A 72,089-nucleotide genomic window follows, 5' to 3' on the forward strand; every position below is an offset into this window, starting at 1 on the left:
TAGAAGAGAAAGGACTTTTTAATGACTAAGTACTGATTTTACTGTCTTTGATAAGACATTTTCTGACTAATTCCTTTGTGCAATGGTAGAATTTGGCTGCTGATGCCAATTCAAGACTCTGTTATTGTTAGGCGTCATTAAAGCTTGATGAGATATCACTAGACCTTCAGTGTTTCAAAAGCATCCATGAGGTTCCTCCAAAGGTTAAACAGAATTCCCATATAAATCAACAATTCCACTCCTATGGAGATACCTAAGAGAATTGGAACAGGAAGAAATGAATGGATAATCAAAAAGCCAGATAGAAAGATGAATGTATATAAATGTATATATGTATTATTCAGCCGTGAAAAGGAATGAAGTTATGGTCATATTACAACATGAACGAACCTTGAAACATGCTAAGTGAAATACACCAGACACAGAAAGACTAATACTGTGTGACTCCAATTGTATAAACTATCTACAATAGGCAAATTTGTAGAAACAAGATGTATTGTGGTGACCAGGGCTGAGGGATGGGAAGCCATTGTACAACGTACATAGAGTTCTGTTTGAGGTGATGAAAGGGTTTTTGAAATAGAGGGTGGTGATGGTTGCACAACATTATGAATATGTTAAATTCTGACTGAATTGTACACTTGAAAATGGTTCAGATGCGAAATTCTCTCTCTCTATATTTCTATATATATATTTCACCACCATTGTTTTAAAAAGTATTCATGAAAAACGTTGGGAGGATGGGAAGTTCTAAGAGAAGAAGATAATATCAAGGATTCAAAACCCAAAATGTCTTCATTGCCTCTCTTTTGTCAAATGTGGGCTTCAAAATGAAGCCTGTGAACGTGACTTTGGTAGTAGTGAAATATATCCTCTGTGGCACTGGGCTACCAAACATCCTGGTGGCTTCAGAGTGTGGGAGAAAATGGGTGTCCCTATGTCCTTAGCACCTGTGAGAGACAGATGTCCTCAACTAGAAGGGGCTCCTGTTACCAGTGGGTGTTCAAGCCCCATGGCTGGTGGGAGTGTGTCTTCTGTACCTGACCTTGGAGTTATCACTGCCCATGGTGCTGAAAATACCCTTAGGGACTTAGTAGCCCAGGGACAGCTTGGGGCTCACATTGTCAGGCCCAGGCTAAAGCTTTGGGTGTTAGCTTTCAACTGTTCAGACCTTTCTCAGCTGGACAGACCAAATACTCTTTGCCAATCTTGAGAGCATGATTTTGACATAGAAGTTGAAATTTTTTGTTCCAGGTCATGCCAAACTCTTCTTAGACCATTTCACTTGGACAACAGTAAGGCTTCCCTGGTAAAGACCCAAGACTGTATTACTAGAATTGATTTTTGGAAAACTACCATATTTTGTGGATGCAAAACTCAACACACGCTGAGTTTTAAACCTTTCATTTCTGCTTGGCTAAAAAGCTATAGAATGAAAGAAACTGGTTTAACACACTGAAATGATGCATCAATCACCTTTATTAGATGTAACCCTAATTTAGTTTTCCCTAACACAGTAATATATCACTTTTACTGTTTTGACATCCATAAAGCAAACCACCGCACTGCAGAATCACCCACATGCAATTGAGTACCTGATACAGGAATTCTGATTTTGTGAACAATGACAGAAAAGATAACATCATCTCATTAAGAAAACATTTCCTCAGACAGCTGGTTTCATTTTGACTTTCTCTAAAGGAGTTGTAGCAAAGGGCTATTTCAAAGGTTGATTCTTTCTCCTTTCACAAGTCGAGTTTGACGTTTCCAAACATCCTGGAAATAATGACAAACAGAATGAGTTTATGGAACACTTCAACTCTATTCACCGTAAGACAAAGTAGATTTCTAGCATCTACAAATGGTTAAATAGAAAAAAGTATCTCCACAACAGTCATATCAGTCAGTAAATAAACCATACTCGGAGACTTTAATTTATTTGCCAACAGCTAAATAGTGTTCAATAAACTAAAACAGTGAGTCCCCAAACTGTCAGGCATATTTTATGGGGCAGTCTTGATGATCACAGGTATCCAACCGGCTGAGTATGATGTCTGCTCACAATACAAACAGTGTACTACCCAATTTTCTGTTTTCCTTTGTGTTGTTTGCTGGCCCCATCCTGACTGGTCCACTCCTGTCTAGATCACATCATGAAAATGATGTCCTGGGTGACTGGTTTGTTTGTTTTCTTTCTTCTTAATGAAACAATTTAGACTTCCATATTTATTTTTGTTTCTTGTTTATTTTTGAGCAAACAGCAAGGTATGGTGGGAAGAACAATTTTAGAATTCGACGTGACTCTGAAATCCAGCTCTGTCACTCATGTAGCTTAAGCCAACCTCTTGGACTCTTTATTTTCTCATTAGGACAATGGAGCTATAAGGACTGCTCCATTGGATTGGGTGAATAAAATAAGAAAAGGGATATGAAAGTGCTTTAGTACCTTACAAAGAGCTATACATGAGAGACTAGTACAGTTATACTAACTAAAGCTGATTAACTATCACTTAGAGGGTAACTAAAATAAATATAGGAGGTAATTCATTGAGGTACAACCTTCATATACCTCAAACAGAATGTATATATATTTTTCCTGCCTAAATACTCAGGGTGTTGTTCAGAAACCACGGTTGGCATAATATGTTCCCTTTGGAATGCATTTTAAGGACTGGACAAAGGGAGAAGGACAAGACTTTCTATTATCTTCAAATGTGAAATCAGAGCATTTTCTGATATGGGATGTATTTATAGATCCTAAGGGGAGAAGGGGTAAGGGTGAAGTAAGATTCTTGAGCTGGGAAGTTGTTTCAGAGGATGACTCCCACCTGCATGGTAGCTACCATTGGTGTGCAATGCTCTTCAAAGTACTAGAAGGCCCAGAGTCATTACACTCAGTTCTCCTGGGGGTCATGTCATCCCCATGGAAAATGCATGCATGTGTAGTTATCTAATGCAAATTAAAAAAAATAGGATCAGCCTCTTGGTGCAGAGGCTACAAAGCAACTGTGTTTACTTATTTGCCTTGACTGATATTTGTCTATTGATCAGCAGCAGCATTGAATATCTCCAGGTTAAAAACAAATAATTCACAAGTGACATTTGTTTATTAGGAAAGCATACGAAATATTGTCTCATGCCCCCTATTGATAAGAAGCAGTGATCTTTAATCTCTGCTACATGCAAGCTACGCCTCTTACTAAACTCCAGATGTAATCTGACCCAAAAAAAAACTTGCTTGAGGTTTGCTTTCTGGGAGTCTTATTGGATTTCCAAATGCACAAATACTGTACTCTATACAACTAAAGGAGGCCTATGTTTGATAGCTCAAACCTTTACCTTTCCTTGTGCATTCAGAAGGTAGCCTTTTGTCCTTCATTTCCTCTGCTCTAAATCTGTTTTCTATTTCCTTTCCTACCTGTCCATCCTGGAACACAGTAGCCCATGCGCCACAGAACAGCCCAAAGACATAAAGAAGCAGCACACAGTTCTCAGCGTCCCCACAATGGGGAAGCAAGTACAACCTGAGATTCCACTGTCATTCCTAGTGGGTCTCAGCAGCTTTTCTGCAATGAGCTCTAAACCAAGCACTTTATACTTTCAAATTAAGTCAGGTATGAGAATTATTAAACATCTGAAGAAAAGAAAAAAATGAGACTTTTACCTTGTCATTTCATAAACGTACCTTGAACTTGGTGTCTTGTTTAACCTCTAAGAAATTACTTTTCAACTGTAAAACTTCATTCTCAATGTTTTCTTGACTGGTGCCCTTCACATCGATGTAGTGGCAATTGGCATCAGCAAAATGGCAGGAAATTGACTGTGTGTAGTGAACCCATTAACATGAGGAAAATCATCCCATTAACACCAGCATCCAAGCAAGGAGTCTTCTTTTAGAAAGTCAATTATTTCACTCACATTTGATTTTTAGATTTAAAGCTGTCCCATTGTGTCCTAAATCAGTCTCTTTGTGGCTGTCTCTTTTTTTTCCAGATAAAGGCTAATTGAGAAATTACAAGAGGTTTTCAACTAGCTGTGATATTTATTTTCAAAAGGGATATATGGGGCACGAAACACAGTCATGTAATTAAGAGATCTTTAACTTTTTAGTATTTGAGTTTTCTAATGAGTGGATGTTGCCCAGTCCTAAAAAGGAATGTATTCCGGGGTTTTTCACCATCTTCTTAGTCACAGAAGTTAGATACTCAACTGAATTTGTAACAGGTTGTTGTTTTAGTGGTCACAGATTATGAAAAAAAAATTTTAAACCTGAAAATACCTTGTGAAGGAAAATAATACAAACACACCGCCTCTTGAATGAAAAGGTCACTTAAAGTCCTATGCGATTCATACATAGTACTCATCTTTTTTCCTTCTGAGGGTAAAACTGTGGTTACTTTGTCCCCCCCATTCTTAAAAACGTTATAAACAGATCTAAGCTGCAAGGTAGTAGTTAAAGCTCACCTTCCTCATCACAAGTTAGTTATCTTAAGGTGACCACACTTGTCAGGACTTCCTACTTTGCCCAAAACATCAACTTTCTAGGCAGTGGAGTCATAAACTCCATTTCCCGTGTAAGACCCAGTGCCATGCCAACCCCATATTGGAGCCTGAGGCAAAATGGTAAATGAGCACTCCTATGTACATGTTTTTAAATATTTTCCAGCTTTACTGAGATATAACTCTCATGCAACGTTATATTAGTTTTAAGGCATAAAAGATAAAGATTTGATATACGTATATATTGCAGAATGATTACCACAATAAATTTAGTTTAAATCCATCACCACACATAGCTACAAGCCTTTTTTTTCCGATGAAATCCATTCTCTGAGCAACTTTCAAATATACAATAAGGTATTGTTAAGTGTAGTCACCATATTGCCCATTTCATTCCTAATACTTATGTACCTTACAACTGGAAGTTGGTACCCTTTGACCACCCTCACCCATTTCGCCCACCCCCTGCCTCTGGCAACCATCAATCTGTTCTCTGTTTCTATGCATTTGGTTTTTTAAGATTCTACATATAACTGAGATCATATAATGTTTGTCTTTCTCTGTCTGACTTCTTTCACTTAGCATAAAGCCCTCAAGGTCTATCCATGTTGTTGCAAATGGCAGAATTTATTTCTTTTTTTTATGGCTGAATAGTATTCCACTGTGTGTGTGTATATATATATACACACACACCACATTTTCTTTATCTATTCATCCATCGATGGACATTTAGGTTGTTTCTATGTCTTGGCTATTGTGAATAATGCTGCATGAACACGAGGGTACAGATATCTTTTCCAGATAGTGATTTTGTTTCCTGTGAATAAATACCCAGCAATGGAATAGCTGGATCATGTGGTAGTTCTACTTTTAATTTTTTGAGGAACCTCCATATTGTTTTCTATAATGGCTACACCAATTTACATTCCCAATTACGTAATTTTTTAATGGTTAATATGTTTTCAAAACTTAAAGTAGTTGAAAAATATTGAAAAATTGCAGAGTTGGTATACTAAAACTCACATTACTTGTATCGTTGTGCCGCTACCCCCTACTCGCACAGTCCTGAGGGTCCTGCTAGTGAAGAGTCTCATCTTGTCTTTATTTAACATTGTGGCATTGTGCTTGTCACAGATTTTGTTGCATTAATTTTTATTTATTAAAATACTACACTAAAATATTATATAACTTGATTGCTGAGTTTTTTGACACCTCCTCCCAAATTTTGCCCTGAGGACAGTCCCTTCTCATCTCCCTCTTATCCCAGTCCTGTTGAGCCTGGTGGAAACAGGAATGAATGGAAGACGAAACCTGGGAACTAAGCCTTGGTCTCAGGGAGACAACAGGGGTTGTGTGACAAACTGGAAAGCCTCACTCAGCACCAAAGAAACTCCCAATATTTAGTACTGACAGCCATGTTGCCATGGGGAAATGTGAGCCCACAGTACTGTCAGATTGCATTTTAGAGAAGCAAGAAATCTGGGAATTGATGAGAAGTTGCCCCACGTTTAATGTAAGCAATGAAATCAAAGGTTTCAAAGACTCTGAGGCTAGGGGGTGAAAAACATGGCTGCCTGCTGAATCTGATTTCTGGGTGGTCAGTTCAGAATCTTTGTTTTGGATCAATAATATTTTCCTATAGCAATGATGTTATAAACCTTCTTCTTCTATGGTTACTATGAGCTATACGCATGCCAAATGTTATTATTTCAGTATGGCAGTCCTTGTTTTTGCTTCCAAAAGCATAAGCTGTCAGCTTTACAGTGAGCTCTTTCTCTGAAGCAATTCCATGAATGTTCATGATTCAGCATCAATAGGGTTGAAAGCCTGAGGTCACCTGGTTTCTTACTGATATGAGCAAAAAAGCACAAGGTAGACAAATATATTTTCTGGTAAAGAAATCAGACTAAAGGCCAATTTAGTTAAAAGACACAAATCTTTTTTTGTGTGTGTGAGGAGGATTAGCCCTGAGCTAACATCTCTTATCAATCCTCCTCTTTTTGCTGAGGAGGACTGGCCCTGTGCTAACATCCATTCCCCACTTCCTCCATTTTATATGGGACGCTGCCACAGCATGGCTTGACAAGCGGTGCATCGGTTCGTGCCTGGGATCTGAACCCCTGGCTGCTGCAGCGGAGCACCACTTAACCGCTACGCCACTGGGCTAGCCCCAAAGACACGAATCTTTTAAATGTTAATATACCTTGAAATTTTTATTCTAACTCATTTGTCTCTGAAAAGTGCAGCAATGTTGAAACAGCAGCTTAAAACAGTTTTGCTTCCTTAAAAACAGGTCGATTAATTAAACCTTGCTCAATAACAGAGACAACACTGTGCATGTGCCCGGTGGGAACCATTGCCCCAGATGACCCCAGGACCAAGAATCTTTCTTCAGTAAGGAAAATCTGGCTTCCAGCAGCCCAAGTGGCTTGATTAGCATAAAAGGACTGATTCTAGACTAGCCAATCAGCTTACACTGCCTCAGCCGTAGCTTAGTCGCCCCTAACTCCTTCAATTCACCCCCAAACCTTGGATCAGAGAGACAGATTTGAGAGCCTTGCCTCCTGTCTCCTTGTCTGTCAAACTCACAATAAAGCCTTTTCTTTTCTCAAAAGCCAGAGCCATAGTACTGGCTCCTATGTGTGTTGGGCAGTGACTGCTTGCTTGGGTACAATTTCTGGAGACCACAAAGGGACCGTGGTCCTGTGCCCACCTTCCTGAGGCTCTGCAGCCCTCAGCAGTTTGTGAGCTCTCATTGCTGATCCTAAGGGGCTGCCTAGAACACTTTCTCTGGAGGCTCAGCTGACTAGACTCCTCTATCCTGCCACAGCATTCAGGCTCCTGGGTGCTTTTTTAACTTTGCAAAAAGAAACCGCTTCTGGATCAAGATGTCTCTGGCCTCTGAGTAACTTGATGAAAGCGACCATCCCTTACCTCAAGTCTCTCATTTTATCCCCTGGAAATATAAGTTTGACTTGTATTCTAGGGAATCCTGGAGGGTGAGTCCCAAATCTTGTGCCTGAACCACCCAAGATAATTAGAAACAGGATACAAAGTTCACTCCTGAGTTACTCCTGGTAGTCCGGTTCTGAGTACTCCTGGCAATTTGGTTATGAGGATTCCTGGTAGTCTGCCTCTGAGTAATCCTAGTAGTCTGGCTAGCATTCTGATCTATGTTATATGTGGAATTGTATTGTATATAATTGTCTATTAAAGTCACTTATCTAAATTGAATTGGCTGTCTGGGGACTAAGTATACTGGTGATTATAACAAATTCCCTTTAGAAAATAACTTTATGAGGGTCTTCTGACTCTGAAGAAAAGAGGCACTGTTCCGTCTGGTCCTTTGGGACATTCTCAGGTGACTGGGGATTTTATGGAGGGTCCAGGGCATCGGCTCATGATGGGCAATGGCCTCATAGCGACCTCTTTCTGAAGAACACACCTTTGCAAACCTTCACTGTTCACAGTGAAGCAGTCACCAGCAGCAGCTCATCCAGGGGTTACTTGTCTGAATTTTGCTGGTGTCAAAACATCTACGGGAAACAACCCACCCTTGGTCATTTTAGGGGGAGCTGTTCCTGCAAGCACCACACCCATCAGACCCTAAACACCACCCCTACAGTGACGTCAGCATCATGGCGGAGTGAGCTTTCCCGTGAATTCTTCCCCCACAAGATACAATAAAAGCAACAGCCACAGACCAACAACGGAATCCCAGACAGTGAAAAGCTAGAGCAGAGGGATCCACACTGCCGCACATCTGAGAGCGGAACGTGCTGGGCCCCCGGAGGAAGTGGGGAGAGGTAAGGAGAACTCCGCTCCCTCCCCATCAGATCAGCGATCCGGTCCGCGCGGCTCCCAGAGAGGGGGGAGGGGCGGCCCTCGGCGGGAAACTGTAGCTCTTCGGGCTCTCTCAGCCAGTGGGAAACTCCCGCACAGAGGGCTCAGAGGAGCCACAGGGCTACCATCAACATCTGAGCACCCCAGAGAGCGGATAAAGAGGGGCAAACGAGAAGCCTCCCACGTCAGGGACCCAGAGGGCAAAAGAGAGAGCTCCCCCCTCCCCGCAACCCGGAGTCTGCAGCTCGACCAGATCTAGCGATCCATGATCCATCCGAGGCAGACCTGAACAAACTGGACTGGACCCGTGGATCGCAGTGGGGAAACAAAACAAAACAAAACAAAACAAAACAAAACTGCGGATCGCAGCAGAAAAACTGGGGCAGAGCGCAGGGGGCTTAGACTACATAGCCCTTTACCACCAGACAGTGGCGGCAGGTGGAAATTGCAACCAGAGACTTCCAGGATGAGGAAAATCAAAACCAACACAGGAACCACAATGCAAAAATATATGAAATCACCAGACCAGAAACAAAATGACAAGCACCCAGAAATCAACCCTGAAGACACAGAAATCCATAAACTAAATGACAGAGATTTCAAAATAGCTATCATAAAAACACTCAACGAAATACGAGACAACACAGACAAACAATTAAATGAGATTAGGAGTTTCTTCACAAAAGAGATTGAAATCATAAAGAAAAACCTATCAGTGCTGATGGAGATGAAGAACACAATGGAGGAGATAAAGGAGAATCTGGAATCTTTAAAGAACAGAGCTGACAATATGGAGGAAAGAATTAGTACTTTAGAGGATAGGAATACAGATATACTCCAGATGGAAGAAGAGAGAGAACTAAGACTAAAAAGAAATGAAGAAAGACTCCGAGAAATATCTGACTCTATTAGAAAATGTAACATAAGAATTATAGGTATTCCTGAGGGAGAGGAGAGGGAAAGAGGAACAGAGAGCCTATTCAAGGAAATAATAGCTGAAAATTTCCCAAATCTGGGGAAGGAGCAGGAAATACCAGTAAGCGAAGCCAACAGGACGCCTATATATATTAACAGACAAAGGCCTTCACCACGACACCTAGTGGTAAGGCTAGCCAGAGTCAACGACAAAGAAACAATATTAAGGGCAGCTAGACAAAAACACCACCCCTACAAAGACTTTGTTTGTTTTGTCCACCCCTAAAAAGCCCTCTAAAATGAGAAATGTGAATGGTATACCAAATGGTAGCCCACTGGGATGCATTCTTCAGAATTGGGTGATGCTCAGTCATGAGCCCATGAAGAAGGAGAAAATGATGTTCCTTTGTAATATGGCCTGGCCCCAATACTTGTTGGGATCAGGTGAGGTGTGGCCTGAGAACAGGCCTTTGACCCCCATGATACCACCTTGTAATTAGACTTATTTTGTAAAAGGAAAGAAAAATGGCTAAAGAAGCACGCTTGCCCAAAATCTAACACCTTGAGTCTTTCCACAAATGTTAGTGGAAGAGATTAAAGCATAATGAAAGCATAAAACATAATAGTTCTTTTGTAAACTAGTGAGTTTTGTATTGTACTTGATTCACAGCAAAAATTTAACAGCAGCTATAAGGTCTGTGTCTGTATCTGCCTGTGTGTCCATGTATGTCTTTATGTATGTGCTGTATATGTGAGATTTTTCCACCTCTGGATGGTATAGCCAAAACTAAGAGCTCTATTTCATTGGCTTAAAGTAAGTGCTTAGAATAAATTATTCCCAAATGTAATAGAAACTAAACTAAATCTTTTTCAAGTTAACATGATATGAAATAATGTTTGGCTTATTTAAGTTTGTTGGTTTGATTGAAATAGGCAAGTGATTATCACCATTGGATATGAGGCAGACAAGTTTCGAGGGTAATCTAAACAGAATCATTAGGAGCAAATAATTTAGGTGTGAGATAAGAGTTTATAGATAAACTTTTAGCAATAATTATATTTCTTGGATGGAAAATTCATTGAATATCTAGATCATTTCCAAAAAGATAAAATATTAGAACTCTTGTCTTCTTATTAGAGAGAAATAAAAAAAGTGTTTGGGTCTTGTGCTTTACTAAATGATTGTACAATGAAGTAACATGTTTCTAGAAATTATAAAAGGTATTCATAAATTTGCCAAGCCACAGAATGCTAATGTAAAAGACAGTTTATAATTGCTTAGTTCTTCATGTTCACTAAAAATTAAAGTTTATAAGGATTAAAGATTCTAATAATACATATGATTAAAGCAACTAAAAATTAATAAGGAAAACATCTTTGTATTCAAAGGAAATAAGATGGATGTTTTCAGTAAAGAAAATGTAAGGAATGGAGAAGTTTTTGTTTGTTTTGTTAAGAGAGATCAATTTGTTTTAAAGTACTAGAAAGGAGGGAAGACACAGGACCTATTCTCAATGTAAAAAGAAAGTTACATAAAGTTTGTGGAAGACAAACCCTGAGGAAAAGTTTTGTGCATGGATTAAAATAAATTTACTTAAGTAAATAAGTTTTAATATCAAAAGTAAGCTGGTGCAATATTAGAATTTAGTTTTCTCTCAAGAGGATAATTTTCTTGAACTTTTAGTTCTGTTCTTCATAAAAAGATTATAAAAAATTTTTCTTTACCTTTGTGTAAGTCTACCTAAAAGGCAGAAATTATGTTTTCTCAAAATAATTTCCTCTGTTCAAAAAGCTCAAGTCTCTCTATTAAGAGAACTAAAGGTTTTTTTTTTAACTCTTTAAATAGTGTTTTAAAATCTTGACATTTCTGAAAAACTTCCCCAAAATCAAAATTCTAATTAAAGTCCTGAAAGTAACCTTGAGAATTTCCACCAGGCCCCTAGTACTTGTCAATGAATTTATTCTCTCTTTCTATGAAGAGTGAGATATTAAACTAATTAAGCTTAGGTGGTATGCTAAATTACATGGGAAGCATAGTCAAATGATGAGAAAACAACTTAGGTTATATTGCGTGGGTGAATATTATTAATATAAATGTTTTTAAAATTATATACCACTCCTCAAATTCTGAATTGTCCTGATTATCAGTTATAATAATAGTTACTATATTAAAATTTTATGTGTCACAGAAATAACAAAATTTCTTTGTCAATTGAAACTTTTAAGTCTTTTTGTCATTTGCAGACAGTTTTACTCTGATGCTTTTACAAATATGTTTCATCTTCAGAGAGATTCATGGAAAGGACTCTGACACTTCCTCTAGAATACAGGTTTCTGATAAACTTTCAGATCATAAAACTGAACTGGGTAAGAAGTTACAGAACTCCAATGGGAGAAACTGATGGCTTCATAAAACTGCTAACAAAAGACCAAGATCAAGAGTTGATTACATGGGACTGAATGAACTGATGAGGATGATTATAATTTTTATGACTTTTTGTATAAATTATACTTTCTAAGCAAAATTGAAACAATTATCTTTTTCTCCTTACCTGATCCCTCCAGAATTTAGAATGAGTGAATATTTTATTTTCCTGACAATATAGTTATGTGCATAAGTTCAATAAGAATCTGTTCTCCTTATAACAGGACACAGTTGGAAACATAGGTTATATTACCAAGGCTTTGATAGGCATGGCAGTTTTCTTTTTGCATGGAAAGATTCACCCTGAGCTAACATCTGTTCCCAATCTTCCTCTTTTTTTATTCTCCCCAAAGCCCTAGTACATGGTTGTACATCCTAGTTGTAAGTCCTTCTAGTTCTTCTATGTAAGCCACTACCACAGCATGGCTACTGGCATATGGGTGGTGTGGTTCAATAACTGGGAAACAAACCTGGTTCCCTGAAGCAGTGAGAGCTTATGTAAATAATCTGGCCAAATTTATTGTTGCAAACCAATTAGTCTTAATTTGGCTATCTTTGGTAAAAATGAAGATGATTTTAGAAAGAAAAATTATGTTTCAGTAGAAACTATAATACACATTCTAGTTTCATTAATTGTCTTTGAGGTTTTGATTTCTCCCTGTAAATCAGACTGAATCCTGGATTCTTCTAGTTTCCTGAAATACCCAACAACAAATCTCCAAACTAACATTTTCAATTTTTTCCATCCTTTTCATTTGGAATCACTGAGAACTGAAACCACCCTTTTCCCTGAAGCCCTACAAACTAAAGCTTGACAACTTGATATAAATTTAAGAGAGATCACCACGATAACCCATGTTTAGACAATTTTCATGCCTGTTGCTGTAAAAGCCACTCAAAAAGTTTGAGTGTCTCAAACTTTTGAGTGTCATCAAAAAGTTGATGTCTGATGACATCATCAGAGACACTTCACACTGCAAAAGATGCTTCAACCCTGACATCCAGAAATCCTCTTGACTGGCTGTCCCCTGGGCTCACAAACCGGTTTATAATTTGCTCCAACCATTAACTTTGTTTTGCTTTTTGTTTCCATAGATAAACTTCTTATTAAATATCTGATTGCTTGCTTACATAATATAGGCAACAAAAGACTCAGAAAGAAACTTTGAGCTTCCCCCAATCAGCAGGAAGTAGCTAGAGCAGTCATCACCCTAAATCCCTCGAGACTGAGGAAAGTACAAAGAAAATGGGGGAATTGAAATAGCACATAAAACACTGACTAGCTTAAATGAGTTTTACCTCCTTAAAACGAGTTATTGATTAATTAAACTTTGCTCAATACCAGAGACAATATTGTGCATGTGCCAGTTGGGAACCCATAACCCCAGGATGACCCCAGAACCAAGAATCTTCCTTCAGTAAGGAAAATCCAGCTTCCAAAAGCCCAGGTAGCTTGATTACCATATATACACTGATGCAAGACTAGCCAATCAGCTTCATGGACCCAGATGTAGCTTAGTAGCCCATAACTCCTTAAATTTCATCCCAAACCTTGAATTGGAGAGTAAAAGTCGAGAGACTTGCCTCCTTTCTGGTCAACCTTGCAATAAAGCCTTTTCTTTTCTCTAAAGCTGGTGCCATAGTATTGGCTTCTATGCTTGTCTGGCAGTGGGCCCGTGCTTGGTAACAATGTTAATGCATACCTTCCGGAATCCTTGAGTTTTATTCCGACCAGATCCATGGATGAGCAAAGGATGAAAGAACACAGTGTCTCCCTTCTCCATCACGAGGTGAACCCGGGCATTGTTTTCATCATAGTCCTGGATTCCATGGAACATTATGTTAACTCCCCCCTAGAACACATAAGAGAGGCCACATCTGTGTTTGAGGAAGTCAATTATTAAAAGCTTTATCAATGACTCATCAGAAAAAGCACAGTTTCTCTAAGTTTTTCCAAGAGAAAAGGATAAACTAGATTCTTAAAAAAAATTCAAATACGGGCATACCTTGTTTTCATGTGCTTTGCTTTACTGTGCTTTGCACATATTGAATATTTTTACAAGACTCTCCACCAGCAAGGAGAGTACAACTCGCTGAAGGCTCAGATGATGGTTAGAATATTTTATCAACAAAGTATTTTTAATTCAGGTATGTACATTTTTTTAGACATAATGCTATTGCATACTTAATGGACTACAGTATAGTGTAACCATAACTTTTATATGTACTGGGAAACCAAAGAATTCATGTGACTCGCTTAATGTGATATTTGCTGTACAGAGGTGGTCTGAAACCAAATGCGCAATATCTCCGAGGTGTGCCTGTATACAAAAGCTTCTCTAATGTCTTTTTTTACAAAGTCACATGTTGATATTAAAATCATGGATTTCTGGGACCAAATGAACAGTTTGGAATTTCTACCTACCCTTCATTACTGAATAATAAATGAAGATTTAGATCAGCTTTGCATTTTGCAGTCAACACAGGAGACCACCTTCCCAGCCTGAATCCATAATCATTCTTTCCCAACATGAGATTCCCCTCACCTGGAACTTTGGATAAATCATTCTTCTATTACTCAGGAGTATCTCTGGAAAGCGAACTATTTTCCCAAACTAAGGGAGAGAAAATGCTCAATATTTCTGAGCTCATAAACCACTGATGTCATGTCCAGAGTAAAAAAAGAAGAGCAGTAAATTCAAACATTGTGCTTCTTTCTAACTATTTCCAAAGTCAGTTAATGATTTAGGTAATGGGTTATGTCTTTTTTTCAGTTATGTCTCATTTTTTAAAAGTTAAAAGGAAAAGATACCAGTATATTCTAAAGAAAATTCTTGGATATTTACATAAGAATAGATCTTCAGGGTATTCATTGCACATTTTGGAATAAAAAAAGACTGAAACAACTTAAATGTCCATTATTTCAAGAATGAATAAATAAACTAATATTATGGGATACTCTATGTAAATACATTGGATCTTTGTACATCAACATGGAAAGACTCCGAAAGCAAGTCATAGACTAGTACGTCTATATCATTTACTTAAACTTTTTAAACACCCAAGATAATACTATATTGCTTATGATACATTCATATAAACTTTCAAAAAATAAACTAGAACAGAGATTCTTGATATTTTATTGCCATAGTTGAAGCCTAAGAACCCATTCACAGAATGTTTTTAAATTGTTAAAGTAAAGCATACAGGATTTCCAAAGAAAACAATTAGAATGAATTATAAACACTGTTATCAAATTTTTGATATATTAACACATACGTTTGTTTATTAACAAATTAAATAACATGACCTGATTGTGGGTCTAGTAACCACAATAATATCAAAATAGTACTGAGTGTAAATAACATTCCAAGATATCTGCAAGAACTGTATATCACTCCTTGACAATGTCATGAGAATGAAGTGCATGAAAGCAAGAAATGATTTAAAGTTTACAAGCCTTTATGAGGGGGTTGTCATTTCAGGGCGGCAGCATCCCATTCCCCTTCCTGAGACTATCTCAAATTCCTTTGGGGAATGACTCCTTCCCTACTGGACTGTGTTGGCACTTTGATCCAGTGTGATTCTCTCATGGCCAGGGTGGATGGGTGACTCAAAATAACCCAGTCTGACCTCCCACTGGGGCCTCTTTGAATCTGAGCAGAGGAGCAAAGAGACCAGACATGGTCAGGGTTCAACTGCCCAGGCCAGGTGCCCTACCCTGACTGTTGCTGCCAAGCAAAACCCCCCCTTTCCTGCCCACCAGAGCTAGCCAGCCTTTTCACGGATTCAGCATGTCCCTACCGCCCTCAAAACACTACATTGAATTAAATCAGCTGGAGCCCACTTCTGCCACTTGTATCAAACCTTCCCTCAACTTAATTGATGAATCTCACAATTTCAGATTTTACAACAAAATTCAGACTCAATGTTTTCACTAAACACTAATTATCAGTGCAAGAATTCTAACCAACTGACCAAGTCGTCCTTAAAGCCATAGCCTTTTCTCCCTGTAGAACAACAACTCAAACTTCCTTCCTTAACAACACGTGCTTTTCCCATTCTGACCATCATTATGGGGTTTCAGGACCTTATTGTCTTATACCTAAAATGCTAATAATCTCCTCTCTGGTTTCTCTGCCTCTGGACTCCTACATCTCTAGTATATCCTGCCCAGACCCCAAGATTATCATTCCTGAAGTACCGCTTTGATCTCACCCCTCACGGGCTCAAAAGCATTTAATAGTCCTCTAGCATCAAGAGCTAAATCAGTAAACCACGGATCAGCAAGCAATGAAACTCAGCAATTGAAAGGAACGAGCATTGGTGTTTTCAAGTTCTTTGGATAAATACCCAGCAGTGGAATAGCTGGATCATATGGTAGTTCTATCCTTGATTTTTTGAGGAATCTCCATACTGTTTTCCATAGTGGCTGCACCAGTTTGCACTCCCACCAGCAGTGTATGAGAGTTCCCTTCTCTCCACATCCTCTCCAACACTTTTTTCCTGTCTTGTTAATTATAGCCATTCGGGCACCCCTGTGTTCATTGCAGCGTTATTCACAATAGCCAAGACTTGGAAGCAACCTAAGTGCCCATCAAGGGACGAATGGATAAAGAAGATGTGGTATATATACACAATGGAATACTACTCAGCCATAAGAAACGATGAAATCCAGCCATTTGTGACAACATGGATGGACACTGAGGGTATTATGCAAAGTGAAATAAGTCAGAGGGAGAAGGTCGAATACCGTATGATTTCCTTCATTAAGTAGTAGATAACGACGACAATAAACAAACACATAGACACCGAGATTGGATTGGTGGTTACCGGGGGGAAGGGGGGAGGGAGGAGGGCGAAAGGGATAATTCGGTATATGTGTGTGGCGATGGGTTGTAATTAGTATTTGAGTGGTGAACATGACTTAATCTATGCAGAAATAGAAGTATAATGATGTACACCTGAAATTTATACAATGTTATAAACCAATGTTACTGCAATAAACAAAAAATTAAAAAAACAAAAATAAACAAAATAAAATAATAATAAAATAACAAAAAGAAAGGAATGAGCGATTGATACATTGAACAGCATGGGTGAATCTCAAAATAAAAATGGTGAGTGAAAGAAGCCATATTTAAGAGAAGAATATATATGATATGATTATATTTATATAACATTATAGAAATGCAAACTAAGCCACAGTAACAGAAAGCAGATCAGTGGTTGCTTGGGGAAAGGGAGGGAGAGAAGGAAGGGACTGTCTTGATTGTGGTGTGGTTTCACAGGTTTAGATGTATATGTGTGTGTGTGTGTGTGTGTGTGTGTGTGTGTGAAAAATTACCAAATTGTAGAATCAAAATATGGACAGTTTATGTCAATTATACCTAAATAAAAACTTTTAAAAAAAAGCTCTTCCAGCTTCCTAAACAAAAGAAGTTTTCTAGTCCCCCCAAATGAAGTGAAGACTCATTGACAAAACAAGCAAGGTTCTTTCTGATCTGGGTCTAATGCACCTTTCAGGCTCATCTCCACTGCTGCTCCCCAAATGCACACCCAGCCCATCTAGGCTATGAGCTCCCTGGGTCCCTCCCACCCCATAGCCAGGTTCATACACGAACTTGACCCCAGTGCTCCCCATAGCCACTTTGGTATAGAACATGCTACTCTGTCCCTCGAGGCTTGGCTTAAATACGAGCACTCCACAGAGCCTCCACTGGTCTCTCAGGCTGGAAGGAGACAAATCCTCCCCCTTGCCTACTCTGAGAGCCATCTTTCAGATGTAAGACTTACTTGGCACTTGTCACACACCTCTGGTGTGGCAGTGTTTCTGTCTTAACTCTGCAATTAGGCTTTATAATCTCGGATCCTACACAACACCTACCAAAGTTCCCCACATTGGTTGGCTTTCAAACACTTGTTGAGAGAACAAAGATGATAATTTTATCTGACATCCTTGAATTTTCCCTGATCCTAATTGGAAATCCTAGAGCAATATTTTGCTAAGAAAGGAAATGCCATTATATTGGTAAAGCTCTTTATGTATACTGATGTGAAATCAAAACATTAAAGGAGATTCTGGTCAAGACCCAGCCCTGGGCCAACCTACCTCCCATTGGGGATAATCGTGTGGCTTCAGGGAGCCTTTGTGTGTGCCTGGGAGCACAGCCAGACAGCCATTGTTCCGGTCGACGTGCTCCATGGCCGTCCAAGCGCAAACAATGTTATTGCTGGGCCTGAAGGGGAAATAGTGCAGATCCTGGTGCAAGGGATGACGGGATGTCTTCTTGCCTGAAACAGAACCTGCTGTTAAAACATGCTCAAGTCTCAGAATTCTTCTCCTCTGTCTGAAAAACCAGAACAGTGACCTATCCCAGCCAAAGCCAACAATTTCAAACAACATTTAGAAAATCAGCCTTGAGTGATAAGAACCACATTGGAATACCAAATCAACATGGCAACTCCAGATCCTATACTTTTTACTGGGTTTCTGGCAGCTGAGTACTAAGACACACTATTTTCTAACAAGATGTGCATATATCATCAGCTCTATTGTTATATATTCCTCTGTAACTCTGGTTTGGACATAGAGCCTAGTTTTCAAAAGAAAATTTTGATTAATTAAATTGAAGAAAGTAGTCAAATTTGAGGTCCCCTGATAGCCTTCTAAGTGGCTGATGCAAAAAATATCAATGAATTAACTAACTAAATAAGTAAAAGTACTCTCAGAGGTTTTGCCACTACATGTAGTAGAGGCATCTGGTGTACAAAAACTGTGTAGAATCAGACACCATGACCATATTTACATTTTCCCTGGTTTTGCTCTCTGAACTTGGTCCCTTGGCCACCTCATCTCTCCAGACAAGACATCCAGGAAAGGAAGAACTTGGTGATGTTAAGCTACAGGCCTGTGACAGAAACCTCTCCTAGAATCAGGAGGAAGAAAAGGTAGAAAAGGAGGAAGGATCTCTAATTCCTTCCAAATTCCTTCCATATATTTTTTATATATATATATATTTAATTTTTTGTTTATTGCAGCAACATTGGTTTATAACATTGTATAAATTTCAGGTGTACATCATTATACTTCTATTTCTGCATAGATTACATCATGTTCACCACCCAAATACTAATTACAACCCATCACCACACACATATACCGAATTATCCCTTTCGCCCTCTTCCCTCCCTGCTTCCCCTCTGGTAACCACCAATCCAATCTCTGTCTCTATGTGTTTGTTTATTGTTGTTATTATCTGCTACTTAATGAAGGTATTCCTTCATATTCCTTCCAAATCAGTCTCCCTGTGAGTCAGGTCTTGAAAGCACCATTTTAGTGTCATGTCAGAATCATGGCAGAGTAACTTGTTCCTTTTTTCTCTCCTGTCTAAGTTATAACCAGAAGGACACCCATTGACCAACAAAGGACTCCCTGCACAGCACACCAGAATTCCTGAGAGATCCGTACAGTTATACACCTGAAGGTGGGTGGATTGGACCTCTGAGAGGAACTGGAACTACAGAAGCAACCTCCTCCCCCCAGTGGCAGTGATCCAAAATGCCAACATCCCCAGCAGTGTCATGGTGCCCTGACCTAAGCTTTGAAAAATTGCACCAGCATGCACCAGGAACCAGAGGCTGCAGGAGCAGACATGGCACTCATGGCTTAGCCCTTGTCCACTTCCAGCAGCGGAAGGTGGCACCCACGACCTGCAGCTTCAGGAAACACAGTGGCGCCAGTGGCTCAGCCCTCTCCACACTCCTCAGGCAATGGCAAGTTAAGCCTGGTCTTTACAACAGCAAGGGCTGCACCCAAACTGCAGCTAGTTCAGCAATGGCAGTGATGCCCTGATCGGAGGTTTCAAAATGCACACTGGAACCGGACACCAGAGGTTGTAGGAGCAGAAGTGGTGCTCAAACCTCAGTCCTTACCCCGCTGTCAGCAGTGACAAGTGGCACCTATGACCTGAGGCTTCAAGAGTCACAGCAGAACCCAAGACCCAGCCCCCAGTAGCAGCACCCCCAAAACCTTCTCTACCAACAGTGGGGGCTGGCAAAACCTGGGCCCCTGGCAATGGCAGAGGCACTCATGAATCAAATGCCTTTGAGAATAGTGCTGCCAGCACCCCCAGATAACCTAGGAACAGTAGCACAGGTGGTGCATCTGGGAGTGGCACCTGAACTGGAAGAGAGCCCACAGAAAGCCAGTGGGTAAACACATGACCCAGGCAAGCCCAGAAGGAGTAGAGGTGCTTGCAACCTGGTAACCCGGGTGGTGACACCTGAACTCACAGGGACATCATAAGCAGCAAGGCACCAGGAACCTGAGAGGCACAACCAGCACAAGGGCATTGACAACATGTCTAGCAGAGGCAGTGGAGGGTGAAAAGTGCAGGCTCTCAAATACAAACAGAAGCAGCTCAGAATCAAAGTATCCAGAGCTGTACCCCCAAAAGAAAGGTGGTTACTACCACAAATGCACCAGCAGAGGATCAACTCATCAAATACCGTAAAGAAATAAAGTAACATGGCAGAACAGAAAGAGAATGACAACTCTCCAGAAACGCAACCTGAAGTCACAGAAGATTGCAATCTGAGAATTAAAAATAGCTGTCCTGAAGAAACTCAATGAGCTACAAGAGAACTTAGAAAGAAACAAATAAAATAGTGAACAGACGGAGTACTTCACCAAAGAGATTCAAACTCTAAAAAAGAAAACCAAACAGAATTTCTGGAGATGAACACAATGGGATGAACAATAAAGTAGAAAGCATTAGAAATAAAGCAGACCATATGAAAGAGAATTAGTGAGCTCGAATATAGAAATACAGAAATGATTCAGGTGGAAGAGGAGAGAGAACCAAGATTTCAAAAAAATTGAAGAAATTCTAGGAGAAATATCTGACTTAATTAGGAAAAGCAACACAAAGATAATGGGTATCCCAGAAGGAGAAGAGAGGGAGAAAGGAACTGAGAGCTTTTCAAAGAAATAATAGCTGAGAACTGGGGAAGAAACTGGATATACAAGTACATGAAGCTAACAGAACTCCTAATTATCTCAACACAAAAAGACCTTCTCCAAGGCATGTTATACTAAAATTGTCAAGAGTCAATGACAAAGAAAGAATATTAAGGGAAGCCAGAGAGAAAACAATAACTTTAAAAGGAACCCCCATTAGGCTATCAGTGAATTTCTAAGCAGAAAGTCTAAAGGCTAGGAGAGAGTGGAATGACATATTCAAAATATGGAAAGACAAAAACTATCAGCCAAGAAACTCAACAGTGAAAAACTGAAAGTTATTCCTCTAATAACAGGAACAAAACAAGGATGCACACTCTTGCCACTCATACTCAACATAGCATTGGAAGTCCTAGCCAGAGCAATTAGGCTAGAAAAAGAAATAAAAGGCATACACATTGGAAAGGAAGAAGTAAAACTATCACTGTTTGGGGATGACATGATTCTATATTTATAAACTCCTAAAGAATCCATCAAAAAACTACTAGAAATAATTCATGAATACAGTAAAGTGGCAGGGTACAATATCAATATAAATTTCAGGCATATTTCTATACACTAATAACTAATGACAAACTAAGAGAAACAGAAATCAAGAATACAATGCCATTTACAATCACAACTAAAAGAACAAAATACCTATGACTAAATTTAATCAATGAGGTGAAATACCTATACACCAAAAACTATAAGACATTATTGAAGGAAATCAAAGAAGACATAAAGAATGGAAAGATATTCTGTGCTCATGGATTGGAAGAACAAACATAGTTAAAATGTCCATATTATCTAAAGCAATCTGCAGATTCAATGCAATCCCAATCAGAATCCCAATGATGTTTTTCACAGAAATAGAACAAAGAATCCTAAAATTTATATGGAACAACAAAATACCCTGAATAGTCTAAGAAATCCTGAGAAAAAGAACAAAGCTGGAGATATCACACTCTCTGATTTCAAAATATACTACAAATCTCTAGTAATCAAAACAAAATCAAACTACTGGCAGAAAAACACACACACAGATCAATGGAACAGTATCAAGAGCCCAGAAATAAACTTGCACATCTATGGATAGCTAATTTTTGAAAAAGGAGACAAGAACATACAATAGAGAAAAGAAAGTCTGTTCAATAAATAGTGTTGGGAAGACTGCACAGTCACATGCAAAAGAATGAAAGTAGACTATTATCTTACATCACGCACAAAAATTAACTCAAAATGGATTAAAGACTGAATGCAAGACCTGAAACCATAAAACTCCTAGAAGAAAACATAGGCAGTATGCTCTTTGACATCAGTCTTAGCAGAAACTTTTTGAATACCATGTCTCCTCAGACAAGGGAAACAAAAGAAAAAAATAAACAAATGGGACTACATCAAACTAAAACGTTTCTGCACAGCAAAGGAAACCATGAACAAAACAAAATGACAACCTACCAACTTGGAAAAAATATCTGCAAATCCTACATTCCATAATGGGTTAATATCCAAAATATACACGGAACTCATATGACTCAACAACAACAAAAAGAACAACCTGATCAAAAAGTGGGCACAGGATATGAACAGATATCTTTTCAAAGAAGATATACAGATGGCCAACAGGCACATGAAAAGATGTTCAACATCACTAATTATTAGGGAAATGCAAATCAAAACTACAATAAGATATCACCTGACACCTGTCAGAATGCCTATTAATAAAAAGAAAAGAAGTAACACATGTTGGAGAGGATGTGGAGAAAAGGAAACCTTCATGCACTGCTGGTGGGAATGCAAACTGGTGCAGCCACTGTGGAAAACAGTATGGAATTTCGCAAAAATTTAAACATAGGATGTCAGCAACATGGTGGAGTGAGCTGTTCCCTTTGTCTCTCCCCCTTTTGAACTACAACTAGATGGACATTCATTGACCAACAGAGGAAGCCTACACAGCACAACTGGACACATGAGAGACACATGCAGCTATACATCTGAGGAAAGATGGCCTGACCCTCCGGGAAGTGGTGGAGATAGGTGAGCACTCCCTACCCGCCCCCACACAGCCCTGTGCACACACTGGGTCACTTTCCAGCCTGACATGAACACTCCGCAAGTGGAAACAGAACATGCCCCAGGGCAACTGTGGGAAGAGAGAGTGGCATCCCTTAGCCTGATGTGATTGCTATCTTAGTGAGGCGGGGGGAGCCCATTGTGCCCCTGTGGCCCCAAGGAGTGGTCCTGAATGGGTCCACATGAGAAGCCCTGCCCACCAAGCACAGTCCACACAAGTGCCTGAACGTTCTCCAGGTGTGCTCCAGTGCAAGCGACCACAGTACCCACACAACTTCCAGCAGACACGGTGGGACCAGAAATTCTGCTCCTGCTCTCCCTAGTAGTAGCAGGTGGACTCTGCGACCTAAAACTATCACAAATGCCCCAGCAAAAGATTAGTTCATTAAACAGCATGAGAAACCATAGCAACAGTTCAGACCAGAAGGAAAATGACAGTTCTCCAGAAACCAACCCTGAAAGCACAGAATTTAAAATCTAAATGACAGAGAATTCAAATGGCTATCATAAAGAAACTCAATGAGATACAAGAGAACACAGAAAAACAGTTCAGTGAGCTCAGGAATAAAATGAACCTCTTCACCCAAGAGATTGAAATTATAAAAAAAAAAATCAAGCAGAAATTCTGATATGAAAAACATAATCAATGAAGTAGAAAATAATATAGAATGCTTAAAGAATAGAGCTGATGTTATGGAGGAATGAATTAGTGATTTAGAGGATAAAAATATAGAAATGCTACAGGTGGAGGAGAAGAAAGAAATACGATTTTAAAAAAATGAAGGAATTCTTCAAGAAATATCTGACTCAATTAGGAAAAGCAACATAAGGATTATAGGTATTCCAGAGGGAGAAGAGAGGGAGAAAGGAGCAGAGAGCTTGTTCAAAGAAATAATAGCTGAGAGCTTCCCAGACCTGGTGAAGGAACCAAATTTAAAAATAAACTAAGCCAATAAAATGCCTAATTACATCAATGTTAAAAGACCTTCCCCAAGGCATATAATAGTAAAACTGGCAAAATTCAATGAGAAAGAAAAAATATTAAGGACAGTTAGACAAAAGAGAATAACACACAAAGGAACCTCTATCAGGCTTTCAGCAGATTTCTCAGCAGAAACTCTACAGGCTAGGAGAGAACAGAATGATATATTCAAAATACTGAAAGACAAAACTTTCAGGGGCCGGCCCCGTGGCTTAGCGGTTAAGCATGTGCGCTCCGCTGCTGGCGGCCCGGGATCGGATCCCGGGCGCGCACCAATGCACCGCTTCTCCGGCCATGCTGAGGCCGCGTCCCACATACAGCAGCTAGAAGGATGTGCAGCTATGGCGTGCAACTATCTACTGGGGCTTTGGAGGGAAAAAATAAATAAATAAAATCTTAAAAAAAAAAAAAAAAACAACTTTCAGCCAAGAATACTCCATCTAGCGAAACTTTCCCTCAGATACGATGGAGAAATAAAAGTTTTTCTAGATAAACAAAAGCTGAGAGAGTTCATTGCCACTAGACCTCCCCTACAAGAAATCATTTAAGATGCGCTCACACTGCAAACAGAAAGGCAAAAGCCTACAAAGCATTGAGCAAGGAGATAATCAGACAGACAAAATCAGAAAACTGCACCTCTCTATCAGAACAGCGAAACAAATACTCAGTTATAACCTAAAGATAAAGGGAAGGAAAGCATCATAAGTAATTATAAACACTTCTACTTAGTCACAAACTCACAGCATAAAAAACAGAATAATTTGTAAACACAACAACTCAGAAGGGGAAGAGGTAAGTGATGGGACCTGCCTAGGTTAATGGAGATAAGAGGCTATTATAAAATGGACTATTTCATCTACGAGATCTTTTATACAAACCTCACGGTAACCACTAAACAAAAAAATCAGAGCAGAGCCACAATTCACAAAAAGAGAGAATACTGAGAACACCCCCTCAGAAAACCACCAAAATGAAATGATAGTCAGAAATACAAAGGAAGAGAAGCAATGGAAATACAGAACAACTAGAAAACAAGAGATAAAATGGCAGTATGAAGCCCTCATATATCAATAATCACTCTAAATGTAAATGGATTGAATTCTCCAATCAAAAGACACAGAGTGGCTGGATGGATTAAAAAACAAGACCCAACCATATGCTGCCTCCAGGAAACACATCTCAGCTCCAAATACAAACATAGGCTCACAGGGAGGGGATGGAAGATGATACTCCAAGCTAATGGCAAACAAAAGAAAGCAGGTGTTGCCATACTTATATCAGACAAAACAGACTTCAAGTTAAAAAAGACAGAGAGAGAAGTCAAGATGGTGGCGTAAGCAGACTCTGAACTCACCTCCTCCTGCAGACACAGCCAATTTACAACTACTTGTGGAAAAATTACCCCTGAGACAGAACTGAAAACTGGATAAGAGGAACTCCTGCAACTAAGGACAATCCTAATTGTGGTGGAAGAGGCAGAAAATCCCTTCTGGAGAGGAAAAACACCGCCTTCACAAGCCGCCAGCTTCACGGCCGCAGGGAGCAGCCCACAGGTATGCAGCCCTCCATGTAGGAGCGGGGCCCTGAGCCAGGGAGAAATGCTCACTGGGGGCATTTTGTGGACCCAGCACAATTGAGACGAGTGGCATAATATCTGACTTTGCCTGCTACTAAAACATTGGGGAGCACCCCCAGAAAAGCTGGTTCACAAAGAAATTAAAACCGGCTCTTAAAGGGCCCACGTGCAAACTCACCTGTTTCAGAAAGCAACCTAAAATCACCAGAAAGAAAGGTGCACAGTGCTTTGGTGAAAATAGACTCACCTGATAGGCTCTGAGTGCATTGCAGTGAGAGGTGAGACCTCTCCAGGGACTGGGACATTGGAGGCAGCCATTGTTGTGCCTGGTGTGGGCGTGCTGACACAGACGCCATTGGAGTTCTCCCTGGGGCCTGCTAGCCGAGGTCTGCCCCACCCACTAGAGCATGATTTAATCCAGCTTAGCCAGGGCAGGCAGCCCACCCTAGAGACTGGCCCCACCCAACAAAAAACCACAGGCAACTTGTGGGTCTGCAGATTGGTGACTGGATTCTCTGCGGCCTGGCAACTGAGCCGACTTCAGTGGGGCAGGGCGTGCACAAGGAGTGGGTGGAGAGTGTGGGTCGGCGGTGGAGTGTGTGTGGTTCCCGCCGTGGAGAGACTGGGTCCACTTCAGGAGGTCGGGGTGCACACACAGTGCAGGACTGTGTTGAATGTGTGTGGACCTGTGGGCGGCAGGGCTTGGCAGATGCAGAAGACTTGTGCTTCTCAAAGACCCACATAGGTGGGGTTTGCCCCACCTTCCAAAGATTGAAACAATTAGGTGCTCCCGTGCCTGAGACCAGCCCCACCCAGCTGCAATTCTGAGAGAGCTGACAAGAGACCTACAGGCTGGAGGCTTATAGCATTTGTAAGGCCCTGAGCCTAACAAGCTGCCACGCTGGGGGCCTACTCACTTAAAAGAAATACTGCAACACAAATGTGGTATTAGAACTTGCAGCCAACTGTGCTGGGGCTCCCCACACCTGATAAAGAGACTGAAGGGCCCACAACAACTACAAGCAGCTGAGCATTGCAACAGCTTTCCAGGAGCATAACTTGGCCTCCTTGAGCACCTACAGGGAGAGCAAACAGGCCACAAAAGAAGGACACACGTAGCCCACATAGGGGTCACCCCTGGAATGTTGGGAACTGAGGGAAGCACACTGCAGGCCTCCTAAGGCATCACTTATATAAGGTCAGCTATCCAAGAGCAGAAGACGTAGGTGACCTACCTAATACATAGACACAAGCACAGGGAAAGAGGCAAAATGAGGAGGCTAAAGAATACGTTCTAAGTGAGGGAACAGGACAAAACTCCAGAAAAGGAACTAAGTGAAACAGAAATGAGCAACCTACCCGACAGAGAGTTCAAACAAAGAGTGTTAAGGATGCTCACTGATGTGGGGAGAAGAATAGATGAACTCAGTGGGAATGTCAACCAAGAAATGGAAGATATAAAAAGGAACCAATCAGAAATGAAGAATACAATACTGGAAATGAAAAATTCACTAGAGGGACTCAAAAGCAGAGTAGAGGATACAGAAGAATGGATCTGCGAGCTGGACGAAAGACTAGAAGAAATCACCCAAGCTGACCAGGTAAAAGAGAAAAGAATTAAAAAGAGTGAGGACAGTCTAAGGGACCTCTGGGACAACATTAAGCACACCAACATCCGACTTATAGGTGTCCTGGAAGGAGAAGAGCGAGATAAAGGGGCAGAGAATCTATTTCAAGAAATAATAGATGAAACTTCCCTAACCTAAGGAAGGAAACAGACATCCAGGTACAGGAAGCACAGAGATCCCCAAACAAGATAAACCCAAAGAGGCCCACACCAAGACACATCATAATCAAAATGTCCAGAATTAAAGATAAAGAGAGAATTCTAAAAGCCACAAGAGAAAGACAAGTTACATACAAAGGAAACCCCATAAGGCTATCAACTGACTTGTCAGCAGAAACCTTACAGGCTAGAAGAGAGTGACACGATATATTTAAAGTGCTAAAAGGAAAAAACTTACAGCCAAGAATACTCTACCCAGCAAGGTTATCATTCAAAATGGAAGGAGAGATCAAAAACTTCCCAGACAAGCAAAAATTAAAGGATTTTGTCACCAAGAAACCAGTGCTACAAGAAATGTTAAAGGGACTGATTTAAGGGGAAAAGAGAAGACCACAAATAGGAAAAATTATCTATTTCCATGATAAGAGGGTAATGGATACAAATGCACAAAAAAGAGGTTTGATATGATATCAAAAACATAAAATGAGGGAGGAGGGGAGCTAAAGAGTAGAGCTTTCAGAGAGAGGTCAAACTAAAGAGACCATCAATTCTGTATAGAAGGAGACAGGAACAGAGAAGGACTACTCAAACACTGAGGAAAAAAAAAGTTAAAAAATGGCAGTAAGTACATACTTATCAATGGCTACTTTAAACGTCAATCGACTAAATGCTCCAATTAAAAGGCATAGGGTGGCTGATTGGATTAAAAAACAAGACCCATATATATGCTGCATACAAGAGACACACTTCAGACCTAAAGACACTCACAAACTGAAAGTGAAGCGATGGAAAAAGATACTCCACACAAATGGCAATGAAAAGAAAGCTGGGGTAGCAGTACTCATATCAGACAAAAGACTTTACACAAAAACGGTAAAAAGAGACAACGAAGGGCACTACATAATGATCAAAGGAACAATCCAACAAGAGGATATAACACTTGTAAATATCTATGCACCCAATGTAGGTGCACCTAAATATATAAAGCAATTATTAACAGACATAAAAAGAGAAATAGACAGTAACACAATAATAGTAGGGGACTTGAACACTCCACTTACACCAATGGACAGATCATCCAAACAGAAGATCAATGAGGAAACATTGGCCTTAAATGACACACCAGAACAGATGGACCTAGTAGATATATACAGAGCATTCCATCCAAAAACTGAAGAATACATGTTCTTTTCAAACGCACATGGAACATTCTCCAGGATTGATCACATATTAGGCCACAAAACAAGTCTCCATAAATTTAAGAAGATTGAAATAATACCAAGCACCTTTTCTGACCAAAATGGTATGAAACTGGAAATCAACTATAGGAAGAAAATCAGAACAGCCACAAATACGTGGAGATTAAACAAAATGCTACAGAACAATGACTGGTTCAATGAAGAAATCAAAAAAGAAATCAAGAAATACCTGGAGACAAATGAAAATGAAAATACGACATGCCAGAATTTATGGGATACAGCAAAAGCGGTTCTAAAGGGAAGTTTATAGCAATACAGGCCTATCTCAACAAACAAGAAAAATCTCAAATAAACAATCTAACAGTGCACCTAAAGATACTGGAAAAAGTAGAACAAAGCCCAAAATCAGTAGAAGAAGGGAAATAATAAAAATCAGAGCACAAATAAATGAAATAGAGACTAAAAAAAAAAAAAATAGAAAAAATTAATAAAACCAAGAACTGGTTCTTTGAAAAGATAAACAAAATTGACAAACCTTTAGCTAGATTCACCAAGAAAAAAAGAGAGAAGGCACAAATAAGTAAAATCAGAAATGAAAGAGGAGAAATTACAACAGACACCTCAGAAATACAAAAGATTATAAGAGAATACTATGAAAAGGTATACGTCAACAAATTCGACAATCTGGAAGAAATGGATAAATTCTTAGAATCATACAACCTTCCAAAACTGGATCAAGAAGAAATAGAGAATTTGAATAGACCAATCACCAGTAAGGAAATTGAAACAGTAATCAAAAACCTCTCCAAAAATAAAAGTCCAGGACCAGACGGCTTCCCTGGTGAATTCTATCAAACATTCAAAGAAGACTTAATACCCATCCTTCTCAAAATCTTCCAAAAAATCGAGGAGGGGGGGAAGCTCCCTAACTCATTGTACGAAGCTGACAGTACCCTGATACCAAAACCAGACAAGGACAACACACAAAAAGAAAACTATAGGCCAATATCACTGAAGAACATGGATGCAAAATCCTCAACAAAATACTAGCAAATCACATACAACAATACGTTAAAAAGATTATACACCATGATCAAATGGGATTTATTCCAGGTATGCAGGGATGGTTCAACATTCGAAAATCAATCAACGTAATACACCACATTAATAAAATGAAGAATAAAAATCACATGATCATCTCAATAGATGCAGAGAAAGCATTTGACAAGATACAGCATCCATTTATGATAAAAACTCAGAATAAAATGAGTATAGAAGGAAAGTACCTCAACATAATAAAGGCCATATATGACAAACCCACAGCTAATATCATCCTCAATGGTGAAAAACTGAAACCCATCCCTCTAAGAACAGGAACCAGACAAGGATGCCCACTGTCGCCACTCCTATTTAACGTAGTACTGGAAGTCCTAGCCAGAGCAATCAGGCAAGAGAAAGAAATAAAAGGGATACAAATTGGAAAGGAAGAAGTGAAACTGTCACTATTTGCAGATGAAATGATTTTATATATAGAAAACCCTAAAGAATCCACCAGAAAACTTTTAGAAGTAATAAATGAATACGGTAAAGTTGCAGGATACAAAATCAACATACAAACATCTAACGCATTTCTATACATTAACAACGAAGTAGCAGAAAGAAAAATTAAGAATACAATCCCATTTACAATTGCAACCAAAAGAATAAAATACCTAGGAATAAACTTAACCAAAGAGGTGAAAGATCTGTACACCGCAAACTATAAAACATTGCTGAAAGAAATTGAAGAAGACACAAAGAAATGGAAAGATATTCCGTGCTCTTGGATTGGAAGAATTAACATAGTTAAGATGTCCATACTTCCTGAAGCAATCTATAGATTCAATGCAATCCCTATCAAAGTTCCAACAACATTTTTCACAGAAATAGAACAAAGAATCCTAAAATTTATATGGAACAACAAAAGACCCCAAATAGCTAAAGAAATCCTGAGAAAAAAGAACAAAGCTGGAGGTATCACACTCCCTGATTTCAAAATATACTACAAAGCTATAGTAACCAAAACAGCATGGTACTGCCCCAAAACAGACACACAGATCAATGGAATAGAATTGAAAACCCAGAAATAAACCCACAAATATACGGACAGCTAATCTTTGACAAAGGAGCCAAGAACATACAATGGAGAAAAGAAAGTCTCTTCAACAAATGGTGTTGGGAAAACTGGACAGCCACACGCAAAAAAATGAAAGTAGACCATTACCTTACACCATACACAAAAATTAACTCAAAATGGATTAAAGAGTTGAATGTAAGACCTGAACTATGAAACTTCTAGAAGAAAACGTAGACAGTATGCTCTTCGACATCGGTCTTAGCAACATAGTTTCAAGCACCACGTCTGACAAGGCAAGAGAAACAATAGAAAAAATAAACAAATGGGACTACATCAAACTAAAAAGCTTCTGCACAGCAAAGGAAACCATCAACAAAACGATAAGACAACCTAACAACTTGGAGAAGATATTTTCAAACCATACATCTGATAAGGGGTTAATCTCCAAAATATATAAAGAACTCATGCATCTCAACAACAAAAAAACTAACAACCTAATTAAAAAATGGGCAAAAGACCTGAACTGACATTTCTCCAAAGAAGATATACAGATGGCCAACAGGCACATGAAAAGATGTTCAACCTCATTAAATATCAGGGAAATTCAAATCAAATCTTTAATGAGATATGACCTCATGCCTGTGAGAATGGCTATAATTAACAAGACAGGAAACAACAAGTGTTGGAGAGGATATGGAAAGAAGGGAACTCTCATACAGTGCTGGTGGGAGTGCAAACTGGCGCAGCCTCTATGGAAAACAGTATGGAGACTCCTTAAAAAATCAAGGGCAGAACTACCATATGATCCAGCTATTCCACTGCTGGGTATTTATCCAAAGAACTTGAAACCACCAATGTGTAAAGATACATGCACCCCTGTGTTCATTGCAGAGTTATTCACAGTAGCCAAGACTTGGAAACAACCTACGTGCCCATCCAGGGACAAATGGATGATGTGGTATATATACACAAGAGAATACTACTCAGCCATAAGAAACGATGAAATCCAGCCATTTGTGAAAACATGGATGGACATTGAGGGTATTACGCAAAGTGAAATAAGTCAGAGGGAGAAGGTCAAATACCCTATGATTTCCTTCATTAAGTAGTAGATAATAACAACAATAAACAAACACATAGAGACAGAGATTGGATTGGTGGTTACCAGAGGGGAAGTGCGGAGGGAGGAGGGCGAAAGGGATAATTCGGCACATGTGTGTGGTGATGGGTTGTAATTAGTATTTGAGTGGTGAACATGATGTAATCTATGCAGAAATAGAAGTATAATGATGTACACCTGAAATTTATACAATGTTATAAACCAATGTTACTGCAATAAACAAACAAACAAAAAGCTAAAAATGACAATGAGAGACAAAGAGGGGCAATATATAATGACAAGAGGGACATTCCACCAAGAGGACATAGCACTTATTAATATATATGTACCTAACACAGGGACACCAAAATACATAAAGCAACTATTAACCGACCTAAAGGGAGAAATTAGCAGCAACACAATAACAGCAGGGGACCTCAACACCACACCTACATCAATGGACAGATCATCCAGACAAAAAGTCAACAAGGAAATAGATTTAAATGAAACACTTGATTAGATGGACTTAATAAATATTATACACAGAGCACTCCATCCCAAAACAGAATACACATTCTTCTCAAGTGCACATGGATCATTCTCCAAGATAGACCATATGCTGGGAAACAAGGCAAACCTCAAAAAATTTAAGAAGACTGAAATCATCCCAAGCATCTTTTCTGATGATAGTGCTATGAAACTAGAAATCAACTACAAGAAAAAAGCTGGGAAAGTCAGAAATATAAGAGGACGAAACAACATGCTACTGAATAACCATTGGATCAATGAAGAAACCAAAGGAGAAATTAAAAAATACACGGAAACAAATGAAAATGAAAATACGACATACCAAGTCCTATGGGATACAGCAAAAGTGGTTATAAGGGAAATTCATAGAAATACAGGCCCACCTCAAAAAATAGAAAAATCTCAAATAAGTAACCCTTAAACTACTAAAAGAAGGACAATCAAAGCCTAAAGTCAGCAGAAGGAGGGAAATAATAAAAATCAGAGCGGAAATAAATGAAATAGAGACTAAAAAAACAGTAGAAAGGATTAATGAAAGCAAGAGGTGGTTCTTTGAGAAGATTAACAAAATTGACAAACCCTTAGCCAGACTCACTAAGAAAAAAAGAGTGAAGGCTCAAAGAAATAAAATTAGAAACGAAAGAGGAGAAATTACAACAGATTCTGCAGAAATACAAAGGATTTTAAGAGACTACTATGAAAAACTAACACCAACAAATTGGATAACTTAGAAGAAATGGATAATTTCTTAGACTCATACAACCTCCCAAAACTGAATCAAGAATAAATAGAGAATCTGAATAGACCAATTGCAAGTAAAGAGATTGAAACAGTAATCAAAAAGCTCCCAAAAAAACAAGTGTCCAGGTCAAGATGGCTTCTCTGGAGCATTCTACAAAACATTCAAAGAAGAGTAACTCCTATCCTTCTCAAACTTTTCCAAAAAATCGAAAAAGGCGGAATGCTTCTTAATTCATTCTATGAGGTCAACATTATCCTGATATCAAAACCAGATAAGAACAAGACAAAGAAGGAAAATTACAGGCCAATATCGCTAATGAACATTGACGCAAAAATCCTCAACAAAATATTGGCAAACCAAATATAGCAATTCATTAAAAGGATCATACACCATGATCAAGTGGGATTAATTCCAGGGGCGCAGGGATGGTTCAACATCCGCAAATCAATCAATGTGATACATCACATTAACAAAACGAAGAATAAGAAGCACATGATCATCTTAATTAACACAGAGCAAGCATCTGACAAGATCCAATATCCATTTATGATAAAACCTCTCAACAAAATGGGTATAGAAGGAAAGTACCTCAACATAATAAAGGCCATATATGACAAACCCACAGCCAACAACATTCTTCATGGTGAGAAACTGAAAGCCATCCCTCTGAGAACAGGAACAAGACAAGGGTGCCCACTCTCGCCACCCCTATTCAACATAGTACTGGAGGTTTTGGCCACAGCAATTTAGGCAAGAAAAAGAAATAAAAGGAACCAAAATTGGAAAGGAAGAAAAGAAACTCTTGCTGTTTGCAGATGACATGATCCTATATGTAGAAAAAACTAAAGAATCCATCAGAAAACTATTAGAACTAGCAACTACAGCAAAGTTGCAGGGTACAAAATCAATTTACAAAAACAAGTTGCATTTCTATACACTAACAATGACCTAGCAGAAAGAGAAATCAAGAGTACAATCCCATTTACAATGGCAACAAAAAGAATAAAGTATTTAGAAATAAACTTAACCAAAGAGGTAAAAGACATATACACTGAAAACTACAAGACATTATTGAAAGAAATTGAAGAAGACACAAAGAAAGGGAAAAAATATTCCATACTCATGGGTTGGAAGAATCAACGTAGTTAACATGCCCATACTACCAAAAGCAATCTACATATTCAATGCAATCCCAATTAGAATCCCAATGACATTCTTCACAGAAATTGAACAAAGAATCCTAAAATTTATATGGAACAGCAAAAGACCCCAAACAGCCAAAGGAATCCTGAGAAAAAAGAACAAAGTTGGAGGTATCATACTCCCTGACTTCAAAATATACTACAAAGCTTTAGTAATCAAAACAGCATGGTACTGTCACAAAAATAGACATACAGATCAACGGAACAGAATCGAGAGTCCAGAAATAAAACCACGTATCTATGGACAGTTAATCTTTGACAAAGGAGCCAAGAACATACAACAGAGAAAGGAAAGTCTCTTCAATAAATGGTGTTGCAAAAACTGGACAGCCACATGCAAAAGAATGAAAGTAGACCACTATTTTGCACCATACACAAAAATTAACTCAAAATGGATTAAAGACTTGAACGTAAGACCTGAAAGTATAAAACTCCTCGAAGAAAAGATAGGCAGTACATTATTTGACATTGATCTTAGCAGCATCTTTTCAAATAACATGTCTTACTGGGCAAGGGAAACAAAAGAAAAAGTTAACCAATGGGACTGCATCAGACTAAAAAGCTTCTGCAAAGACAAAGGAAACCACGAACAAAACAAAAAGACAACCCACCCACCGGGAGGAAATATTTGCAAATCACTTATTCGACAACGGGTTGATATCCAAAATATATAAAGAACTCATTCAACTCAATAACTTTGTTTTTTAGAAACCACCCAATCAAAGAATGGGCAGAGGATATGAACAGACATTTTTCCCAAGAAGATATACAGATGGCCAACAGGCACATGAAAAGATGTTCAACATCACTAATTATTAGGGAAATGCAAATCAAAACAACAATGAGATATCACCTTACACCAGTCAGAATGGCTATCCCACTGCTGGGTGTTTCTCCAAAGAACTTGAAATCAATGATCCAAAGAGATCTATGCACCCCTATGTTCATTGCAGCATTCTTCACAATAGCCAAGACTTGGAAGCAACCTAAGTGCCCATCAATGGATAAATGGATAAAGATGTGTTATATATGTGTGTGTGTGTATACATATATATATATATATATAATAGAATACTACTCAGCCATAAAAAGATGAAATCGTGCCATTTGCAACATAATGGAAAGACCTAGAGGGTATTATGCCAAGCAAAATGAGTCAGAGAGAGAATGACAATTACTATATGGTTTCACTCATGTGTGGAAGATAAGCAAACAAACAAACAGATAGAGATGGAGAACAGATTGTGGTTACCAGAGGAGAAGTGGATGGGGGGGGTGCGAAAGGGGTAAAGAGACACATGTCTATGGTGACAGATGGAAAATACACTGACTTTTGGTAGTGAACCTGATACAGTGTATACAGAAGCTGAAATATAAAGATGTACACCTGAAATTTATATAATGTTAAAAACCAATGTGACCACAATAAAATAAGAAAAAGAATCCCCATTTTAGGAAGCACAAGAAATTTTAAGAACAACTGTAAGATGTGACTTATAAGAATAGTTTTAATTTTGTTAGTAATAATAATGTCTTCCCATCAGGAAGGCAGAATCCACACTGTCTCGGTGAGAATGGTTAACAATGCTCAGAGATGTTGAATAACAGGAGCCTCTGGTACATTAACAGTCATGTTTATTAAACTGCATTTTTGACGAGCCAGGGATCCGAAAATACAGCAACAACTCTGCAGTGAACATCTGAAACCACTATTACACTTCAATGTGGTTAGAATGTAAGCTATTTTAAGACTTCAATAAATGTAAACATATTCATTTAGGCAAAGTTTAGCAGATATACACATGGTTATGGTTAGAACATAAACCTTATATACACAGATTAAACCTTTATTATTTTACTTCTAGTTAACAAATAAGAGTCCTTTACCAGAATCTGGAGGTTTGTTTATCAGCATTGCATGCATGGCCATAATATTGGGTCCAGTGAAGCATTCCACATATTTCAGAATCTAAGGGAAAAGGGAAAAACAAAGTTGATGGGAAATCAGACGCACAAGCAAGTGACACTAATTCCAACTACCTACACAGGAACAAATATGCAAGTTTAAAAACCCAATTGGAATTTCACAACATTGCAAGCAAAGCCTGAAAAAGTCAGCAATTGGAAATCTACAACACTCTGATTAAACAGGTCTTCTGGAGCCAGTCAGAAACCTAATCACTTTCTCTGCAAACAAAGATAAGAGTTTCTATGAGATATCAACTGGGAAGGACAGGAATACCCTTCTTTCAATCACAGCTGTGGACAGTTGTCCAGTGAGAAGGCAGTTTCCTCTCCTTCAGGAGACTGGTCATAAGAAGGGACCGTGAAAGGACCCGACACCTTTGCAGCTGTCGTGAGGAGCCCAGAGGAGAGCAGAGCAGCGGCTCAGAGGACACTTCACAATCAGTGCGGCCACTCACTCAACAACTCTTGACTGAGGTCTAGCAACCAGGCAGAGTGATGGGAAATGGGGACACAACAGTGAGCAGGGTAAGCAGGTCCCTGCCCCATGGAGTGTATGTTCTGGTGGGAAGAAGGTGTTAAACAGATAATGACATGGGGAATTGGGCTGAGGCATGTGCTGTGAAGAAGAAGCTGTAATGAGAGCGGTGACAGCGAGGGCTGAATTAGTCACAGGGTCTGGCAGCTCGGGTACTGCTCCTGCGTCTAACCCAGCAAGGGAGAGGAGAAAAGCAGAAGGAATCGACATTCTATGCCCACCACCTGCCAGGGGCTTACATCAGGCCATTTAACTCTCACAATAATCCCTGAAAAATAACGCCCTCGCTAATTAATAATCCTTTAAATGAGCACCCCACATATTAGCCTTAGTAGTAGGTTGCCCAACTTGGCAGAGCCAGTTAAATGAAAAAGATGGTCTTTAAACTCCATTTCTGTCTGACTCCAAAAAATGAAGCACATTCTACTGCTTTCTCAGTATTTGATCTCTGGTGTCAGAGGCACATTGGCAACTTGAGTATGAAATACTTGAAATGTTACAAATATCCTAGGAGTCAGGCCTCATACTTGTGTTTTTATACAGCCTGTCACTTTTGGTGTTCATGTAGGCTGGTATTTTCTAAACCTCAGTCATTCAAGAGCCAGTTCTGCCATACTTTGCAGAATTTCCCAATACCTTTAGCCAATAATTTCCCAAAATTAAATTAATTCACTTCTTACTTAGTTTTATACTGATTGTAATATTCTTGAAATCATGGGCTTGGTGTGCCAGTTATTGTTTCCAATACACATTCAAATAAATACCCATTAAAATAATGCATCTGTCCTAAAAATCATTACATGAACCACCAGATACATGGTTCACACTTTTGAGATGTAGGAAATGTGCAAGTCCTGATAGCGCTTCATCACCCACAAACGCCTCTAACCTCAAGCTTTTCACTCTTGATCCACCCACACAGCTCCCACGTCCAGAACAGGACTTGAGGTTGCGAGAATGGATGGTTCAGAGGGGCCACTTTCCCTTTCATCCCAACCCAAGGTGCTGGACGCCACAGGTGGTTTACTGTACAGTCTTCTTCATGAGTCACATTCCTAACAGCACTTAAGGTTATAACTTCTAATAAGCGCTATATGCAAAGTGTCCTTTAAAAACCATTCTAAATAAATGGTTCCTAAGCTGTGGTACATTTATGCAATGGAATACTTTACCGTAGTTTAAAAAGTATGAAGTAGATGTGTAGATACTGATATGGAAAGATCTCTAAGATTTACTATAAGTGCAAAAAACAAGGTAACAACCAGGATGTTCCCATATTACAGAAAAACAGTGTATGCAAGTAGGCTTGCATATACATGAAATAATTCTAGCTGAATACTCTAAAAAAGCTGAACAGTGAGTGGGGCTGGTGATGGGAGACTTTACTTTTCATTTTATGCTCTTCTGTACTCCTTGGATATTTTCATAAATATGAATTACTATTAAGGTCTAATAATTTTTTTTAAAAAGTAGTTTACCTTTAAAAACAAACTCAGACCTCTGCTGAACAGATTCATAAAACAAACAGAAAAAACAAATGAATTTACAATAAATAGCCTCAGCAGTTTCATCCCTGTTGATACACTGTATGGAGCATGAGAAAGTTTCTCTCTCTCCTTAACACAGAATTCCCTCCCTTCTTAACCAAAGTAAATTAGCAAACGCTAGAGCAGGGGTTCTCACTGTTGACATCTGGGGCTGGGTAAATCATTATCTGAGGAGGGGGCTGTTCTGTACATTATAGGATCCCTGGACCCCATTAGAAATATCCATGGCCTCTACCACTAGAAGCCAGTAGAACACTGTCCCTCTTGTGTGACAAACAAACATGTCTCCAGGCATCACAAATGTCCACCTCCAATTGAGAACCACGGCTCCAGGGCCACAGAAGAAAGGAGATAGATAAAGTAAAAACAGCTGATTTCAGAGGCAGGCATACACATGGGCTATAATTTAAAGAGAAAGAAAACACAGGAAGGTCTTGAACCTCAGGGAGAGTGCAGTATCTGAAGAGTTCCTCATCTTCTTGGAAATCTTGGACCTTTGTAATCGTTTGTTCACTTGGAACATACTCTGATTTTGCAATGGTCACATCTTTCACTACCATTAATCCCTTTGGTTTCACTTCCTGTCTGCAGATTCTTTCAAACTCGTTCCTAGAAAATTAAATTGGCAATAATGTCATTCCACCGGCTCTAAGCACCTGCCTGGCCCTGTTCTGTGGAAAGATGCAAAGATTTGGGGATAGTTTCTCTGCCTTAAGTTGGCCTCCAGCCCCAGGATGAACAGTTCTGAAGAGGAGGAGGAGAAAATGGCCAACTCAGAAGTCCTGGGCTCCCAACTGTGAGGCTGCAGCTCACCAGCCGAGTTCAGATAGCCCTTAGCTTAGCACACCACGGGGGAGTAGTGTGATTTGGTTACATCTGAAAATCATAGCAAATACTTCCACAGCACGCTCCACGTGCCCTGCCCTGCTCAAGTACTCTCTCTCTATTTTACCTTATTTAGTCCTAACAACAACTCTTGGACAGAAGTGCTATCATTATCCTCATTTTACAGATGAGCAAACAGAGGTAGGGACAGGTTCAGTAAATTGCCCAGGACACTCAAAGTTTACTGGTGGGGGTCAGGTTAAAGCCAGCCAGTCTGGCTCCAGAGCCCACGTTCCCAACCACTTCCTAATGAACCAGATCACTGATAAATATCTGAACTTGCAGAGGTTAGTCTTTCTCCTGTTCCCATTACATACATAAAACACATATTTCTGTAAAATAACCAATAGCGTTACCATACCTAAAGCGTTCAATATCAGCATCAGATACCAGATTTTTAATTACGAGAAACCCATTTTCTTCATAAAATTTTCTCTGTTCTAGGGTCAGAACATTATTCTCCTTAGTGTACCTAGAGGAGAAACAAAATCTCTAAGAAGTCCAATTAAAAAATCACAATCTAAACATATGTATCATAAACCTGGGAAATGTTCATACTCTTCCACTCAGCATTTCCATTGGGAGGACTACCCTCAGGACAAAATCTGAAAAACATTTAAAAGCTTTAAGTTCAAAATATTAATTACTGTCACCAAAAAATGTGCATTAATAGAAGAATAATTAACTAAATATATCATATCTACTCAATGGGATATGACTCAGGAATTAAAAATGAAGATCATATAACAGCATGAACATTTATCGTAGGAAAATATGATTACAATTATGTTAAACCAAGACATTATTTGTAAAAAAAAAAAAAAAAGACTGCAAAGAAACACAACAAAAGATATTTTTAACAGTGATTACCCTCATGTAATGAAATTATAGATGATTTTTTGGGTGTGTGTGTGAGGAAGATCAGCCCTGAGCTAACATCCATGACAATCCTCCTCTTTTTGCTGAGGAAGACTGGCCCTGATCTAACATCTATCGTCAATCCTCCTCCATTTTTTTCCCCCTTTATCTCCCCAAAGCCCAGTAGATAGTTGTATGTTATAGTTGCACATCCTGCTAGTTGCTGTATGTGGTACGCCACCTCAGCATGGCCTGACAAGCGGCACGTCGGTCAGTGCCTGGGATCCGAACCTGGGCCGCCAGTAGTGGAGTTCGCACACTTAACCACTAAGCCACGGGGCCGGCCCCCGTAGATGATTTTTAAAAATTCCTTCTATTTCTCTGATTTTAAAACTTTTTCTATAATTAATATGTATGATTTTTTAAAATGGGATACAAATGCAATAAATTTTATGTTCTTCATTGACTAGTTCATGCATTCTCAGAAAAAAATCAAAGTAACAAAATCCAAATAAGTGTACAGAGTACACACCAACTCAAATCATTCAGTCCATTCTTCTAGATGGGAATTGTGACTATAAGAACATTCCATGGAGATCAAGTACTCTCCTTTAAAGGAAATTTGAGACAAACCAAGACGCTACCTAATATATCCATATGGCAAAACTACAGGCTAATTTAAAAGACATATATGATGCATGAATTTAAAAAATCACATTATGCACTTTTTGATATTTTTCCTCCTTTCTGAATTTTAAAACACATATAGAAAACTAAAGTCAGGGTCTTGAAAATGTTCCACGATTGTTATAACTAAAACAAGTCCTGGAAACAGAGGAATGTATAATGAATCTTCATGAGGCAACACGGTATGTTGTATTTTATATCCTAGTTACCACTAGAAAAACCTTTATATACATTGAATGGTTAAAAATTAAAATTAGATCTACTTACTGGAATTGTTGAGGATGGAAACTGGCAGGAGGACCAGTCCCTGAAGTGGGATGAGCTATCTGGGATGTGAATTAAGGCAAATAAATTAAAATTTAGGAGTCAGTCTTCTCCAGAAACAATAGTCTGCCCTGGATTGGCTCTCACAAGGGAAGACAGGTCCCAAATGGACATCAAGCAGACTGCGTACACACATAACCCCTGACAGTTCTGCACTGCCGCTGACATGGCTCCATTTCATTTTCACAGTAGCCTGAGGAGGTGGCTGGAAGCCAAGAGCTTTGTTATCATTCCTGCTGCACAGAGCAGGAAACCTAGTCTTGGAAGGCTCAGCAACTGGTCCAAGGTCACCCAGCAGAAAATTGCTGATCCCAGTCTTGACCCACACTCTTTACTTCATAACTTCCATCTAGTCTATTCCATGTGATTACTTCTTCCACTAACGGGCTGAATGAATAATAGTGGAAAAGTACAATTCTAGAAGTAAGGAGAAAGATGAGCTATTCAAAAGAGGCATGTAATTTAGTGGGAGTCCAGTCCAAAATATAAGAAAAAATTCGGCTGGTCATGAAAAAAAAAGTCTAAAAATAAACAATGACTCCAAGAAAAGTATGATCCACACAGTTGAGTATTCTTACAGAACTAGAAACTCTAGTTTTCTCTTCTACCCAGTAATCACAGATTATTGATTTAGCATGTCGTTGATTCTTTTTTCTTCTCATGTTTTTCATTGTTTCTTTAGCTTAAAGAGTTACTTTCAGAATGTCACTTCTCATCAACACGTTATCAGTTTTTAAATGATGTCTCTATATAATTGGGGATAATATAATAGTCAAGGAGAGAGGCAGCCCAGGAGACAGAGTTACTAGCTACTGTCTGTTTTCCCCAAGGCAGAGAGCTTAATGATCTTTTTCAACTTGTCTCAGCACAATACCGTCACCTGGACATTCCGGATGTTGACCTCACAGTCCAAGCTTCTTTTCTCCTCTCCACCACTCCAGCACTATGGTTTTCATGGTTGATTTTGTTGTTCTTGCAGAATACTTTTAATGATGTGGAAATGTTTACTATATAAAGTTAATAAATGTTTGCTGTGTTTACTATATAAAGTAGTAAATGTTTACTATATAATACTAGTAAACATGAAAAAATGGATACAAAAAGCTGTACAAACAGCATGGTCTTAGTTATGTAATCATGTAGATGCATGCAAGAGAAACACAAAAATATTTTACCAATATTGATCTGTGAGTGGTGCAATATGGGTCATTTTATTTTCTTCTTTATGCTTATCTATATTTAAAAACTGCATTATGTTTTGTGCTTCAAGAATTATTCCTTATGCTAGGACCCACATTTCTTTAGAACCAGTTGAGGCTGGGAAGACGGTCACAAATTTTCCAGTAGTCTATTTAAGCCTAAACCACACACACATTCACTGAAAATCGAGGCAGAGCTGTCCACACCAGAGCCACTGGTCACATCTATTTAAACTGAAATGAATTGAATGAAAACTTCAGTCCGGCAGTGGCACTCCTCATATTTCAGGAGCTCCATAGGCCCTTGTGGCTAGTATCTACTGTATTGGACAGTGCTGGTACAGAAGGTTTCCTCCATCACAGAAAGTTGTACTGGATTGTGCTGTTCTAGAAAATACAGATGAAAAAACTAAGTTCTGACCTCCATACTATTATAACAAGAACCACCAGGATCAGATATCAAATTTAAAAGTAGTAACACCCTGGACCAGGAAACCTTCATTTCTAGTTCTAGTTATATCTAGTCCCAGTGTATGGGTGGCTGCACAACTGAGCAGCTATCAGAAACAACAAGTGAGAACAGACTGCCGGCGGCTGCCCCAGTTGTTTTGATTCCTGAGGTCTGAGATTTACCTGAGAATCTGCATTTCTAACAAGTTCCCAGGTGATGTTGATGGTGCTGGTCTGGTGACAACACTCTGACAACCACTGCTTTAGTTAAACGACCTTGGTCCAGAGTTGTCATCTCTCTCTGCCTCAGTTTCAGATTCCTCACCTGGAAATGAGATTCCCTAATCACCTGGGTTCCCTTTATCAGTCTATGGACGAGATTTAAACTTTCAGTGGTTCTGATATATCACTTCTCAGAATCAGCCAGCAGAGCAATGGTGAAGGTAAAAGAAACAGCTGTATCATCATCTTAGGAGAGATTTCAGGATCCTAAATACAGAACAGAGGCTAACCAGGTCGCTTATGGAAAAATCCCAGGCAGAGTGTCCTACCGAGCATCAAGTCTGCCCTGAAGGAGAAACTTTCTCTGAGCAGCAAAAACAATTCTACAAAGCAGTTTGACTTCCCTGCCACACAGTGTCATCTCTCTGGTCCGACCGGCAGCACACGTTCCCTCGGGATTCACTTCTGAAGGGCAACTGCGGAGGCGGACACAGGGCACCAAGTCCTTTCGCAGAGGCGGTGTCAACTCCCGTGGGGTCCGCAGGCACCCGGGGGCCCCTCACACGGAGCGCCCTTGGAGAAGGGAAGACGGGGGCGCGCATGGAGCCCGGCGCCCCCTGCAGAGCCGGCCCGTGTCCACCCCAGAGGACCCCGCTGCCCGCCCGCCTGCCGTGGCTCCTGCGGGCAGCTCCGCGCTCCGGCGTCCAGCGCGACTGGGCTTTGACATTTCCAGACATTTCTAGGTCTCCTGGCCGCCGCGGAAGTCACATGCGGCCGAGTGCCGAAAATGACACGGTAGCTGAGGGCAGACCCTGCTGGTAAAGACTCCCCACCCTCCGCTCACAAAGCCGGGGAGCAGAGGCCCTAAGAGGACCCGGAGTGTGGAGGGACGCCCCTTCCGCCACACTGGCCAGGTCCCCCTGGGGCCGTGGGGGCCGCCGAACGGGCGTGGCGGCTGTGCGATGCGCCCTGGAGGCCACCACCCCGGCCGGGGTCACCAGGGGCCGGAGACCGAGGCGGCGGCGCCCCTTGCAGCCCGAGCCCCGCGCGGCGCAAAGGATACGGCGGCCCCGGCCGAGCGGCGGCCGAGGTGGCCCCGCAGGACGCGCAGGCGGGCGGCAGCGCGGGCCTGGTCCATGACCGCGGCGAGGACACCAGTGCGCCCCGCCTCGGCCCCACTTAAGCCTGCCGGCCGCCCTGCCTCCAGGCGGCGGGAGGGGCGACCAGCGGACCCGGCCGGCCAAGGGCGCGGGGCTCCCGGGAAGCAGGTCCCGGCTGGTGGGCATCAGGTGACGCCCGGACACGCCCCCTCAGCCCACGCGCACCTGACTCTGGGACTCTGCGGACTTTGTTCCATCACACCCCACTTACCAACCATCACAAAGATCGTCCCTGCGGCAAAGTGCAGGAAACCTGCTGTTGAAGGGCTCAGAAACTGGGTACGACCTTGAGCCGGAACGTGACCCGCAGTCTTAACTGCGTAGTTTCAATTCATTTTATTTCACATGACTGTTTCTTCCACTAAGCTGCTGAAGGAATACAATTTCTAATGTTCAGCCCTAGAAAGTAACACGTGCTGTTCAAAAGAGGCGTTCAGTTTAGTGGGAGTCCAATCTGGAATATTAGAAACAGTTTGGTTGCTCATTTAAAAAAAGTGTATTAGACGTATGATCCCTGAGAAGCCCGATCCAGGGTTTTCAGGAGAAGCACTGCTGTTTCTCAGAGTTTAAAATGAAGTGTCTGGCCATTGACAGGTACAGGAAGGGGAATCACCTTTCTGTTTCTGAGGAAAGCCCTACTGCAACGGGAACAGACTACTAGGCATCTCCTGACGGCCCTCGCCTGATGAGAAGCGGGGACTTCGGAGGGGGTTGAAAAAGAAAGAAACTGGAAATGTGAATTCAGTTCACTGACACTCGAATTATTTAATGATCAGGACCTTTACCCTCACAGGCCCTGAAAGTTATTGGCTTTCCAGACCAATAAGAAATATGAAGGAGATGACACTATCTACAGCTGTATATCAAAGGTCCCCCTAAAATACCTTCATTTTACACATGTGTGAAAATACCTGCCCTCTCCACCATAAGCCATTTATACAAAAGATGTATTCGAGTTTGTGATTATTATAAGAGATGAAGGAAATGCTTCCATTTGTTATCTGCCTTTTACCATTACAGGGATGCTGGGTTTAAGATTTTTCATTGAAGAGCCCCTGGGGAATTCAAACAATAATTTCTCCTTAAGTAATGAGGTCATTTGATGAATGGTGCTAGTTTTTTAAAATAGGAATTTGGATTATTTGGAAATTCCCTAAGTAGACATCTTTAGTAGCTCTGTTATTAAAATTTAAAAAAAATTTAGAACTATTGAAACAACTTTAATGGAATGTAAACGTTCTCACAAGAATGACAATTTCTTTGTCCTTCAGTGTTTAGTATTTATTCATTTCTAATTGAAGTTGGAATTTTGAATATTACTTCAAAATTATCTTTTCTTTCTTCTTCAAGCAATGTTCTTGGTTTACCCAAATATTGAAAGTAACCTTGAAGACAAATGTTGAAACACAACAATTTTCATATCATCTAAGGAAGATTTTTCCCCAACTGTAATTAGAAGTTAAAGAAAATTATTTTTTAATAATAGTCATATTTGACCAGCTGAGGAAAAATAATATGACCCAAGAAAACCTTGGATTAAATTCTTCAAGTGTTGTGGACACTTAAGAAATCTTCATTATATGAATGAGAAATTGTAATTAATTCCGGATTCAAAAATGCCATTCCCTTCTGAGCACAGGTATGACTGTAGGCCAGGTAATTTGGTAGAAAGTTTTAGGTTCACTAATATACTCATGCACCAAACAGAAGCAAGCAGATTTGCCATAAACCAGCAGCTCTGCCCATTCTTGGCTTCCTCATCTACTATAGAAGGAGTGCTCCCAGCAAAAGCCAGACCTCTCCTTGAGCGTTAACTCCCATCCTGTCTTGACTATTCTAGAATCTTGTTCCAGTGATTCTCCTCTCCTTCTCCATCTTTGTTGGATCTTTTCCTCCATCAACATACGAGCGTGCTGATATTTCCTCTATCTTATAAAAGCCCCCCATTGACACCACTTCTCCTTCCAGTTATCCCTCACAAATTTCTCCATCTTTTTGCAGCAAATCTTGAAAAGATTGTATAAATTCACTGTCTCCAATTTTTCTTGTCTCATTTTCCTAGGAAGCCAGTCAAACGTTTTCCCTCATCATTTCTCTGGAACTGCTCCTGTTAACTTCACCCCAGTGATCACCATGTGGAACATCCAATTCTCGTTTCAAAACTTGTTGGAGCCTGAGCAGCCTTGGAGCCAGTGAAACATGAAATGACCTCACTGCCTGCTTCTTCTCAGCTTCCGTGCTGGTTCTTCCTCCTCCTCTGGGCTCCTAATTCAGTCCTTGGACATCTCTTTTTTATAAATTTTTCCTGTGATCTCCTCCAGTCTCATGGCTTTAAGTTCCTTGTGTAAACTGATGATCCCCAAATTTATACCTCTATTGGACTCGCCAATAAATCCCAGACTTTGTGTATCCAACTGCCTATTTCACATCATCACTCGGATTTCTGACAGACGTGTCCGAATAGAATTCCTGTTCTCCCATGCAATAGATCATGCCCCCTCCCAAAAAAGATATATCTACTTCCTAACCCCCGGAAAGGGGGAATGTGACCCTGTTTGGTAAAAGGGTCTTGGCAGATATGATTCAGCTAAGGCTCTCAAGATGAGCTCGTCCTGAATTTTATAGGTGAACCCTAAACCAATGAAAAATCTTTCCAGGTGACTTTGACATAGCTCTACCCTCACTCCCATCCTGTTGAGAACCACAGATCTCTGGTATTTTGTGGTAAAGGTGGAGTAGACAGGAAGGAAATAAGAAAAAAGATCATGCACACACTCCACTCATTTTCATTCCTTTAGATTTGAATTAAAATTTCAGAACCTGTTCTGTAAAGATCATGGTTATTTCTTATGAAAATAATTTAAGAAAAACAGGATAAAGATATTTCTAGGGGCACAAATATAATTAAAGTATATTGTAGGTATAAGACAAATTTCTATAAAATAATTTCCAGACAGAGGTAAGCTTATTTTCTCCAATCCCATTTCTGACATCAGCCATAATTAAAACAAGTCTGAAGAATTGAGATGATGTGTGGTGCAAAGAGATTTTTAATCTTTCAGCATGAACTAGACTAAAAGATATGTATATATTTGTATGAATCCAGAGAAATGTCAAGGGGACCAGGGTACATTATCCAGCCTGACATGAAGATAAGCCAAGCAACAAACCTTTAGACACTTCTTGAGTACCTCCTTTGGGCAGGGATGTCTAAAATGTACAGGGAAAAATAGGGGTGCAAGTAACCATTCGTGTTAGCAAAGAGTTCACAGTCTAGTTGGAGAGAAAGATGGTAAATACCTGTCAAGGGCTTAGCTATTTGCAGGGGGAATTTTTCAACAGGAAGTGAGTGTGGCCAGAGGAGAGGGAGAGAGGTGGAACCAGAGACACTGTTGGGGGAAGAGGAGTTTCTGTGGGAATGCTAAATTGCCCAAGAATGAAGAAAGAAAGAGACCTCTCAGTCTCCCTGGAAATTTCATGCTTCCATGGTCCTTCATGTACGTTCCATTTTGGTGTTAATCATATTCATGTATATATTTAAATAAATATAATAAATGAATAAATGTATTTAAAGATTTTATTTATTTTTATTTGTTCCCCCCAAAGACCCAGTAGATAGTTGTATGTCATAGCTGTACATCCTTCTAGATGCTGTATGTGGGACGCGGCCTCAGCATGGCCGGAGAAGCGGTGCGTCAGTGTGCGCCCGGGATCTGAACCCAGGCCGCCAGCAGCGGAGCGCGTGCGCTTAACCGCTAAGCCACGGGGCCGGCCCTGAATAAATGTATTTAAATGGTCTGATGTTTCGTGATGGAATATAGTATACATGTGTTGTAGAAAAACTGAGGATACGGAAAGAATTTTAAAACTAAAATTAACTCATGATCCTGCTCTCCAGGAGAAAACCACTGCTGAAGTTTCATGTAGTTTTCTCTTTCCATGTGTAGTTGGAATATATACATATATATTTTATAAAATTCATATCTTTTTCACCTTATATTATAATAGAAGCATTTTACCATCAGTAAGTATTATCCAAAAACATGATTTCCTAGGATGTAGAGTTACAGATTATTTCATTTCACTTTATTTTTATCCCCAGCTTTATTGAGGTATAATTAACAAATATAATTGTATATATTTAAAGAATACAGTGGGATGGCTTGATATGTATATTGTAAAATGGTGACCACAATCAAGTAATCAACAGTCACCATCTCACATAGTTATCTTTTTACATGTGAGGCAAGAATGCTTAAGATCTACTCTCTTAGCAAATTTCAAGTATACATTAACTGTTGTCAACGTGCTGTACATTAGATCAACAGAAGTTATTCATCTTATAAATGAAGCTTTGTGCCTTTGACCAACACAGGCCCATTTCCCCCACCACCCCAGCCCCTGGCAACCACCATTATGTTCTTGAGTTACAGATGAGTTAAAAAATTTTTATTGTATATTTCAATCATTTGACAGTAATCATGAGCACTGATGAAAAAAGAAAAAGCTGGACTTTATCCATTTCATTTTCCTTGTCATTTAGGTAGGTTAACAAAAATACTTCATATTGCTGCTTTACTTTGCCAGTCTAGTGAGATTGAACACATTTTTATATATCCATTGGTATTTGCATTTCTGTGAATTGCCTGTTGATTTCTGTATTACAGTAAGTTAACCAATACCATAGTAACAAGGAAACCCTGAAATCCTCATGGCTCAACAAAATAAAAGTTTACCTTCAATACGTCACAGTTAATGTGAGTTGGGTGACTGTCCTTCACAAAGCGATTCAGGGGTCCACATGTCCAAATGGATCCTGTGTAGTGCTGCCACCCCAAACCTGTGACCCTTGAGGACACCAGTAAAAGCAAAGTGAAAGTAGTGGTGGCCCTGACAGAATTCAAGAGACTGGTGCAAAGGCTCAACCTCTGAGAACTGGGAATGGAGTTAGAGGGTAAAACCGTGGGTGTCTAGAAGCTGATGGGTCAGAGAGAAATACTATGAACCAGAGGAGGGAAAGGTCCTCACAAGATGTGTCATGTCCAGAATTTCCCTGCTGTTTCATGATTCAAGTATTTGTTGATTAAATATCTCTCTAAAATATCACTACAATCTGCTAGCTTATTCTTGCCCCCTAGTAAAACAGACTAAGCCACAATCTGCTTGGAGGCGCAGGCTTGCTGTGTGCAAGGTGCTGGGCAGCAGGTGGTGGAGACCTCTTCCTCCCTGCGGGCCCCACCTGGCAGGACGACATAAGCAATTGTTGTGAATAGATTTGACTAGCACTGTGTCTGAGCCAACACTTGTTGCCTAGAACAGAAATGAGCTCTGGTTGACTGCCATGGAGGGCTATGTAAATAGCTACTTTAGGAAATCTTCAGATCTTATTAGCTAGGGTCAAGCCCCCATTTATCAATAATGACCCTAAATGTAAATGGACTGAACTCTCCAATCAAAAGACACAGAGTGGTGGAGTGGATTAAAAAACAAGACCCAACAATATGCTGCCTCAAGGAACTACATCTCAGCTCTAAAGACAAAAACAGGCTCAGAGTGAAAGGATGGAAGACAATACTCCAAGCTAATGACAAACAAAAGAAAGCAGGTGTCGCCATACTTATATCAGACAAAGTTGACTTCAGGATAAAACAGGTAATGAGAGTAAAGAGGGGCAATATATAATGATAAAAGGGACACTCCACCAAGAAGACATATCACTTTTAAATATAGATGCACCCAATACAGGAACACCAAGGTACTTAAAGCAACTATTAACAAACCTAAATGGAGATGTTAACAACAACACAATAATAGTAGGGGATCTTAACGCTTAACTCTCATAAATGGACAGATCATCCAGACAGAAAATAAATAAGGAAATAATGGACCTAAATGAAAAACTAGATGAGAGGGACTTAATAGACATATACAGAGCACTCCATCCAAGCACAGCAGATTGCACATTCTTCTCAAGCGTGCATGCAACATTCTCAAGAATAGACCATATGTTGGGAAAGAAGGCATGCTTATATAAATTTAAGAAGATTGAAATCATAACAAGCATCTTTTCAGACCATAATGCCATGAAGTTAGAAATCAACTACAAGGAAAAAACTGGGAATGTGACAAAGCTGTGGAGACTCAACAACATGCTACTAAACGACCAATGGATCATTGATGAAATTAAAGGAGAAATCAAAGCATATCTGGAGACAAGTGAAGAGGAGGAGAGAGAAATCAAGATGGTGGCATAGGCGGACTCTGTACTTACCACCTCCCGCAGACACAGCCAATTTATAACTACTGTTGGAAAAATTACTCCTGAGACAGAACTGGAGACAAGTGAAAAGGAACATACACCGTATCAACTCATATGGGATGTGGCAAAAGTGGTCCTGAGAGGGAAACTCATAGCAATATAGGCCCACCTTAACAAACAAGAAAAAGCCCAAATAAGCAACCTCAAGCTACACTTAACGGAATGAGAAAAAGAAGAACAAACAAAGCCCAAAGTCAGCAGAAGGAGTGAAATAATAAAAATCAGAGCAGAAATAAATGAAATTGAAATTAAAAAAACAGTAGAAAGGATCAATGAAACAAAGAGCTGGCTCTTTGAGAAGATAAACAAAACTGACAAACCCTTAGCCAGACTCACCAAGAAAAAAAGAGAGACGACTGAAATAAATAAAATTAGAAATGAAAAAGGAGAAATTACAACAGATACCACAGAAATACAAAAGATTGTAAGAGAATACTATGAAAAACTATATGCCAACAAATTGGACAATCTAGAAGAAATGGATAAATTCCTAGACTCATACAACCTCCCAAAACTGAATCAAGAAGAAATAAAGAACCTGAATAGACCAATCAAAAGTAAAGAGATTGAGACAGTAATCAAAAACCTCCCCAAAAATAAAAGTCCAGGACCAGATGGCTTCTCTGGAGATTTTTACCAAACCTTCAAAGAAGACTCAGCACCTATCCTTCTCAAACTATTCCAAAAAACAGAAGAGGTCGGAACACTTCCCAACACATTGTATGAGGCCAACATCACCCGGATACCAAAGGCAGCCAAAGCAACACTAAGAAGGAAAACTACAGACTACTATCCCTGATGAACATAGATGCAAAAATCCTCAACAAAATATTGGCAAACCGAATATGGCAATACATTAAAAAGATCATACACCATCATCAAGTGGGATTTATACGAGGGACACAGGGATGGTTCAACATCCACAAATCAATGACTGTGATACACCACATTAACAAAATGAGGAAAAAAAAACATATGATCATCTCAATAGATGCAGAGAAGGCTTTTGACAAGATCCAACATCCATTTATGATAAAAATTCTCAAGAAAATGGGTATAGAAGGAAAGAACCTTAACATAGTAAAGGCCATATATGACAAACACACAGCCAGCATCATACTCAATGGGGAAAAACTGAAAGCCATCCCTCTGAAAACAGGGACAAGACAAGGGTGCCCACTCTCGCCACTCTTATTCAACACAGTACTGGAGGTTCTGGCCAGAGCAATTAGGCAAGCAAAAGGAATAAACGGAATCCAAATAGACAATGAAGAAGTGAAACTCTTCATAGGATGAAAAAATCCTATATATAGAAAACCCTAAAGAATCCACTGGAAAACTGTTAGAAATAATCAACAACTACAGCCAAGTGGCAGGGTACAAAATCAATTTACAGAAATCAGTTGCATTTCTTTATACCAACAATGAACTAACAGAAGAGAACTGAAGAAGACAATCCCATCTACAAATGCAACAAAAAGAATAAAATATCTAGGAGTAAATTTAACCAAGGAAGTGAAAGACCTATACAATGAAAACTATAAGACATTATTGAGTGAAATCAATGATGACATAAAGAAATGGAAAAAGATTCCATGCACTTGGACTGGAAGAATAAACATAGTTAAAATGTTCATACTACCTAAAGCAATCTACAGATTCAGTGCAATCCCAATCAGAATCCCAAGGACATTCTTCACAGAAATAGAACAAAGTATACTAACATTCATACGGGGTAACAAAAGACCCCATATAGCTAAAGCAATCCTGAAAAAGAAGAACAAGGCTGGAGGCATCACAATCCCTGACTTCAAAACATACTAGAAAGCCATAGTAATTAAAACAGCATGGTATTGGTACAAAAACAGACACACAGATCAATGGAACAGAATTGAAAGTCCAGAAATAAAACCTCATATCTATGGGCAGCTACTCTTTGACAAAGGAGCTAAGGACAAACAGTGGAGAAAGGAAGGTCTCTTCAATAAATGGTGCTGGGAAAACTGGACAGCCACTTGCAAAAGAATGAAAGTAAATGCAATCCCTGTCAAGTTCCCACAACATTTTTCACAGAAATAGAGCAAAGAATCCTAAAACTTATATGGCACAACAAAAGACCCAGAATAGCTAGGAATCCCGAGAAAAAAGAACAAAGCTGGAGGTATCACACTCCCTGATTTCAAAATATACTACAAAGCTATAGTAACCAAAACAGCATGGTACTGGCACAAAAACAGACACACAGATCAACGGAATAGAATCAAAAGCACAGAAATAAACCCTCATATCTATGGACAGCTAATCTTTGAAAAAGGAGCCAAGTACATACAATGGAGAATGGAAAGTCTCTTGAACAAATGGTGGTGGGAAAACTGGACAGCCACATGCAAAAAAATGAACGTAGACCATTACCTTACACCATACACAAAAAGTAACTCCAAATGGATTAAAGACTTGAATGTAAGACCTGAAACTATGAAACTTCTAGAAGAAAACATAGGCAGTACGCTCTTCGACATTGGTCTTAGCAACATATTTTCAAGCACCACGTCTGACACGGCAAGAGAAACAATAGAAAAAATAAACAAATGGGACTACATCAAACTAAAACGCTTCTGCACAGCAAAGGAAACCTTCAACGAAACGAAAAGACAACCTAACAGTTGGGAGAAGATATTTTCAAACCATACATCTGATAAGGGGTTAATGTCCAAAATAAATAAAGAACTCATGCATCTCAACAACAAAAAAACTAATAACCCAATTAAAAAATGGGCAGAAGACCTGAACAGACATTTCTCCAAAGAAGATATACAGATGGCCAACAGGCAAGTGAAAAGATGTTCAACATCATTAACTATCAGTGAAATGCAAATCAAAACCACACCAAGATATCACCTTACACCCATTAGAATGGCTATAATCATCACGACGAAGAGCAACAAATGCTGGAGAGGTTGTGGAGAAATGGGAACCCTAATCCACTGCTGGTGGGAATGCAAACTGGTGCAGCCTCTATGGAAAATAGTATGGAGAGACCTCAAAAAATTAAAAATAGAAATACCTTATGATCCAGCTATCCCACTACTGGGTATCTACACAACGAACCTGAAATCAACAATCCGAAGAGGCTTATGCACCCCTATGTTCATCGCAGCATTATTCACTGTAGCCAAGACACGGAAGCAACCCAAGCGTCCCTTGACTGATGATTGGATAAGGAAGATGTGGTATATATATACCATGGAATACTACTCAGCCATAAAAATGACAAATCATTTCATTTGCAACAACATGGATGGACCTGGAGAGTATTATGTTAAGTGAAATAAGCCAGAAAGAGAAAGACAAACAGTGAATGATTATGTTAAGTGAAATAAGCCAGAAAGAGAAAGACAAACAGTGAATGATTATCACTCATATGTGGAAGATAAACCAACACATAGACAGATAGAACTGTTTGGTGGTTACCAGGGGTTACGGTGTTGGAGGGTGGGCACAAGGGATGGAGGGATGCACTTACATGGTGACTGACAAACAATAATGTACAACAAAAATTTCACAATAAAAAAAATACCCATGCCTAGACTCGAAGCCTAGGAAACCTGAATACGTCATCTGGGGTGGGCCTGATCATCAGTAATTAAAGCAGCTCCACAGAAGACTCTGAGGTGCAGCCAGAGATGAGGAGCACAAAGCCCTGCCCGTACATCGGCCCTGTAGAAGGGCTTATTGTTCTCTGGTAGGCCTGTCCCAGACTTTCCAGAGGACCACCCAACTTCACGTCTTAAAAAATATCTCTTTTCTAGAAATAAACTCCAAGAGGGCAACTGAACTGTTGGTTCAGTGTCTTCCTAGAGGATGCTGTCACCCGGTGGGCCAAATAATAAAACAAAATCCATTGCCTTTTTTTCACTGTTACATTAACCAAAGATGCACCTAATCCTGTGGCACCTTCTGAGTTGCGAATTATATTGTTATCCAATACTGTTGATTCATTTTGAATCTTTAGACACTTATCTCTTGCTGCATAGGCTCTTTTTAAAGGTGCTTTCACGTAGCAGAGACATTACCAGTCTTAGTGTCAAAGTTGGTATCTTTTTATTTTATCAATGTTTATCATTATGAGTCTGATCTTTTTTAAGTGTCTTGAGTGGTGTTCTGGAAAGACAGAATTCGTAAGTGACACCACGGTATCCCAGTAGTAAGAGGGTTGCATGATTCCTTGAATCTTTGACTTGCAAAGCCTCATCTTCTGATTCAGAGCATCTCTTTGACTCAGGACATTTCCCAGCAGTCCACTTAGTTAAACAAGGCAAATGATTACCTCTACATGGAATGCTTACCACTTTGAAGACAAAGGGGAAATTTTCTTTCTTTCTTTTTATTACCTTCATAATATTTACAGTAGTTTCATGAACTGTTTTCTTTATGGAGAGCCAAAAAGGAAACTTTTGCAGTATAATGAGATGTTCTATAATGCAACAAGGAATTGCATTCCAAAAGGGGTTCATGTATAATACTCATTTGCAATTCCATACATAATTAACTACACAAATAATTTTTAAATATAATCAATCGTAAAGACTGTTCTGTGGATGGTAGTGTTTAACACATTTTATATTTTGTATATTGATTTTAGGCCTTTTGTTTTCTTGAAATAATCCGCTATTTAGCATAATTCTTAGCAGTATTTTGTCCTTTGCACCAGTATTTTTGGGGCACGCTTTTTGTGATCTCTTAAAAATCTGCATTGCCAACACTGCAGCAGCTCAAGCTTAAACTTATTGTTCAAATAAATATTTAATTTTTTATTACTCTTGTATAATCAGATGCTCCTTTTAGTATTATTTTCGAAGCATTGGGAGAGTTTTGATTAAAGTACAATTTATTGGAGAAAACTAGATTTTAGTTTTATAAAACTTTTAAGTCTTTCATGGGACCTATATTTTCTTGAATTAAATTTTGTGGTTCTAGAACAAATAGGTGATCTACAAAGGTGTTTATCTGTGTTACTTAAAAACAGTGGCTTCCTTATATTTAACTGACTAAATGATTAGGAGGGATTCCCGTCGTGAAGCCCAAGGGCACTGACCCCCTAAGCATCTGCGTCAGAGCAAAAGCGCCCCCATCACTGCAGGTTTCTGAATGCTTCCTTCTCACGGCACCAAAGCCCTGTGAACCCATCAGCCTCTTGCCAAAGGAAACCACCACTTGGGAGATGAAGCCTGAAAGAAGCTTTACCATGGACCCAGCCTCCTTCAGGAGCCAAATGGGTAACCATTTCACGTGGGTAACTGGAACTCAAGGCATAAGCACAGTGTGCAGAACCTGAGAGGCAGCTACAGAACTGAAATTAACTGGACATTTTTTTTTTTTTGGTGAGGAAGATTGGCCCTGAGCGAACATCTGTGCCAATCTTCCGCTATTTTTCATGTGGGATGCCACGACAGCATGGCTTGATGAGTGGTGTGTAGGTCCATGCCTGGGATCCAAACCCTTGAACCCTGGGCCACCCAAGTGAGGCCACCAAATTTGAGCGGGCGAACCTAACTACTACACCACCAGGCTGGCCCATTACTGGACACTTTATAGGGATTTACACTGATGCTGGTCCTCAAAAGTTACAAACCAATGGTCTGCAAAGTAAACTGTGTTGGAAACCTCTGAGTGAGATGAGCATACCTTTGTGCTTTTAAAAAAAATACACTAGTGATGACTGAATCTGAACTACTTTCAATGTAGATCATGTCTTGAATGCTTTTATTTCCTTGGAGGCAAGCCCACTGAGACCGGTGTGTTAAATGGATTATGCACTGGAAATCATCTTCGTGAGGATTCATATTTATAAAGAGAAAATATTGGTTACTTAGAGGTCCATGTAATTCATATGATCTGAGGAGGAAGAACGGGTCTTTACAGCAGTGTTTCTCAGAGAGCGGTCCAGACCACCTGCCTTAGAATCTCCTGGGGATGCTTGTCAAAGGCAAATTCCCAGGCCCCAGTGACTACAGCCTGAAGATGCTGGGCTCTGGTTGGGTAAGTAATGCCTTCAGGCAACCGGAGTCATTTGACAAGTGATTTCAAAAGTGAGCTTGTTATTCACAAGGACTCAGTTGAAGCATTTCTGGTGATAGAGTCCAGGTACTGAAACATTGTGTGGGCAATATGTACTTTTTCTTTTTGGCTCAGGATTGTAAGATAACTTAGTATGTTGTAGTCTCCAAGTTCTGCATGCCTTATGATTAACAAATGCCAGTGTTTAAATTGTTCTCATTTTAGATGTATGAGCCAGCAGTTTTCAGTCTGAATTTATCATTGACTTTAAAAGACTTATTTCTGAATTCTAAATTTTACACTGTTATTCTGTAAAAGGAGACCAGAATGCCTATACTATGCTTTTCTTTATTTTTAAAAGTAATAAAGCACACATAGGTATTGATGCTTCAAATACTTACCTGTCACATGTATGCATGTGCGTGTGTGTGTGTACGAGCATATATGTGTATATATATCTCCTTGAGCTTCTCATCAATTCCACACCCAGCCCAATCCTCTGTTCTTAAGATTAGGTAGTGGTTTTATAGACAACATAATTTACCTAAGTTCTTTCTACATACTTACTGTCTTTCTCTCCAACTAGACCGTGAACTCTTTGCTAACATGAATGGTTGCTTGCACCCTTCTGTTTTACCCTGTACTCTGTAGACAGTCCTGCACAAAGTAGGTAATCAAGAAGTGTCTAAATGTTTGTCAGTTGGTTTATCTTCATGTAACATGAGATAATTTACCCTGATCCTCTTGACATTTCTCCATCCAAACAATAAATGACAATTTTAACCTTTCATATTCTCCAGGATTCACACACACATATATTTCAGCTTCTTGTTCATGATGAAAGATTAAAAATCTCTTTACACCACACATCGTCTCAATTCTTCAGACTTGTTTTAATTATGGCTGACACCACAGATTATTATTGGTAAACCTTTTGTGTGTTTCTTTTCTATGCATTTGCATAATTAGATAATTAGGACCATACTATATGTACAGCTTTTTGCATCCATTTTTTCATGTTTACTAGCATTGTATAGTAAACATTTATTACTTTATATGTAAACACAGTAAACATTTATTAACTTTATATAGTAAACATTTCCACATCATTTAAAAAAACTCTCCAAGAATAACAAAATCAGCAATGAAAAACATAGTATCAGAATGGTAGAGAGGAGAAAAGATCTTTGAACTGTAGGCCAATGTCCCGAATGTCCTGGTGACCACATAGGGTTGAGAATAATTGAAGAATGTCATTAACCTCTTTGCCTTGGGGAAAACAGAAAGTAGCTTGTCATTCTGTCTCCTGGCCGGCCTCTCTCCTTGACTGTTATACTGTCCCCAATTATATAAAGACATCATTTAAAAAATGATAACATGTTGAGGAGAAGTTACATTCTGAAAGTAAGTCTTTAAGCTAAAGAAACAATGAAAAACATGAGAAGAGAAAAAGAATCCACGAGATGCTAAATCCATAATCTGTGATTACTGGATAGAAAAGAAAATCGGAGTTTCCAGTTCTGTCAGATACTCAACTGTGTGATCATACTTTTCTTGGAGTCATTGTTTAATTTTATAGACTTTTTTTTTAATGACCAGCCAAACTGTTTCTAATATGTTGGACTGGAATCCCACTAAATTAAACACCTCTTTTGAATAGCACATGTGTCTTTTTACTTCTAGAATTGAACCTTCCAAATATTATTTGCTCAGCAGTTTAGTGGAAGTTTAGTCATGTGGAATAAAACAGATGGAAGCTATGAAGTAAAGAGTGTGGGTCAAGACTGGGATCAGCAATTTTCTGCTGGGTGACCTTGGACCAGTTGCTGAGCCTTACAAGACTAGGTTTCCTGCTCTGTGCAGCAGGAATGATGACAACGCTTTTGGCTTCCAGCCATCTCCTCAGGCTACTGTGAAAATGAAATGGAGTGATGTCAGCAGTAGTGCAGAACTGTTAGGGGTTATGTGTGTATGCAGCTTGCGTGATGTCCATTTAGGACCAGTCTTCCCTTGTGAGAGCCAATCCAGGGCAGACTGTTGTTTCTAGAAAAGATTGACTTCAAATTTTACTTTATTTGCCTTCATTCACATACCAGATAGCTCACTCCACTTCAGGGACTGTACCTCCAGCCAGTTTCCATCCTCAGCAATTCCAGTCAGTACATCTAATTTTAATTTTTAACCATTCAATGTATGTAAAGGTTTTCCTAGTGGTAACTAGGATATAAAATACAACATGCCATGTTGCCTGATGAGGATTCATTATACATTCCTCCATTTCTAGGACTTGTTCTAGTTATAACAATCATGGAAAATTGTGAAGACCCTGACTTTAATTTTCTTTATGTATTTTAAAATTCAGAAAGGAGGAAAAATATCAAAAAGTGCATAATTCGTGTGTGGTATATCTCATTTAAATTAGCCTGTAGTTTCGCCTTATTGATACATTAGGTAGCATCTTGGTTCACCTCAAATTTCCTTTAAAGAAGAGAACTTGATCTCCATGGAATGTCCTCATAGAGTCACAATTCCCATCTAGAAGAATGGACTGAGTGATTTGAGTTTGTGTGTACTCTGTAAACTTATTTGGAATTTGATACCTTGGTTTTTTCTGAGCATGCATGAACTGGACAATGAAGAACATAAGATTTATTGATTTTGATTCCCATTTTAAAAATCAAAATATTCATTATAGAAAAAGTTTTAAAATCAGAGAAATAGAAGGAATTTTTTAAAACTGTCTATAATTTCATTACATAGGGGAAATCACTGTTAAAAAAGTATTTTTTGTTGTACTTCTTTGTCTTTTTTTTATGAATAATGTCTTGGTTTAACATAATTGTAATCATATTTTGCTATAATAAGCGTTGTTCATGTTGGTATATGATCTTCATTTTTAATTCCTGAGTCATATCCCGTTGAGTGGATATGATATAATTACTTAATTATTCTTTCATTAATGCACCTTTTTTGGTGACAGCAATTAATATTTTGGACTTAAAGATTTTAAATTTTTTCGGATTTTGTCCTGAGGGTAAAGTCTTCAAAATGGAAATGCTGGGTGGATGACTATGAACGTTTCTCAGGTTTATGATACACATCGCTACGTTGTGATTTTTTAATTAAACATATTTGAGATTTTCTTTCTCCTCTAGGTATACTCAAGATAATAGTGTTCAGGCACTAGGACTGAGAAAATTTTATGAAGAAAATGGGTTTCTCGTAATTAAAAATCTGGTATCTGGGGGCCGGCCCGGTGGCGCAAGCGGTTAAGTGCGCGCGCTCCGCTGCGGCGGCCCGGGGTTCGCTGGTTCGGATCCCGGGCGCGCACCGACGCACTGCTTGGTAAGCCATGCTGTGGCGGCGTCCCATATAAAGTGGAGGAAGATAGGCACAGATGTTAGCCCAGGGCCGTCTTCCTCAGCAAAAAAAAAGAGGAGAATTGGCGGATGTTAGCTCAGGGCTGATCTCCTCACAAAAAAAAAAAAAAAAAAAAAAAAAAAAAAAATCTGGTATCTGATGCTGATAGTGAACGCTTTAGGTACAGTAACGCTATTGGTTATTTTATAGAAGTATGTGTTTTCTGTGTGTAATGGAAACAGGAGAAAGACTAGCCTGTGCAAGTTCACATATTTTTCAGTGATTTGATTTGTTAGGAAGTGGTTGGGAACGTGGGCTCTGGAGCTAGACTGGCTGGCTTTAATCTGAGCCCCACCGCTGAACGTTGTGTGTCCTGGGCAACTTACTGAACCTGTCACTGCCTCTGTTTGCTCATTCGTAAAATAGGGATGATAGCACTTCTGTCACAGAGTTGTAGTTAGGATTAAATAAGGTAAAATAGAGAGAGAGTAATTGAAATGGCCTGGCACATAAAAAGTGTTGTGGATCTGTTTGCTCTAAATTTTGGATGTAAGCAAAGCACAACTATTCCCCACTCATCTGCTAAGTTAAGGAATATCTGAATTCTGGTGGTGAACTGCAGCCTCACAGTTGGGAGACCAGGACTTCCAAGTTGGCAATTTTTCCCTCCTTCTTATCAGAATTATTCAACCTGGGGCTGGAGGCCAACTTGGGGGAGAGAAATTACCCTCAAATCTTCACATCTTTCCACAGAACAGGGCCCAGGCATGTGCTTGGAGCCAGTGGAACAACATCATTGCCAATTTAATTTTCTAGGAATGAGTTTGAAAGGATCTGCGGAAAGGAGATGAAACCAATGGGATTAATGGTAATGAGAGATGTGACCATTGCAAAATCAGAATATGTCCCAAGAGAAAAAGTGATTTCAAAGGTCCAATATTTCCAAGAAGATGAGGAACTCTTCAAATACTGCACTCTCTCTGAGGTTCAAGATCTTCCTGTGTTTTCTTTCCCTTTAAGTTATAGCCCATGTGCATGCCTGCCTCTGAAATAAGCTTTTCTTACCTTATCTATCATCTTTCTTCTGTGGCCCTGGAGCAGTGGTTCTCAATTGGAGGTGGACATTTGTGATGCCTGGAGACATGTTTGCTTGTCACACAGGAGGGATGCTGTGCTACTGGCTACTAATAGTAGAGGCCGGGCATGCTGCTAATGGATCCCAGGGATCATATGATGCACAGAACAGCCCCCTCCTCAAATAACGACTTATCCACCCCAGTGTCAATAGTGAGACACTCTGCTCTAGAGTTTACTAATTATCTTAAGTTAAAAAGGGTAGGAATTCTGTGTTAAGGACAGCGATATCCTTTCTCACGCTCCATACAGGTATATCAACAGTAGTGAAACGGCTGAGGCTAGTCATTGTAAATTCATTTATTTTTCTGTTTGTTTTATGAATCTGGTCATCAGAGGTGAGAGTTGGTTTTTAAAATTAAACTAGTTTTTTTAAATTATTATTCCTTAATAGTAATTCATATTTATGAAAATATCCAAGTAGTACAGAAGGGTATAAAATGAAAAAAAGTCTCCCATCACCAGCCCCACTCACTGTTCAGCTTTTCTAGTGTATTCAGCTAGAATTATTTCATGTATACGCAAACCCATTTGTATACATCCTTTTTCTGTAATATGGGAACATCCTGGTTGTTACCTTGTTTTTTCCACTTATGGTAAATCTTAGAGATCTTTCCATATAAGTATCTATGGATCTACTTCCTGCTTTTTAAACTATTACATAGTATTACATTGCATAAATATACCACAGCTTAGGAACCATTTATTTAGAATGGTTTTTAAAGGACACTTTGCATATAGTACTAATTAGAAATTATAACCTTAAGTGCTGTTAGGAAATGTGACTCATGAAGAAGACTGTATAGGTAAACCACCTGTGGCGTCCAGCACCTTGGGTTGGGATGAAAGGGGAAGTGTCCCCTCTGAACCATCCATACTCCCAACCTCAAGTCCTGTTAGGAGGTGGGAGCTGTGTGGGTGGATCAAGGATGAAAAGCTTGAGATTAGAGGCAATTTGTGGGTGATGAAGTACTATTAGGACTTTCAGATTTCCTACATCTTGAAAGTGTGAACCATGTATCTGGTGGTTCATGTAATGATTTTTAGGACAGATGCATTATTTTAATGGGTATTTATTTGAATGTGTATTGGAAACAATAACTGGCACACCAAGCCCATGATTTCAAGAATATTACAATCAGTATAAAGCTAAGTAAGAAGTGAATTAATTTAATTTTGGGAATTTATTGGCTAAAGATATTGGGAAATTCTGCAAAGTATGGCAGAACTGGTGAGGATGGCTCTTGAATGACTGAGGTTTAGAAAATACCAGCCTATGTGAACACCAGAAAGTGACAGTCTTCATAAAAACACAAGTATGAGGCCTGACTCCTAGGATATTTGTAACATTTCAAGTATTTCATACTCAAGTTGCCAATGTGCCTCTGACACCAGAGATCAAATACTGAGAAAGCAGTAGAATGTGCTTCATTTTTTGGAGTCAGACAGAAATGGAGTTTAAAGACCATCTTTTTCATTTAACTGGCTCTGCCAAGTTGGGCAACCTACTACTAAGGCTAATATGTGGGGTGCTCATTTAAAGGATTATTAATTAGCGAGGGCGTTATTTTTCAGGGATTATTGTGAGGATTAAACAGCCTGATGTAAGCCCCTGGAAGGTGGTAGGTATAGAATGTCGATTCCTTCTGCTTTTCTCCTCTCCCTAGCTGGGTTAGACGCAGGAGCAGTACCCGAGCTGCCAGACCCAGTGACTACTTCAGCCCTCGCTGTCACTGCTCTCATTGCAGCTGCTTCTTCACAGCACGTGTCTCACCCCAATTCCCCATGTCATTATCTGTTTAACACCTTCTTCCCACCAGAGCATACAGTCCATGGGGCAGGGACCGGCTTATCCTGCTCACCGTTGTGTCCCCATTTCCCATCACTCTGCCTGGTTCCTAGACCTCAGTCAAGAGTTGTTGAGTGAGTGGCCGCACTGACTGCGAAGTGTCCTCTGAGCCGCTGCTCTGCTCTCCTCTGGGCTCCTCACGACAGCTGCAAAGGTCCTGGGTCCTTTCATGCTCCCTTCTCATGACGAGGCTCCTGAAGGAGAGGAAGCTGCCTTCTCGCTGGACAACTGTCCACAGCTGAGATTGAAAGAAGGGTATTCCTGTCCCTCCTAGTTGATATCTCATAGAAATTCATATCTTTCTTGTAGAAAAAGTGGTTAGGTTTCCAACTGGCTCCAAAAAGCCTGTTTAATTCAGAGTGTTGTAGATTTCCAATTGCTGACTTTTTCATGCTTTGTTTGCAATGTTGTGAAATATCAATTGGTTTTTTAAACTATTGCATCTTGATTCCTGTATAGATAGTTGGACTTAGTGTCACTTGCTTGTGCGTCTGATTTCCCATCAACTTTGTTTTTCCCTTAGATTCTGAAATACATGGAATGCTTCACTGGACCTAATATTATGGCCACGCATACAATGCTGATAAACAAACCTCCAGATTCTGGTAAAGGGCTCTTATTTGTTAAGGAGAAGCGAAAAAAAAAAGTTTAATTAGTGTATATAAGGTTTATGTTCTAACCATAGCCATATGTATAACTGCTAAACTTTGCCTAAATGAACATGTTAACACTTATTGAAGTCTTAAAATAGCTTACATTCTAACCACATTGAAGTGTAATAGTGGTTTCAGATGTTCACTGTAGGGTTATTGCTGGATTTTCAGATGACTGGCTTCTCAAAAATGCACTTTAATAACCATGACTGTTCATGTACCAGAGTTCCTTTTATTCAACATCTCTGAGCTTCATTAACCATCTCACTGTGATAGTGTGGATTCTGCCTTCCTGATCAGAAGACATTATTATTACTAACAAAATTAAAACTATTCTTATAAGTCACATCTTACAGTTGTTCTTAAAATTTCTTGAGCTTCCTAAAATGGAGCTTCTTTTTTTTTATTGAGGTCACATTGGTTTATAACATTATGTAAATGTCAGGTGTACATCATTATATTTTGGCTTCTGTATAGACTACATCATGTTCACCACCAAAAGTCTACTTTCCATCCATCACCATACACATATGCCCCTTACTCCCTTCAGCCTCCCCTTGCCCCCTTCCCCTCTGGTAACCACAAATCTGTTATCCATATCTGTTTGTTTGTTTATCTTCCACATATGAGTGAAGTCATGTGGTAATTGTCTTTCTCCATCTGACTTATTTCACTTAGCATAACATCTTCAAAGTCCAACTGTGTTGTCTCAAATGGTAGGATTTTGTCTTTTTTCATGGCTGAGTAGGATTACATGTGTATATATATACACCACATCTTCTTTGTCCATTCATCCATTGATTGGAACTTGTGTTGCTTCCAAGTCTTGGGCTATTGTCCATATTGCTGCAATGAGCATAGGGGTGTATATAGCTTTTTGAATTAGTGTTTTCATGTTCTTTGGATGAATACCCAGAAGTGGTATAGCTGGATCATATGCTATTCCTATTTTTAATTTTTTGAGAAATCTCTACTGTTTTCCATAGTGGCTGCACCAGTTTGCATTCCCACCAGCAGTATATGAGGGTTCCCTTTTCTCCACATCCTCTCCTCCACTTGTTGTGTATTTTTATATGTATTTCTTTTTATTAATAGTCATTTCATTGGTGTGAGTAGATATCTCACTGTAGTTTTGATTTGCATTTCCCTCATCATTAGTGATGTTGAACAATTTTTCATGTGCCTGTTGGCCATCTGTGTATGTTCTTTGGAAAAATATCTGTTCACATCCTTGCCCATTTTTTGATCAGGTTCTTCATTTTTTTGTTTTTGAGTTGGATGAGTTATTTATATATTTTGGAAATAACCCCCATATCAGATATATGACTTCCAAATATTTTCTCCCAGTTGGTGGGTTATCCTTTCCTTTGTTGATGGTTTCTTTTGCCATGCAGAAACTTTTTATTTTGATGTAGTCCCATTTTTCTTTATTTATTTATAAAGAAGTTTATTTTTTCTTTTCTTCCCCTTGCCTGAGTAGACATGGTATTCAAAAAGATACTGCTAAGACTGATGCCAAAGAGCACACTGCCTATGTTTTCTTCTAGGAATTTGATGGTTTCAGATGTTACTTTCAAGTTTTTAATCTATTTTGAGTTAATTTTTGTGCATGGTGTAAGATAATGGTCTACTTTTATTCTTTTGCATATGGCTGTCCAGTTTTCCCAATGCCATTTATTGTAGAGACTTTCCTGTCTCCAAAAGTAGCTGTCCATAGATGTGTGGGTTTATTTCTGGGCTCTTGATTCTATTCCATTGATCTGTGTGTCTGTTTCTCTGCTAGTACTATGCTGTGTTCATTGCTATAGCTTTATACCATATTCTTAAATCAGAGAGTATGATACCTCATTGAATCTGCATTGAATCTATAGATTGCTTTAGGTAATACTGACATTTTAACTATGTTTATTCTTCCAATTCATGAGCACAGAATATCTTTCCATTTCTTTATGTCTTCTTCAATTTCTTTGAATAATGTCTTCAAGTTATCAGTGTATAGGTATTTCACCTCCCTGGTTAATTTATTCCTAGGTATTTTATTCTTCTTGTTGTGATTGTAAGTGGGACGGTATTCTTGATTTCTCTTTCTGCTAGTTCATTGTTTGTGTATAGAAATGTGACTGATTTTTGTATGTTGATTTTGTATCCTGCCACTTTATGTATTTGTTAATTATTTCGAATAGTTTTTTGTGGATTCTTTAGCGTTGTCTAAATATAGAATCATGTCATCCACAAATAGTGACTTTTTTTCTTCCTTTCCAATATGGATCCTTTCATTTCTTTTTCTTGCCTAATTGCTCTGGCTAGGACTTCCAATATTACATTGAATAAGAGGGGCAAGAGGGGGCATCCTTGTCTTGTTCTTGCTCTTAGAGGTATAGCTTTCAGTTTTTCACCATTGAATATTCTTGGCTGATAGTTTTTGCCTTTGCATATTTTGAATATATTGTTGCACTCTTTCCTAGCCTTTATAGTTTATACTGAGAAATCCACTGATAGCTTGATGGGGGTTTCTTTTTAAGTTCTTTTCTCCTCTCTGGTTGCTCTTAATATTCTGTCTTTGTCATTGACATTTGACAGTTTTAATATAACATGCCTTGGAGAAGGTCTTCTTGCATTGATATAATTAGGTGTTCTATTAGCTTCATGTACTTGTATATCCAGTTCCTTGTCCAGGTTTGGGAAGTTCTCAACTATTATTTCTTTGAGTAAGTTCTCTGCTCCTTTCTCCCTCTCTTCTCTTTCTGGGACACCTATTATCCTTATGTAGCTTTTCTTAATTGAGTCAGATATTTTTTGTAGAAATTCTCCATTTTTTGAAATATCTTAGTTCTTTCTCCTCTTGCATATGAATCATTTCTAGATTTCTATCTTCAAGCTTGCTAATTCTCTCTTCCATTTCGTCTGCTCTATTTCCAATGTTTTCTAATTTATTGTTCATCTCACTTATTGTGTTCTTCATCTCCAGAATTTCTGTTTGTTTTTTTTTTTTTAGAGTTTGAATCTCTTTGGTGACGTACTCCTTCTGTTCATTAATTTTATTCCAGAGCTCACTGAACTGTCTATCTAAGTTTTCTTCTAACTCACTGAGTTTCTTCATGACAGTTATTTTGAATTCTCTGTCAGTTGGGTCACAATCTTCTCTGACTTCGAGTTTGGTTTCTGGAGAGTTGCCATTCTCTTTCTGTTCTGCAGTGTTACTGTAGTTCTTCATGGTGCTTGATGAGTTGATCCTCTCCTGGAGAACTTGTGGTAGTAACCAACTTTCTCATTTGGGTAAGGCTCTGGTTCCTTTGCTTCTGAGCTGATTCTTGTTGTATTTGAGAGCATGCACCTTTCACCCTCCACTGCCTCTGGCATACGCATCTTCAGTGCTGCTTTTGAATCTAAGGTTGCTAGTGCCTTGATGCTTACAATGTTGCTGCAGTTGTGGGTGTAGCCACCAGGGTCACCAAGTTACAAGCACCTCTGCTGCTTCTGGGGTTGCCTGGGTGGTATGTTCCACCACTGGTTAGCTGTGGGCTCTCCATGGGCTCAGGTTCTGTTGCTTCATGTACCACCTGTACTTCTGCCCCTGGGTTATCTGGGGTTTCTGGTAGAATTGCTAATAGGGGTGCTGGGTTCACAGGTTTCACTGCCACTGCCAGGGGCCTATGGTCTTGTATGCAGCCCCCACTGCTGGTAGAGCCAGAGTCAGGGGTTCCACCATGGGACACTGGGTCATGGGTTCTGTTATGGCTCCTGAAGACTTAGGTCACAGGTGCCACTTGTCACTGCTGGGAGAAGGGTAGGGGCTCAGCCATGAGCACTGTTTCTGCTCCTGCAACCTCTGGTCTCCAGCTCCAGAGCACTTTTTGAAAACTCAAGTCAGGGCACCACCACATTTCCTGGGACTATATGCATTTGGGATGCAGCTCTTTCTGTTGGAAGGCCTGGGGTCAGGGTCACCACTGCCTGGAGACCTGCTCGTCACAGGTGCCACCCACGACTGCTAGAGGGGGGCAGGGGCTAAGCCACAAGTGCCACATCTGTTCCTAGAGGCTCTGGTTGCTGGTGCCATGCTGGTGCACTTTTTGAAACCTCAGGTCAGGGTACCACAGACACTGCCAGGGGTATCTGCATTTCGGATATCCACCATTGGAGCGGAGGGGACTGCTCCTCTAGTTCTAATGCCTCCCAGAGGTCCAGTCAACCCAACTTCACATGTATAGGTGTATGTATCTCTCAGGCATTTGGGTGTACTGTGCAGGGAGTCCTTTATTGGTATATGGGTGTCCTAATGGCTCTAACTTAGAGGGGAGAGACAAAAGAAACAAGTCACTCCACCATGATTCTGACATGAATCCAAAATGGAACTTCTAAGACCTCACTCTCAGAGAGCCTGATTTGGAAGGTAGAACTCAAAAATCTGCATTTTACGTACCATCCCCAGAGAGTCTAATGCAGGTGGCTCTTGGCCCACATTGAGAAATTCTGCTCTACCAGTAATAGTAAATTGGCCATTAGCGATCCTTCCTTCTTTTCTACCTTTTCTTCCTCTTGATTCCAGGAGAGGTTTATGTGACAGGCCTGTAGCTTAACCTCAACAAGTCCCTCCCTCCCTGGATGTCTTGTCAGGAGAGATCAGGTAGCCACGGAACCAAGTTCAGAGAGCAAAACTAGGGAAAATGTAGATGTGATTGAGGTGTCTCTGATTCTACACAGTGATTGTACACCAAATGCCTTCAGTTTGATGTGCCGCTGAAAGGCTTTTTATTTAATTAATTAATAAATTAATTTTTTTGCATCAGCCACTTAGGATGCTATCAGGGGACCTCAAATTTGACCACTTTCTTCAATTTAATTAAACAAACTTTTTTTTTAAACTAAGCTCTGTGCCCAAACCAGATTTACAAAGGAATGCATAACAATAAGCTGATGAAATATGTACAACTTGCTAGAAAATAGTCTGCATAAGTACTCAATGACCAGAAACCCAGAAAAAAAGTATAGGATCTGGAGTCGCCACGTTGATTTGATCATGTTAATTTGGTTCTTATCTCTTGAGGCTGATTTTCTAAGTGTTGGTGCATTTGTTTGGCTTTGGCAGAGATAGATCATAGGCTTTTCAGGTGGTGGGGAGAATACTGAGACTCGAGCATCTTTTAACAGCAGGTGCCATTTCAGGCAAGAAGACATCCCGTCACCCCTGTCCCAAGATTTGCATTATTTCTCTCTTAGGCCCAGCAATAACACTATTTGTGCTTGGACAGCCGTGGAGCACATTGACCAGAACAATGGCTGTCTAGTTGTACTCCCAGGCACACACAAAGGCTACCTGAAGGTGCACAATTATCCCCAGGGAGAAGTAGGTCTGTTTAGGCGCTGAGTCTTGATCAGAATCTTTTATTGTTTTGCTTTCACATCAGTATATATAAAGAGCTTTACCAATGAAATGACATTTCCTTTCTTGGCAAAACATTGTTCTAGGATTTCCAATTAGGATCAGAGAAATTTCAAGGATGTCAGATAAAATAATCATCTTTCTTCCAAAAGGTATGCGTTATCATTGTTACTGAGCAAGGGCCCACTGCCCGACAAGCATAGAAGCCAATACTATGGCACTGGTTTTAGAGAAAAGAAAAGGCTTTATTGCAAGGTTTACTGTACAAGAGGCAAGGATCTCAAATCTGTCTCTCCAATCCAAGTTTTGGGGCAAAATTTAAGATGTGAGGTGCTGCTAAGCTACAGCTGCTGGGTCCATGTAAGCTGATTGGCTAGTCTTGAATCAGTCTATATATGGCAGTCCAATGACTTGGGCTTCTGAAAACCATATTTTCCTTATTGAAGGAAGAATCTTGATTCCAGGGTCATCCTTGGGCTATGTGTTCATGCACAGTGAACATGCACATGCAGAGTGTTGTCTCTGTTATTGAACAAAGATTAATTAATCAACAATCTGTTTTAAGGAAGCAAAACTAGTTTAAGTTGGTCAATGTCTTATGTGCTGTTTCAATTTTCCCTTTTTCTTTGTACATTCCTCAACCTTGAGGTAAATAGGGTGATAACTGCTCTAGCTACTTTCTGCTGACTAGCGAGAGGGTCAAAGTTTCTTTCTAAGTCTTTTGTTGCTTATGTTGTGTAAGCGAGCAATTAGATATTTAATAAGGAGTGTTTCTATAGAAACAAAAAGAAAAATAAGGTTAATGATTGCAGCAAATTATAAACTGGTTTGTGACCCCAGGGGACACCCAGTCAGGAAAATTTCTGGATCTCAGGGTCAAAGCATCTTTTACAGTTTGAAACATCTCTGATGATGTCATTGAGTATTCATGTAAACATTTTGAGAGGCTTTTACAGCAACTGGTATGAAAATTGTCTAAACCTGGGCTATCATGGTGATCTCTCCTAAGTTATATTAAATTATCCTGCCTCAGTTTGTAGGGCTTCAGGAAAATGATGGTTTCAGAAGAGTGATGTAAGCAACATGGCAGAGTGAGCTGTTCCCTTATCTCTCTCCCTTTCAGCTACATCTAAATGGACATTCAGTGACCAATGGAGGATACCCAGACAGCACAACAGGATGCCTGAGAGACCCACACAGCACCACATGTGAAGGTGGATGGACTTGGCCCCTGGAAAGTGGTAGAGATAGGTGAGACCTCCCATACCATTCCCCAGGAGCCCTGTGGACTCACATGAATGCTTTCCCGACTGGCAGGAGCAACCATAGTGCCTCTGCAGCCCCACAATTGAGAATGCACCTTTATGCGATGGTAAGAAGAAGCGGAAGCAGCCCTGAGCCTACACAGGAACACATTTCTGGCTGACAGCAAAGCCCACCATGCTACTATCGTCCCAATGACTGGGCCAAGGTCAGACCCCATGAAGAAACACCACTCACCAAGCACTGGCCAGTGTGACTGTAATAAGAAGTGGTGGCAGATCTTTGTGCACATGTGAATGCTTTCCCAGCTGGCAGGAGCATCCATAGTACCACTGTGGCCTCACAAGTGGGAAAGAACCTAAGAACAACAGTAAGAAGTGGTGAAAGAAGAGGCAGTGGCAACTCTGGACCCACGTGTGAAAGCTTTCTCAACCACTGGGAATTCCTACCATACCCCTACAACTTCCAGCAGATGGGCTGTGGTCAGAAACACAGCTCCAGTTGTAGCAGGTGGAATCTGTGACCTCGTAGTACCACAAATCCACCAGCAAAGGATTATTTCATCAAACACCATGAAAAACTACAGCAACATTTCAGAGCAAAAGGAAAATGACAAGTCTTGAGAAACCAGCCCTGAAGTTACAGAAATTTACAATCTAAATGACAGAGAGTTAAAATAGCTGTCATAAAGAAACTCAATGAGTTACAAGAAAATGCTGAAAGACAGTTCAATGAGCTCAGGAACAAAATTAATGAGAAGAAGGAATACTTCACCAAGGAGATTGAAACTATAAAAAAAGCACGTTGACATTCTGGATATGAAGAACACAATTAACGAGAAAATATAATCTATAATCCTTGAAAAATAGAGCTGACATTACAGAGAAAAGAATCAGTGATTTAGAGGATAGAAGTATAGAAACGCTTCAGGTGGAGGAGAAGAGAAAACTAAGATTTTTAAAAAGAAAAGGAATTCTTTCAGAAAATCCAAATCAAGAAGGACAAGCAACATCAAGATTATAGATATTCCAGAGGGAAAAGAAAGGGTGAAAGGAGCAGAGAGCTTGTTCAAAGAAATAACAGCTGAGAACTTCCCAAGTGTGGGGAAAGAACTGGACTTACAAAGACATGAAGCCAATAGAACTCCTAAATACATCAATGCTAAAAGATCTTCTCCAAAGCATATAATGGTAAAATTGGCAAAATTCAATGACAAAGATAAATACTAAGGGCAGCAAAGCAGAAGAAAATAACCTATAAAGGAACCCCATCAGGCTTTCAGTGGATTTCACAGCAGAAATCTTACAGGCTAGGAGAGAATGGAATGATATATTCAAAATACTGAAAGACAAAAACTTTAAGCCGAGAATACTCCATCCAGTTAAACTATCTTTCAGGTACAATAGAGAAATAAAAGCTTTCCCAGATAAACAAAAGCTGAGGGAGTTCATTACCACTAGACCTCTCCTATAAAATGATCAAGGAAGCCCTAATACATGAAACAAAAAGGCAAAACTCTACAAAGTTTTGAGCAAGGAGATAAACAGACACATAAAATCAGAAAACTGCAGCTCTCTTCTAGAACAGGGTAGCAAATACTTAATAATAACTTAGAAGACAAATGGAAGGAAAGAATCAAAAGTAACTATAAACACTTGAACTTAGTCATAAACTCACAACACAAAGCAGAATAATTTGTGACAACAATAACTCAGAAGGAAAAGAGGAAAAAGATGGATCTGCTTAGGCTAATGGGGGTAAGAGACTGTCAGAAAATGGACTATCTCATCTACGAGATCTTTTATACAAACCTCATGGTAAGCACTAAACAAAAGATCAGAGAGAGCCACAATTCATAAAAAAAAAGAGATAACTGAGAAAACCACCACAGAAAACCACCAAAATGAAATGGCAGTCAGTAATACAAAGGAAAAGAAGCAATGGAAATATAAAACAACTGGAAAACAAGAGATAAAATGGCAGTATGAAGCCCTCATATATCAATAATCACTCCAAATATAAATGGATTGAATTCTGCAATCAAAAGACACAGAGTGGCTGGATGGGTTAAAATACAAAACCCAACACTATGCTGCCTCCAGGAAACACACCTCAGCTCTAAAGACAAAAATAGTCTCAGAGTGAATGGATAGAAGATGACCCTCCAAGCAAATGGCAAACAAAAGAAAGCAGGTGTTGCCATACTTATATCAGACAAAGCAGACTTCAAGATAAAAATAGACAAT

General features: G+C 39.5%; 1 protein-coding gene and 1 pseudogene across 1 annotated transcript; one reads left to right on the top strand and one right to left on the bottom strand.

Annotated features, from left to right (window-relative positions):
• Positions 1–1,722: 1,722 nt before the first annotated feature.
• LOC131398890 (phytanoyl-CoA dioxygenase, peroxisomal-like) lies at positions 1,723–43,902 on the bottom strand. Its single transcript, XM_058532817.1, has 9 exons — positions 43,729–43,902; positions 40,738–40,796; positions 39,287–39,397; positions 38,481–38,649; positions 35,878–35,959; positions 17,796–17,977; positions 13,387–13,536; positions 3,686–3,820; positions 1,723–1,776 (listed from the first exon to the last, which is right to left on the bottom strand). Exons 1-9 carry the CDS (start codon positions 43,801–43,803, stop codon positions 1,723–1,725), a joined length of 1,017 nt encoding a protein of 338 aa, XP_058388800.1. The 5' UTR covers positions 43,804–43,902.
• Positions 43,903–58,264: 14,362 nt separating this feature from the next.
• Positions 58,265–68,565, top strand: LOC131398891 (phytanoyl-CoA dioxygenase, peroxisomal-like; annotated as a pseudogene).
• The last annotated feature ends 3,524 nt before the right edge of the window (positions 68,566–72,089 follow it).

The sequence above is a fragment of the Diceros bicornis genome, chromosome 36, assembly GCF_020826845.1.
Source record: "Diceros bicornis minor isolate mBicDic1 chromosome 36, mDicBic1.mat.cur, whole genome shotgun sequence".
Classification (NCBI taxonomy): Eukaryota; Metazoa; Chordata; class Mammalia; order Perissodactyla; family Rhinocerotidae; genus Diceros; species Diceros bicornis.

Coding starts and splice junctions, on each gene's coding strand:
- LOC131398890 (XM_058532817.1), bottom strand. CDS start 43,803: ATGGACCAGGCCCGCGCTGCCGCCCGCCTGCGCGTCCTGCGGGGCCAC. Junction 40,797..43,728: donor GCCGCTCGGCCGGGGCCGCC/GTATCCTTTGCG, acceptor TTCACATCCCAG/ATAGCTCATCCCACTTCAGG. Junction 38,650..39,286: donor GCTGATATTGAACGCTTTAG/GTATGGTAACGC, acceptor TTAATTTTCTAG/GAACGAGTTTGAAAGAATCT.